The 72,089-nt window shown below is 36.1% G+C and overlaps 1 long non-coding RNA gene across 1 annotated transcript; it reads right to left on the reverse strand.

The window, feature by feature from the left end:
• Positions 1–21,119: 21,119 nt before the first annotated feature.
• Positions 21,120–45,960, reverse strand: LOC134653327 (uncharacterized). Its single transcript, XR_010097247.1, has 3 exons — positions 45,897–45,960; positions 27,889–28,061; positions 21,120–21,193 (listed from the first exon to the last, which is right to left on the reverse strand). It is a non-coding gene; the product is annotated as an uncharacterized LOC134653327 (long non-coding RNA).
• Positions 45,961–72,089: the final 26,129 nt, after the last annotated feature.

Raw genomic sequence — 72,089 nt, forward strand, 5'->3', positions numbered from 1 at the left:
CGTGCGATAGAGATAGGAACTGGTGGGTCAATGCACGCAATTCCTTATGCTAAGCGTCTTTTCTATAGTAAACTTCCTGTTCCATTCCCATAACTTAGTAAACTACGGTACCTACCTACCTACCCTAAATTTTTTGTAAGTACATATGTACTACTTTGCAAAATTATAAGATATTTTTTTTAAAGAACCGACCATACACGCCTTAACATTTCAATTAAAACTACTGTGATAGGGGTCTGACTAATTATAACAACTGGATTAATGTACATTTCAAGTATTTAGCAATAAGCGAATGATCGATGATATTGCAATTATAAGTGCATGACAAACAGACCTGCATTGTAATTGCCATTAATACAAGCTCACTTATAATTCTTGTTACAGAATAATTAGCAACATTCGAATATGTGCCATATTCATACGAGCGTGTAACTGAAATTGTCTACCGCGAATATTATCTTCAGCAAATAAGGCAAATTTTATTGAACATCTACTAGGTAATAGCATTTTCCATCCTCTTTTTCCGCATGTATTACTATGCATAGATTTCCATAGCATTGGAATTATATCTTGCTAATGGCATATTTCAAATGTTTTGTATAATGAGAGTAATGATTAAGAAGGTAGGTACTTGCAAATTGTGACAGTGTAGGTTATTCATTTACCTCGTATAGTTAGTTGGCTATAGGTATTGTACAGTCACATGTTTTAATTTATGACCCATTTTCGTACCTTGTCACAGTGATAATCAACATGAAAGTCGCTAGAGACCTCATGCTATTGTCACTGTGACAAGGTACAAAAATGGGTCATAAATTAAAACATGTGACTGTACTTATCACAAACATCTCTGTTAACATACATAAATAAGTGTTGCAATTCAGTTTCATAAATTAAAGGTCATTTAAGCGAATAAATAATTTAGTGTTGTAATTGTCAATAAACATAGTAGGCCTATTATTTGTTAGGTAACTTCAGTTTCTAATTTGACTGTCAATTGTTGAGTGTACTTATAATTTCTTGCATGTATTGGCCTCGATAATATCCAAATCACATCCTAGTTCGGTCTGCACGACAATTCACGTTTGAATCATATAATCATCTGTAGTTTTAAAACTGATCAAGTGCCCAGCAATCTGTTGTACTGGCGCATTGTCTCCACTCTATCATTTGCTGCAGAACCCTTACATTAGTATTGCGCAACTAACATTAAGACTGCATTTATTTATTATTTCATCCCAGTCGATGTGAAAGCATTGATTAATATTGTAATGAGCACAGTATATCGTTGTTGCTTACCAGAATTCGTCGATAGTCATTAGTTTAATGTCCATTACCAGCTTTCTATGGCGCGATATACCTGACCATACGACATGAAAAGCAATGGATTGCAGTGTCTGCTATAAGTTGGTGTAACATTGAATTTTTGTTGGTGCTGAGATGCGGGGCACAGCCGGTGATTGTGTATAGTTTGAGGTAATGGCGCGGTCGCAGGGGCAATTATTTTTATCCGCGGGGCGGCGCCGGCGCATGATTTGCGTACCACTACAAGAATAAACATCCGTAGAAGCTAACGTTTTGCGCTTATAAACCTTGCACAAGAACGTGAATTTTGTTCATCTAAATCTAATTCAAAGTAAATTAGAATTTAATTTGATTATTGATACGTGTTATATTATGGATGCAAGTAAGTAACATTAAAAATATCTGTTTTAGGCAGATTTTAGGTTTGTACCAACCTGTATGTAGGTAGGATTAGTTAATTGTATACTCTAGCATTGGACTGAAAAGTAGCGCGATATCTTTATGTATGGCAAATTTACGTTCCTAAGCGTAAAGTAGTATCTGTATATTTTTCCATTGTAATTTGTAATGCAACAGGCCAGCAATGGCAACATTATTTTGATTGTTCAACATGAAGGGTTCACAACTTCCACGCATGTGCTCTCGCTGGTCTCGTGGAGGCCGCGCGCATTATGCCTCTAATAACACGGTGTCCTCCGAAATAATTTAAATCCAGACGAGTTATTATGCAGATGACGCCGGGATCAGCGCAGCGCCGCCAAATCGAATCCGGCTGTAATTACCACGCAGGCTTCTTGGCGGGCTCAGCAGTAGATAATTTTTGTAGTAGTATAAAAAAGTTTGGCAGGTAGGTAGGTACATTTTTTGAATCATTTTACATTTGTTGTCTATAATGATTACCTATAATGAAGTTTACTTGGTCGTTATTACGATACCTCTCTATAGACTCGTAAATGGATTAATTTTAACTATTTTTTTTTTGACGAATATAGCGTAGAGTATATAGCAATTTACATTTATGATGAAGATATGTGGAATTTACACAGCAAGTCATTGTGTGTAAGTACTTAAAATGCGGGATTAATAGGTATAATTATTCATTCATTATATCGATACTTAAATAATTATAAGTATGACAATATTCAAGATGAAAAAAAGATAACATATCTATACTTCCCATCATGATTGTCGAGACAATATCCGTAATCGCCATACGACCAATCTTTAGGAAGTAAAAGTACTCCACAATAACGTAACGACTTCCTCTAAAATCACAATCGGTCCAGATATTATTATAATGGCGGTGCAGTGCGGTGGTTAGTGGCGTGCTTAGGATGCGCGCGCGTCATTACGCAATCATGCTGCGACGCGAGCTACAGGGGTGCCACTTGTATATTTCAAGATTAGGTTATACCTAAACATTCTTATCAGCCTATGACATACAGATGTCGCGAGAATTTGGTTCATAGTAAACTAAACCATTGTTACTTCTAAAAAAAATGTGTCGTTAAACTACCCCGGAAATTTGTTCAAGGGAACAAAACACAATAATAGTCCACTATTAAATTATAACTTAGTAAAATCGTAATTTTCTATTTGTATTGTACCAAGAAACCTACGAACCAGACAAAAGCACAAGATAATACCATCCAAGTATCTATACAGCTTTCACGGACTATTTTTGATAGTTTGCCCATCTCTGTCATGCAAAAGGATTCATGGTTCCATAAAGAAAGCATACACTCGCGTAGAGACAGCCCTATCTACGGCGCGGGCGGCGCGGCTGATTGGATTTGGTTTAATAACCATAAAGCACCTGCGCCCGCGCCGCCGCTCAGGGTCAACCGATCGACCGCCATTACCGCTGCGCTGTAATCATGCGCAAGACCTATTATGTCAACCATTGAGTCCGGCCATATTCTTATTATAAATTTCTAGATTAAATGCTGTCTTATTAAGCCAAGACTTATCCCTTAGTCAGCAAACAACAACTGATTTATCATCAACTAAGAGCGCCTGAAATAAACGTTTAAAAATATATTCGTCAATTCCTATGCCAAAGTTATTATTTACACTGCCTAGTAGCTAGGCTAATATGACAATCACACTTTCACTGTATTCACAAATTCTTATAATCTCAATTTTGTTAGATATTTTTTGATTTGTTTTTTAAGTACCTAGTCACACTACTAATACTATTTACTATGAATTTAAACATTATAAATTGAAATACATGTAATATACTAATGAAACTACCTAGAACTAGACCACGTCACACGCTCTAGGTGGTGGTGCAGTGGTCAGGATCAGGACGTTAGCTGCATAAGCTGGAGACGCCGGTTCGATTCTGGCCTCGGCCACAGGTGGTCAATCATGTACCTAATCTCAGTTAAACATGGATATTTTGAAAACACGCCCATTTGTAGTTCTAAAGCAGCTTACTGTAATTAAAAGCATAAGTACTACATGGTACTACAAAAAAAAACACGTACAAACAATAAATAGATACTTACGAATTCGGTCTTATCTTTTTCGTTTTCCTTTATTTTGCGAAAATTTAAAGCATGCGGCAAATTTTTAAGTGTTTTGCGATAATTACCGATGGTCAATTAATTAAAAAAACAGAGAAATTTTACAAACACTGTGAGCCTGATGGTATGAACTTAATATTTTTTATGCCATTAAATTCTTACTTTTCTTTATTGGAAATTTAATGTTTACATCCACAAAAATATTTTAATCGTAATTTACCTTGGAACTTTATCATGCTCATGCACCTTTGGTTAAATTGTTACTGACGTCTTGAGTTTAGACCATTTCGACATTATGACATGGTGGTATAGTGAGCTTACAGAATAAAGTGTACATGAGTGTGCATATACACAGAACCACTCCGGGTGGCCTGGAGCCGCGGAGAATGCGTGCAATTCCGTCGTTTCCCGGGATTTCGACAAAATGCGGGAATGTTGCCTTTACCTAAATGTATGGATGAAACGATTCAGTCGATCAAATGGTTACATTAGTCTGTCTGTTAATTACCAATTGTCTACGACTGCTAATGTCCCAAAATTGCTATCTTTTTGCTGTTTATAGGTGCAGTCGGCATCAAAAGTAGCGGATCAGACTATGCGTCAAAAGTATCTACCATCCTGCAATAACTTAAAAACAAAGATCTTTAAATGAGTCTTTAGATGTAGAACAATTCTATTGTGATATATACTTTTGACCGCGAACTGTAGAGATATGTATAATATGTATCTATTTCGAAAAGGATTCCAGGGTAGCAGATGCTTCATCTAACCGACCTACGGCCATGATTTTTTTCCTTAGGACTTCCTTGCAATTGGAGACTGTACTTACATACTTATGTCAAGATAAATAACCCCTACCGAAAAACATTTAGAATGAAATATTTACGAAATAACACATTTTTTAACAAACTGCAGTAATTTTAAAATGATTTGTTTCAGAAATCAGCGGGATTGCCTCTTACTTTTTAATTTTTACTTTTCTCAAATCTTTTTCCAGCGAAGTCGACAACGACGCATAATCTTAATATTGAATTTGGCTCTCATTTCACATTTATGTTTTTGATGGGATATTAGGTAATTTAGGTACATATTAACTAAATTAAACTTCATTGTGTTAGACTCGCTAATTCCAATAGTTGACGTAAGATGAAGATGGCAAGTTTTGAGGCAGTGTCGAGGACTGGTACATAGACGTCACCTGTTATTATATTTATATTCATGTGTATTAATATTTTACCCATATTGACCCTTTGATCACCCGCAGTGCGGTCGGGCTCCTATTTGTTTGGGTACCTGATCAGCCTAAATGGACAGTTATGGCTTTTTAATGCGTAATTAATGAATGGATGTCCCATTCTTGTTAGCAAGTGGTATGCGGGACAATTTATTATTGGACATTGTAAAGGGACACGGGAATTGTACAAATCATTTATTATACTCCTTAAAAGAAGCTGGAATGTATTTATAGACGTTAAAATATAAATTCAACACAGTCAAAACTCATTCAAATATACCTAAGTAGGTAAGTACATACGAGTATATAATTGCGAATCTCCCGTTAGCCATTAAATGTTGTAATAATTTGTACTAGATTTCAAGTAAATAAAGGCAATTTATCATATGAACTTGCTTCCTAAGAGACACGCTTGAAGATATAAGTACCTACAACTCCTTTTCTGGGAAGCAGTAGTTGGGCAAATGGCATGTAAATGACCACATTATCGAGACAAAGAGGTAAGAAGGGAAAAACTTTCGTTCTTGGGCGGGCCCCAGTTGTTTCTAACTAAACGTTGGTGCTTTTTCCTGTTCCTCGTATCGGACCACACGCTCATTCAAATCTGACGGGAATGCTGTTTTTGCACAGTGAGTTCGATTTTTGGCCACCGCCTGCCGCCACCCGTGTGACAGTCTTTACTCCATTGATGTCATGCTGTTCCTATTCGTATGCAAGGTCATAGACAATTGTCATTTTTACGTAAATTTTCAGAGTTCAAACTACAACAAGATATCTTTGTTAAATTTAAACATGTACACACGACATAAAATTTTCTTAGCGAGTTTAGACGAGTAGATCTATATTAGGCACGTTTAACTACCTAAAAGAAAAGCATAGTAAATATAGTGCTACTGCAATAAATATCAAAACGTACAACGAGAGTACAAAATGGTAGTCGCAGAGCATAAAAATATACTTCGCGAAAATTAAACAAAAATTAATTATTATTTTTGTTGAATTAAGGATATGTAATTGTGGATAATGACTATTAATTATATTTTAGTGTACCTACTCGAGCATAAGAAGTTGCAAAGAGTAGGTACACTATGTACCCGATACAGAGAAAAAAAGGTCTTGAACCAAGGAATATTATTTTTTTCAGGACCTTTTCAAATTTTAATCAAGTCTTCTTTCAAGAAATAAAATAGGTTGTACTTGTTATAGACATTGGACCAAGAACAATTTTCTTGTACCTATGAAATATCAAATTCACAAATAAAAATAATCAGTTTTAATTCAATACCTATTATGTGCAAGTGCATATATCTTGACCCAAGTAATATACATATTCTTATCACGAGACCTTCAATCTTGAATTTTGGTAATTTAACATTCTTGAACCGTGAGATTAGTCCAAGGTATATAATTTATTTATTACCTTATATAGGGTAATTCCGGGGTAGATGGCCATAAGGGGGAGATTGCCCATCCAAATATTTCATGGTTCTGATGACTAGATGTCGCTAGTTATTGTTTAGTACGCTTCACGTCATGCTTGGGAGCAAAGATATTATGGCCAAAATTTTGGGGGGAAAACTTGTAAAAGTACGTAAAATCCTTGTTGATTGTTTTGACTAGTGCAAATATTTCTTAGAGGGATCATATTTTACATGGTGGTGATACTAATGTCTTATTATAATGGTTATTTGCTTTTGGTGCAAAGTATACGGTTGTAGTATTGTTCTAACCTAAATAAGAATGAACCTCGAGTCTCAACTTGTTTTGATTTTAGGCGTGGTCTTCTCTCCCGGACGAAAAGGAGAGATGGCCAGTTCAAGTTAGGGTATTATGGCCATATGACCGTGAAGGCACACAGTGATGAAGATGTATCTACCACGAATTAGGTATTCTAAAGGTTATTAGATATCAGTGACAACGTCCCCCTATGTATGATAACGATTAAAAAAGGAAACTGGAGTTCATTTAGAAAGATAACTATTGCAATGTGTGGGAAAAAATATCACGTGCCTCTTCTCCTCCATTATTGCGTTGAGTGCGCTGTTTGCTGGTATTAGGTGGCCTAAGCGGGGTCTTGAAAAGAAAAGGGACTTGGGGAATAAAAATGAAAAATAAATTATACTCAAATGAAGAGTTATATTATGGCCATCTCTCCTGTAATGGTATGATGATCACTCCCGGATACCTCGGGAGAGATGGCCAATTGTAAATTTTTTTTAAACATTTTTTCAAGCTGTTTGCAATAGAAATATTTTTTTGTTTCTTTCATTTTTGAAAGTCAATTAATCAAAGTTTATGAAGAAGTAAATATTCATTTAATTACATGTAAACTTATTTTTTTATCGAGTCCAAAAAAACTATGGCCAACTACCCCGGAATTACCCTATGATACCGTAAGATTGTGAACCCGTTAGTTTATATTCTAACGTAGGTTAGGTTAGGTTAGTTTATAATCTCCCTACCGTCAATTTATAATTTAACTAGCGAGATTATAAACAGACGAGTGTTTAATACAATTTTACATATATATATATATATATATATATATATATATATACCTACAATTAAGAAGTATCAGTATCAGTATTTTTTCTAAGTAAGATATTCCAGAAGAGATAGCTTATATTTAATAGCAATAAGATCGCCTATTGCTACGATTATTTACATTATAAATCTGTTTCTGAATTTGTTTTAAATTTGTGCTGCAATAAAGAATGTAACTTATTTACTAACTAACCAATGTCTCTATTAAGCCGGTCCATCAACTAAAAGCACACATCGATATAAATCAGCAGCGTTACGCCAGCTGCGTTCAAGCAGGCGACACATGCCATCTGACCCGCAGCATCGACTCATTTGATTAAACTTCGGTAATCGATAATATCAACATCGATTTATTCAATTAAATAGCCTTAATCGTTACTCGATGATCGGTATGTTAACGAGACAGTTTATTTACTGTATATTACAGTCTCTTTTTTATTATTTAGGTACAATTAATTTTCATCGTCATCAAAAAGATCAACAATAAATACTTTTTCACAAGCATTTTCCAAATAATGATATAACGTTAAAAAAAACGATTAAGAATATCAGAATCGATTACTAAGTAATAAGTCGCTTGCCAATCATGACCGTCAATCGTCCCATTGTCAGCGACATCATTATCAACCACGTCCATCAAGCCGCTTGCCTCAGCACAGATTGCCCAACCGATGGACAAATACCTATAAATATTGATAAACTTTCATAGTAATTATTTCAGGTGAATGTCTATTAACAAACCTTGGATTTACATTGGATAATTCGTGGAAGCCGGCTAGGCGCGCCGCAGCAGCCAATGGCGTTAGAAGCCGTGCGCGCGCGCCGCCTCCGGCACGCCTCCCCTCCGCCCGGCGCACTGCTAGACGTTCTACGATACGAGATAGGACACATCTTGAGATCAATGAAGCTGGAAGAACGACTTTCTTGATCAGCAAGTTAAATACTAAAGATCCTACTTCAGTATTTTGAATACCTACCTGAAGTATGCGTGGACCAATCTTGTCACAATTAAGCAGCCAATATGTTAACATAATAATATATATTTCATTTATTTTACACAATTAGCTGCAACATATTATTACATACAACCTCAAATTGTGCGCATTCCTTCAAAGTTAGTTGCATAAGATAAGTCTAGCAAGGAACCTGCATTTGTCCTATAGATCCTTATAGACGTATAAAATATTACACATGTGACACACGCGGATTTTCAAGCCATATTATAAGACTACTACTTTACATAGGTAGGTTAATAAAATTGGTACACTATGTATCATGGATTAAGTATCAAAGTGGTTAGACAGAACCTGAAATAGGTACTTACCATGTAGTTTGAGCTGTATAACTACAACCCACCCTACTGAATTAATATTAATGATCAGATAACGACAAGAGGACGAACGTAATTGTTTAAACGATATTTAAATTTGTGAGCAGTAATCAACCCCATCAACAGCAGACCCCTTGTTAGTAATTTAGTAAGGACTATCTAATGTGTCGAATCAAATTATTGAATTGTGACTAATTGCCCGATGGACGATACGCGTCGCGTGCACGAAGGGCAGTTAATGCGAGCCCTTACTCAGTAACTAAAGAAAGGTTCAAATGGTTTGTTAAAAAAATAGTACTTACCAGATTTTAAATACCTACTTACACTAATGTGTTCGATCGCGAGTCGCTGCTTTTTCAAATTGCGTAAAAATAAGATAAGTGTGCGGTAACAAGTCAGGCTTCAATAGAGTTAGGTACGTAATGAAAAGAAATAAAACATTGTGATTATTATAAAATACTTAATAAAAATGGTTAGTTGCGATGATTTGGTTAATGATAATTACTATATGTAGGTACCTAAAACAAACAAGCTTTTATGATAAGCCGCGATTGAATAGAAGCGACAGGGCGATCGTACGATCTTATCGCGGTAATCCGTCTGCCTCATGTATTTAAATGTATTCAAAATCGAGAGACAGGTGACTTTGATACTCATATCAATTAGGGTACGTTTGATACAACTTGTAACTCGAAACATATATTATAATATCGGTAGGTAATCCTTCCCAGCTCGTAAAGGCTCTTTTTATTCTCAAAAACTGATGAGAATGTTGCATTTTATCCACAAGAGTGGCAGTAGTTATTTACGATACAAGTCGAAAAACAGGAAATTCGCAACGAGTGGCGAATTCCGAAGGAAGTATTTTCTATCGACACGAGTTGCGAATTACCTATTCGCATGTGTATTGTACAACGTTTTACAGTACATATGGTCCTTTACATTTTCGACGTAGTTACGTACTGTGCTTATTTTAGCACCTGGTTTCGTAATGTAGCACCAGATTTACCTACTGTAAAGTATTTAGTATGAAAATTTTGAGTTGTTTCCTCATGTTGGCTGATAGAATTGAACTTTAAGCGATGAGATTGAATGATAAATATTTAAGAGCGTTTATTTCGATTTGTTTATTAATGTCCGTGAGTATTTTTCTCCCGTTGGTTGGTGATTTTTTTTGTGTTTCTCTCGGTAGCAAAGTTTGTTTAAACCTTGTGTCTTGAAACACTTGCTACACTCACGATTCCACTAAGAATCCATCGCTTGCTCGGGTAACAATACAAGGTATTGAACAACAACTGTTCCCCTTGGTACAACAAATAACTATTGTAGGTAACTTCGTGCCAATTCGTAAAATGTTACGTTTTAGAAACAGACATTTCGTGCATCTACTTTTTAACAACTTACTTTCCTAAAACAACACGATATATAATATGTATAATTAGTATAATTACCTAATCATAAATATCCCATCTAAATATTGTTTGTCAAATGGAAGGTTCCAACGTTCCAAGTGTACGACGTTATTAACGTAGTCATACGCCAAGTATGTTCTGGTAACAAAATTACCTACTCTTTTTAATGTAAGTAACTATAAATAGTCCGCCATGCTGTCGTGTTGTCCATACCAGTTTACTGAGGCTAATACTCATAACTTCACGTGTGTTAGTGTGTCAATAACATAATATTTCTTTCGTGATAGTAATAATCTAACATGATATTTTAACATAGGTAATACGAGTATGTTGGTCATTGACTAAGAACTACTACAAGAAATAAGCTTTTAAATCATTAATAAGTAATCTAAATATAAATTATAGGTAACCTGACCTAACCTAACCATTCGTACATATTCTCACATGGAATACGTACGCGAATGCATTTATTCTACAATATTCTGGTGATAAAATGGTAACTAGTGTACCTACAATTAAAATTATTGAGACATAAATAGGTGGGCCATTATTATTTTTTTGTCAGATTTTGATAAAAATTGGTAAGTTTGAAAAGCTCCTTATTCTGGTCCGAATAAACACAAAATCTAAATTATGTAATTTTTTTTTTATAAAAATGCCCATTGAGTTACGGAAAATTCCATACGTTACTCAGCGGAAGGTTTTGTAGGACATACGGTAAAATTGGGCTTATGTTGTACTGAATAAGGAACTCTATCTGTCCACCAAATTTTATCAAAATCTGAGAAAAATGAAAAAACGTCAACAAAATAAAAAATGACCCACACGAGCCACAACTAACAATTTCAAGAATCTTTCGCGAAAGGAAAATCGTTAACATAATTATTGAAGGCGTTCGACGCCGTATTAGTGTAGCGCGAAGGAACCCGCCACCTTATCATCCGCTATCAGTCGCTGTTCGCCACACCCTCAACCAGTCCACTAATTATAATTGCTGCCTAATCTAATATCTGGCGCCGTTTCTGTACCTATACTCAGTTGCATATATTGAGTTCGTAATGTCTTAATTTGTGCCTACGATCAAGACTTCTCATTGTGACGTCATACATCATGTTGTCCTTCCGTAACTCAGGACATGGCACGTCCTCATTATCACTTACGCGATTAAGTACTTGCTCGTAGCAGTCTCAAACCGATTGAATGACATCCGACTCATAACTATTGTGTTTCATTTTATGAAAAATTTCAACAATACCAACCATTTATTGCGTTTATTTATTTTTTTATTCTTTAATATTGGTTATCTTAGTATATTTTTGATCGTTGGTCACAGAGCATTACTAGCAAATTTTGGGCATATATGATCATTAGAGCAAGTAACGCCTTAAAATAAAAATAAATGTAGGTACTCCTGGTTTTTTTGATTGTGTCAAGGTATTGTATACTTATAAGGTACAGTCATCTGCAATTATATGTTGCACAACGCAGTCCGCAAACATATCTGACACGATCTTATTTGAAGAGCCATAAGAACGTGTCACATATCTTTGCGATATTATTGCAGGTGACTGTTGACTATACGTATTTTAAAAATTATTATTTACAAATATAATATGAAAATAATGACGTTAAATATCCGTATTCGTCTCACGAGTATATCATACATATGAATCTGTTCAACCTGCTTCTTATAAAAGGCAGGGCACCTGCGCATGGCCCACATTTTTCCACAAACACCTGACGTTATCGATCATGTTTATTCAGCCGATAAATTAAACTCGCATGCTCTATGCGCCGGCGCAATATTCGCAACGTTTCTCGGAACAAGCATGTTTGCACTCTGATATTGGAAAGATATTCAATTGATCGAATATGGGTCATCTTGATTATCGCGCATGCACGGTTAGGGTGCGTCTTGGAATGCTAAATTGACTGACTCATTGGGCATTTGAAATCGAGTTAAGTTAGGTAGCGAATTTCTGTCAACTGTTGTGACATCGATATGGGTTACTAGTAGGTTATATGTAGATGAACTTAAACTTTTCCAAAATGTAGATTTAGTATTAACTTGACATTTTAATATATTCAAACAACAATATTTTGTCTGTAAGTGTAAGGGACATTACTTGTACTAACGAAACACATTAGCCACCACACACAACACCAGACACACAAGACCAGACGATTCAACGGAGCCACGCCGTGTTGTCGCCTAAATAGTGTTTAGTTTTTAAGTTTATAAAATGTATATATGTTAGTCTGTAAGGTATTTGTAATATGGGTCTTGATCGCTGATATAAATTTCAAAAAAAAAAAAATTGCTAACTCGTTCTTCCTAGCTTCGCTCGTCGTCGCTACTATCTTGACTTCGTCAAATGACTAGACGTTATAATCAATATTTAGCCAATTTAATTATTTGGCAAAAGAAATGTATTCTAAATGTTGTTAATCGACTTAACAATAGGTAACTCTACCAAGTAAAACGTTATCGTAATGAAAATTTGCCGAATGTTGGTTGCCAAAGTAAATAATCTGCGAAAAGTCGGTTGGCTAGTGAAGTTCGGTCAATAAAACTTCGGCGAAAATACAAGTGCGAAAAGTAGGAATTCGCGAAGGGAGTGTTTGAAATCGACACGAGTTGCGAATTACCTTTTCGCACGTGTACCTATGTACAACGTTTTACATTACATTATAGCCCTTTAAATTTTTGACATAGGCACATATTGTTCTTAATCCCGCCCTAGGGCGATAAAGTAGCACCATAAGTACTGTAAAAATTATTGGCCATTTACTCGTACTAGTAGTCGCTAAAAAAATTAGACGGCCTCTCCTGAAAAAACGTATTTTAGCGCTTACCTTGAACCTTCTGTCCACGATATAATTTGGCGTGAGTGAGTCATTAAAGTTTAAGACGTCGGTTCAATTCTAGTCGGTTCGCCTCGGTCAATGAATACCTCAGTGAAATTTTCTTTAAAGTATGAGACACGAATTTCAGATTGTTAATTAGTTCATTAAAAATATATTATTAACTAACTCCCCTTTATATCCATTATTCGCCTCATATCCACTACTGCCAGCACGAGGTTACGGGAACTGTGGGTTTACTAACAGTCGATTGAGACATGTGAAATATTGAATTTCATTTTGACGACTGGTCTGGCCTAGTGGGTAGTGACCCTGCCTGTGAAGCCGCGGTCCTGGGTTCAAATATCTGTAAAGGCATTTTTTTGTGTGATGAGCACAGATATTCGTTCCGGAATCTTGGGTGTTTTCTATGTATTTGTATCGTTGTCTGAGTACCCACAACACAAGCCTTCTTGAGCTTACTGTGGAACTAAGTCAATCTGTGTAAAGAATGTCCTAAAAATATATATTAGCATTGTTGATCAGTAACTCAAGAAACCTACACAACGCCAAGAGTTTATACTAAGTAGGTACCTAAGTATAATAAATAATTATGTTAGTTATCGATATTAAACTTTCGTGAGACATATTTTAAACTTTTTAGACCCGCCCGAAACATGTCGTCAATAGCGACTAAGAATTCAAGTGAGTGAAACCGTTGTCGTCTAAACAGTTTAAATTATATGTTAGTTGTTAAGATGATGCCCAGTTGTGTTAGATAAGGAAACAGCTCTTTCCCAGATACTGACTCAATTGGAGTTCTCGAAATTTTCAATTCCATTCCATTTTACTTATTATAACCCAAGCGCGGCAACCTCACTTGATATCATAACTTATTTATTGTGAAACACTACGAGTAGGTATCAATGAGTAACGCTATCACGCTTATCGGTGAATTGGCATTTGCATAAACATCGCTAGACGAAGGGAGTGCCAGTGTGACATCATATCATATTTCTACTGTCTTACATTTTCCTTGTACCGAATAATAGACCAGAGTGATTAAAAAATAATCGAGTTAATTCACAAATGTTAAAGTTTAGGTACTTTTTGCGAGTAAATAACTAGGTACAAGTATACGAAGTAGATTGGATGCATAAAGCGAAACAAAAAAATATATGAAGACACAGGATGCATTTATTTGAAGAGAGCAGCGAATGGCTTAAATATGATCAGTGTTGACAATATTTTATCCACCAATGTATAGACAGTCAACCTAAACATAAGTAAAGCAAAATTATTAAATTCATCAAATCAGGTGTCCAGTTTAACTAAGTAATGTAGTCAAATCAGAATTACAGAATTTTGGACTTTTATTGTTTTTTTTAATACTTGTGAAGCCTGAGCTTCGACTAGGCAAACCAGTGCATGTGTTATTGTAAAAACAAGGCAAACATAAAATGCTACCTATTAATTTAAGCACACCTAATGTATTATATGAATATTTATCCTAATATTGTTTGCTAACGTTGTTTCGTGTCATAATATATTAGTCGCTAACAGCAACGTTACTTATTTTTTTGTGGCCAGCTATTTTAGGTCAAAGGTTTTTTTCTGAAAACGGATGTTATGGAGTTTTTGGAATTTAAAATCATTACATTATAGAAAATTAACCCCTCATTTCCCAGGACCTCTTAAATCCATACAATTCCGACTCATATTGGAGCCACTGGGAACTGAGAGGTTAATGTTATGACTACCTATAGCATTATTACGTATTACGCATATGATTTTCTCTACATTGCGTTATGTTGTCGATCGACTGAATTAATTGTATGTACTATGTATCGAATATTGCATGCAAATCCTTGAACCGTCTAAATGGGGCTTTATTAGGAATTGCGAGGGATACCCAAAGCAATATTAAAAATTGGAAAAGCGTGCCGGCCAAGAATCATAAATCATGAATCAAGAATCATGATTCAAGAAATATTAGTTTTACAAATGACTTTCTAAATACGATACCTAGGTATGCATGACTCATATTTTGTAACTAAATGTATCATTGTTTAGGCATACCTATACGAGTAGGTATGGAGATAATGGAATCCCCCATGAATCTATCATGGATTCGTAATGTGAATTCGACTTTGTTTGATTCTAAAGAATGCATGGGTGTTGATTTAGTATTATGGTAAAATAAAACACAAAAATATGCAGAGTGGGTTGGTTAAAGTAAATGTATATGAGTGTAGGTACTATGATTGCTCTATTGATGTTTTAAGAAGGGGTTAACACAAAATTGTAGTTTTTATATTTAATTTTACACGCTTTAATCAAGACCAATGCAATGGTAAGCTCATCCGGAAAGTAGACTTTATTTGCAATGGCAGACTCGAACCAAAACCTTAAAAGGCTAAGTTAGCTTGACACAGAAAAATCACGAAATGACTTTACGCTCTTAACCCTTAAACTTAAACCATTTGACATTCGTTTCAGTCATTCGATTACGAAACGTAGGTAATTATTTTTCGGCAAACGAGCAGACGAATTGCCTTATAGTAAGCGATTACCGTCGCCCATGGACACCCGCAACACCAGAGGGGTTGTAAGTGCGTTGCCGGACTTTAAGATGGGAGTCCGCTCTTTTCTTGAAGGTCGTATCGAGCCGGAAATACCGCAGGTTAATTCTAGAGTGTAGGTACTTAGCTGTGCGAAGTGTGCAAGGCAGGAAGTTCCAGAAAAGGAAGAAGTTCAGGAAGATTGACATTAAAATACTGAACAAATTTTGGGTTTGAAAATAAATTTAGAATTTTGAAACCAGCGTTATTTAGAGTAGAAATGACACTTTTTTTTACAAACAAAAAAAACGGAAATCTCCCATTTCAGTTAATTTACCTATTTGTTTAGTGTTGTTTTTTTCATGTCGTATTGATAATCATCAATTTAGTGCAAAAATGTTTTACTTGTATTTTTATCGTGAATCAACTTGACTGTATTCTAATAAAGCATTAACCGAATTAACCACCCTATACGATGGTTACATACGAAAAAAAACTGACTCTGCATAAATAAGTCCAAGCCTATTTACTCAAAAACTTGACATTACCTGACTAAGATCCATGACCACTGTCTTCTTCCGCTTCCACAAATGTCACCGCAATTTTTATACGAACTTAAACAATTAAGGTCCAATCCTGATGCAATTTTTTTATTTATTTCGATTGTATTGTATGACCGATACGCGTGCGCGGCACCGAGCGACCCAAACGGCGTAAGTACCAACCTCCCCGCGCCTGTAGGTGCACTGGCGCGCTGAAATAGCACGCTCCTACGCACCTCGCTCGATAGGTTATCTATCAAACAAATACTTGACAGCACAGCCAACTAAGTACAGCTAGAAAAATCCCAACGGTGACCTGTTTTTTCTCCGTAATAAGGACTCTGGTCTGAGAGTCTGGTCATGAAATCGTGACATTGAATAAATTTCGAAAATTAAATAAATGATGACGATAAATAAAGTCAGCAAAGCTATTCGCTTGGCACTCCTGCATACCTACACATTACAGTATATGAGTAGTATAAGTATGAAATTACATTTTTTTATAATCAACTAAAGCAAAGCTCTCGTTGAGCAATGAAAATTTATCAGTTTGTAAATTTAGTAGAAAATATAATTATGTTATTTGGATAATAAACATCATAATTGTAATTACCTATTCATTGACAACTAAGTACCTACTAGCCATAATATTTAATGTAAGAGTTTTCCTAACCGACGAAGTTTAAAGTTACCTACTTTGAATTGTTCATGGGAGCTATGCGTTCACTAACACACATTATAGGTTTATTATCTAAGAGGTTTATTATATTTTGTAAACAAAACTTACTTAAAACTAAATGATACTGATTTTTTTATGAAAACAAAAGCTGATCTGGGGGCACGGCCGTGCCCTACCTTATTGGCCGAGTGATTGTGAAGGTCTCCTATTCAGCTTGGGCATAAATGCTTTCATGTGTCTGTCTGGCTGTTCTCCTCTACAGGTCGCATTTTTAACCGATTTTCTCATAATTTGGTGAGCTGTGTTTTTTTTTTGCGATACAGTTATGGTTTTTTATTTCAAAATGGCGAAGCCATTCGCCACGTCTTCGCTACAGCTCACCAGCTCACAAAGCCACTAGTAAACCACTCTTTAAATATGTGGTAATATCAAATATACCTACACGCTGTATGTATATTATAAGCTTAATAGACAAAGAAGGGGTTATAAGCTTAATAGACTTACTTCAAATTAACATACTTACGTCTAACAATTTCCACAGAGGCTTTTTCTATTCAAATGAATCTCAAATTTAAAACATTATATCGATCAAGGTGTGCGCTGGTTGCGATATGGTATCGAGAAAGTTATCGTATCTTAAGCAAACAACGACAAGGTACGCTTAGGTAACTACTCGGTCACTATCACTTATAACGCGATCAAATAATTATATAATAATTCATTATTATTATAAAATTATGAGCCCTAAATTCTGTTTCCAATCTTTTGATTATAAGCACAGAAGCAGCGAACTGTAAACTGGACAAATAGATCGCTGAAATAGATATACCTATGCGACAGTTTGTACTTTGTAGTGACTGAATTTCAAACGTCAAATTTTGTCCACCAAAGTTACCGTATAATACGGAGCCCTAAAACGCCATCTACGTCAGCTTTCAAATTCAAATTACGAATTTGTCTTAGACCTAAGTAAGATACGATTAATTACCTATTACATATTTGATAATTTTATTTTAAGGAGGTGGGAAAACTTTCAGAGGAGGTTAATTTTCGAATGGGAAGTATCGGATTAAGTAAAGTTTTTTGGTGTGAACTTTCTTCGAAAGTAAAATTACTTTTTGCCAAAAAAAAAAGCGAATATAAAGTATTATAGTGCAATGACTTACATCTGCTACATGGGTATAGTGCCCACCTGCATTATTTTAATATCCTTTTTTGGGGGAAAAACTTATTACTTGTGTAAACTATTTGTGCGCGATAAATCACAATTAAATAGTGTCCTCAAAATTAACCAACAATTTTTTTTCTATATTCACCCCAATTTTTAAACCAATTGTTAATGATGACTTTCTCTCAATAGCGTGTAAAGCGAAAATTTTCAGAGTTTTGTTTATAGTGACGACTACGGATCCGTACACATGCTTTTGATCAATCCCACATGCTTTTGACCGATCTTAGGTACTACATAAATTTCATAATTTACCTATTTTTACATATATACCTACAGCGATGTGTGAATCGAATATCAGGTAATTAACTAGAAAGTCTAGAAATTAAATTTGAATATTCATTGTTGCCCGCACTGTACTCATACATACTCGTACAGGTAAAACCAGGGCCCCGTCACCTGACAAGGCGAGCAGCGCGCGCGCAGAGCGTCGCCCGATAGCAAGAGTAAATATTGACAAGTGTATTGACAATACTCGCTAATGCCGTATCAAACACTCATGGCAATTATTATTCAAATACGAATATCAATTGATAATAATTATTACTATGTTATGACTGTGCCGTTTTCGTCATCGGAATTTTGGTACCTAGCCAGTAGGTATACTAAATCGGAATAAACAAGGGAAAATTGTCAAAAAATCAACTTTAGAAAATTCATATTAGAACCTTTATTTTTTAATATTTTAGTACCTACTTAGATATTATTATAACGAGAAACTGTTCCATCCTAGAGACTTATCGTTATTAGGTAAAAAATGATTGTCATTAGGTAAAAAAATGGCCAAGCGCTGACAAACGTCAAGTGGCTGAGGCCGAATAATGTGTTCTGTTTATTTATAATAATTATATAAGTGTGACCGCTTAGAACTATAGTTTTTAATACGACGTTGATTTAATTTTATTCTGATATAAATAGTACATCTGCATTTTTAAAGTGAAAAATTCTTTAGCGGCGCTGTGCACTTTTTGAGGTGGGGAAAAAATGATAAACTCGAGACAGCGTAAGGCGTAAGGCGTAACCCTCTCTTTCTACCGCTCGGCGAAAATTTATGCCTGAGCCTGCTGTTTCGTTTTTATTCATCAAAGAACTTTAGTCATAGCATATCATAATCAGATCAATTATTTAAAACTGGACTTTTATATTAAGCAATAAAGCTCAATGATCTAATCTTGTACGGGCTGAAATACGAGGATCTCACAGTTACATTCTAACTTTATATCACTCAAATATAATTCAATAAAGCTACATCTTGATGAAATCGCTAATAAAAGTGAACTCTAGTACTGGTGAATAAAACTCAAAATATCATGACCAAATATATTTAGATGCGAGGTCTGCAAGGTAACTTTACAATTTCTATTCGAATTTTAAACAATTAACGCTACAAATTTGAATTTCGAATTTTAAACAAGCTCACTGACCAGCAATTTCGGAACTAAAGTTTTTCAATAGAAAGGAGAGGATGGGTCAATTATACAGTGCTGCAGACATTTTGGACTAGTCATTGAGTTTTCACTTCTGTCGGCACTCCGGGAGTGCAACCCGTTGCTTTTTATTAAATTAATCCTCTAGCGACACTTGCACCATCCAGGCTAACCCGGGGTTAATCGTTAACTCAGTATCAAATTATACTGGTGACAATGCTAACTCCAGGTTTAATCGGTTAACCCCGGGTTTGTGGGCTAACTCTGGACAGTGCAAGTGGCACTTCGATATTTTTAGGGTTCCGTAGCCAAATGGCAAAAAACGGAACCCTTATAGATTCGTCATGTCTGTCTGTCTGTCTGTCTGTCCGTCTGTCCGTCTGTCCGTCTGTCCGTCTGTCTGTCCGTCCGTATGTCACAGCCACTTTTCTCCGAAACTATAAGAACTATACTGTTGAAACTTGATAAGTAGATGTATTCTGTGAACCGCATTAAGATTTTCACACAAAAATAAAAAAAAAAACAATAAATTTTTGGGGTTCCCCATACTTCGAACTGAAACTCAAATTTTTTTTTTCATCAAACCCATACGTGTGGGGTATCTATGGATAGGTCTTCAAAAATGATATTGAGGTTTCTAATATAATTTTTTTCTAAACTGAATAGTTTGCGCGAGAGACACTTCCAAAGTGGTAAAATGTGTGTCCCCCCCCCTGTAACTTCTAATATAAGAGAATGATAAAACTAAAAAAAATATATGATGTACATTACCATGTAAACTTCCACTGAAAATTGGTTTGAACGAGATCTAGTAAGTAGTTTTTTTTTATACGTCATAAATCGCCTAAATACGGAACCCTTCATGGGCGAGTCCGACTCGCACTTGGCCGCTTTTTTTATTAGTTTAGTGCCTCATGTCACCTGTCAGTCAACAGGAGCTTTGTGTTTTTGTAAACGAATACTGTTTGATTTGTCTTAATTTACATATGTTATAAATAACATATATTAAGACTCTCGTATGTACCTAACTGTAGGTACACGAAGGAGAGTCAACCGTCAATAAAAACCGGAATTTTATAGAACGGTTTATTGTCTATTATTTTTGAACGTGTCTGTGAAAATACGATGGAAAATAATTATGCACTACCTACATCTGTACTATTGCTAAACAAATATTGATTACTTATCGAATCACTAGTAAGAAATACCAGATACCTACGTTTAAGTGTATCGTTTTTAAGTATATTTTATCCATTACAAGATCTTGCCTTTTCATAATTTATCACAGAGTAACTACCTATTTGAAACATTGTTAATATGTATAACTATTAGTAGATAATTGAAACTGCAAAAACCCAAACTACCATTAACTATGCGTCGTACCTAATTCATAATTCTACCCAGCAACCCACAACCGTTGATGTTCAATTATAGTTTGTTGACAGCAGTAGTTTCAGTTAGCCGGTAGAACTGCTGGAAATGGAAACAGTGGGCACCGTTAGTAGGCGTGAGTAGAGTCGGCAGTCGGTAGGCGGCGGGAGGCGGTCACGAGCAACCTGGAACACGAGGAGAGGTGTGTGAAGCGCTGCGTCATCGTGTCGTCGCGACTCTGTTAAACGCCGAGGTGGCCAGGGGTTACCAACATTTTCTTTTTGAAGATAATGTAAAGCAATTAGTACCTATATTAAAAAATAGATAGGATACCTATACATGTATATAATGAATCGGTCGATAATGTTAAAGTGTGGGTACTGATTGTCATATGAATATTAAGAAAATAGTAGAAAATGGAGACTACATGTGTATACGAGATTGTATAGAAAGTAAATTACGTTCTCGATAGCGCATATGTCAGTTTTGACACTGTCAGTGACTCATGATACGGGCTTAGATGTCATGTTACGAACACACTGTAATCAGATTAATATTTACTAAATTGTAAGCAGGATCATCCATATGCTATGATTAAAAAGTTAATCATTATGTTACCAAAATTGTCACATATTAGTAAGGCATCTAATTATTGACCATTTAGGTATGATTCTGTCAAAATCTCTATTGCCGCCTACAGGTAGGTACATAAAAAGGTAAACTTTCTGGTTGACTATCTCTGTATGAAGCTGCGCTAGCGCCGCTGTGGGAACGTTTCGGTAAGTGGCCCATAATCACGCGCCCCAAACTACGGCCAAACTACAAATAACATGAAATGCCCTAATTGGGGGAATACCGGTATAGAACTGGTTAGCCATTAGATTGCGTTATACCAATGTATTAATAACACCTTATACGTCTGTATTGAAAGAAAAGAGTTTGTAGGTATTTAACGCGTCAAAGTATTAGGCACTGGAATTTATCTAATTATATTACGAGTATATATACTTGATAATTCATATGTGAAAGTTAGGGGGGTTAGGAGCAAAGGAAAGGCAAAGAAAGTAGCTAAAGAGAGTAAGCTACCTAGTACTAAATAATATATTGTTTTGATACTTAAATAATATTATAATCTGTGCGCTAATAGCAATCTTCGTGAAGTGAATGCAGCGATGACAAATTTATAGTGCGCACAATAAAATCGCTCGTAAAAATATTACTATCCCCTCCCGCCTCCCGGCGCTGCCGGCCCCGCGGTCCCCCGAGAAATAACACACTTTGTCTTAGGACATGCATGTCAGAAAGTTGCCGATCGCTAAAATATTGGATGAGTTGTACATAATGGGAATAACAAGGTTTACCTCGCCCGAGATGTGATTTGCGTTGGGCGGAAAATAGGAAAGTTACAGGGAAAGATATAGGTGGATTAATTTAGATTAAATACGCCATAAATAAAGGAAACAAAGAATATTACAATTCAAACAGAATTATTGCAAACTAGCTGTTGCCCGCGACTTCGTACGCGTGGATTTGTATATTGGTGGTTATATATTCTACATTAGCTTAGAACATTATGCAGCAAGAGATTGCGGAAGGACGGTTAATCATTTCTTAATTATTAATATTATACGACGCATGAGAATTGTCTTTCACAACCTACGAAGTTTCAAGCCCCTAACTGAATAAAATTGTCCTCGATGTAATCCCTCTAAACCCCCTTAGAAGATTTTCATGTCCTCTATTTAATAAAACCTACTACCTAACTACATATTTACGAAGTTTCAAGTTCCTAGCTTTAAATAAAATTTGCACCCTAAGACGAACTTTCATCCCCTTTTTAACCCCCTTAGGGGTTGAATTTCCAAAAACGTTGCAATTACTTTTTTTGTAATCGGCTATTATGCCTTTCTAAGAAGTTTCAAAGCATTCGTAATGGATTCAAACATTCAACCCCTGTTTAACCCTGTTAGGGGATGAATTATACAAAACGCTGAAATTACTTTCCCTGTATTTTAATAATATCCCGAAATACAAAGATTCAAGTCCCGCGTTCGAAAAAATGTTTGATATCCATACAAAATTTCAACCCGTTTTTCACCACTTTAGGGGATGAATATTCAATAACGCTGAAATTAGTTTTCTTGTATTTTAATAACATATATATTTACGAAGTTTCAAGTTCCTAGCTTAAAATAAAATTTGAACTCCATACAAAATTTCAACCCCTTTTTAACCCTGTTAGGGGATTTACAAAACGCTGAAATAACTTTTCCTGTCTTCTAATAATATCCCCAAATACAAAGATTCAAGTCCCGCACTCTCAAAAATATTTGATATCCGTACAAATTTTCAACCCCATGTTTTACCACCTTGGGGGATGAATTTTTAAAAACGCTGAAATTTGTTTTCTTGTATCTTAATTCAATACCTTTTTGCAAAGTTTCAAGTTCCTAGGTTAAAATAAAATTTGCACCCTAAGACGAACTTTGATCCCCTTTTTAACCCCCTTAGGGGTTGAATTTCCAAAAACGTTGCAATTACTTTTTTTTGTAATCGGCTATTATGCCTTTCTTAGAAGTTTCAAAGCATTTGTAATGGATTCAAACTTTCAACCCCTGTTTAACCCTGTTAAGGGATGAATTATACAAAACGCTGAAATTACTTTTCCTGTATTTTAATAATATCCCGAAATATAAAGATTCAAGTCCCGCGTTCGAAAAAATGTTTGATATCCATACAAACTTTCAACCCCTTTTTCACCACTTTAGGGGATGAATATTCAAAAACGCTGAAATTAGTTTTCTTGTATTTTAATAACATATATTTTTACGAAGTATCAAGTTCCTAGCTTAAAATAAAATTTGAACTCCATACAAACTTTCAACCCCTTTTTAACCCTGTTAGGGGATGAATTTTACAAAACGCTGAAATAACTTAACCTGTCTTCTAATAATATCCCCAAATACAAAGATTCAAGTCCCGCACTCTCAAAAATATTTGATATCCGTACAAATTTTCAACCCCATGTTTTACCACCTTGGGGGATGAATTTTTAAAAACGCTGAAATTTGTTTTCTTGTATCTTAATTCAATACCTTTTTGCAAAGTTTCAAGTTCCTAGGTTAAAATAAAATTTGCACCCTAAGACGAACTTTCATCCCCTTTTTAACCCCCTTAGGGGTTGAATTTCCAAAAACGTTGCAATTACTTTTTTTTGTAATCGGCTATTATGCCTTTCTAAGAAGTTTCAAAGCATTTGTAATGGATTCAAACTTTCAACCCCTGTTTAACCCTGTTAGGGGATGAATTTTACAAAACGCTGAAATTACTTTTCCTGTATTTTAATAATATTCCGAAATACAAAGATTCAAGTCCCGCGTTCGAAAAAATGTTTGATATCCATACAAACTTTCAACCCCTTTTTCACCACTTTAGGGGATGAATATTCAAAAACGCTGAAATTAGTTTTCTTGTATTTTAATAACATATATTTTTACGAAGATTCAAGTTCCTAGCTTAAAATAAAATTTGAACGCCATACAAACTTTCAACACCTTTTTAACCCTGTTAGGGAATGAATTTCACCAAACGCTGAAATAACTTTTCCTGTCTTCTAATAATATCCCCAAATACAAAGATTCAAGTCCCGCACTCTCAAAAATATTTGATATCCGTACAAATTTTTAACCCCATGTTTTACCACCTTGGGGGATGAATTTTTAAAAACGCTGAAATTTGTTTTCTTGTATCTTAATTTAATATCTATTTGCAAAGTTTCAAGTTCGTAGCTTAAAATAAAATTTGCACCCTAAGACGAACTTTCATCCCCTTTTTAACCCCCATAGGGGTTGAATTTCCAAAAACGTTGCAATTACTTTTTTTTGTTATCGGCTATTATGCCTTTCTAAGAAGTTTCAAAGGATTTGTAATGGATTCAAACTTTCAACCCCTGTTTAACCCTGTTAGGGGATGAATTTTACAAAACGCTGAAATCACTTTTCCTGTATTTTAATAATATCCCCAAATACAAAGATTCAAGTCCCGCGTTTGAAAAAATGTTTGATATCCATACAAACCTTCAACCCCTTTTTCACCACTTTAGGGGATGAATTTTCAAAAACGCTGAAATTAGTTTTCTTGTATTTTAATAACATATATTTTTACGACGTTTCAAGTTCCTAGCTTAAAATAAAATTTAAACGCCATACAAACTTTCAACCCCTTTTTAACCCTGTTAGGGGATGAATTTTACCAAACGCTGAAATAACTTTTCCTGTCTTCTAATAATATCCCCAAATACAAAGATTCAAGTCCCGCACTCTCAAAAATATTTGATATCCGTACAAATTTTTAACCCCATGTTTTACCACCTTGGGGGATGAATTTTTAAAAACGCTGAAATTTGTTTTCTTGTATCTTAATTTAATACCTATTTGCAAAGTTTCAAGTTCGTAGCTTAAAATAAAATTTGCACCCTAAGACGAACTTTCATCCCCTTTTTAACCCCCTTAGGGGTTGAATTTCCAAAAACGTTGCAATTACTTTTTTTTGTTATCGGCTATTATGCCTTTCTAAGAAGTTTCAAAGCATTTGTAATGGATTCAAACTTTCAACCCCTGTTTAACCCTGTTAGGGGATGAATTTTACAAAACGCTGAAATTACTTTTCCCGTATTTTAATAATATCCCCAAATACAAAGATTCAAGTCCCGCACTCTCAAAAATATTTGATCTCCGTACAAATTTTCAACCCCCTTTTTACCACCTTGGGGGATGAATTTTTAAAAACGCTGAAATTAGTTTTCTTGTTTTTTAATTTAATACCTTTTTACGAAGTTTCAAGGTCCTAGCTTAAAATAAAATTTGCACCCCAGGACAAAGTTTCATCCCCTTTTTTACCCCCTTAGAGGTTGAGTTACATAAAACGTCGCAATTACTTTTTTTTGTCATCGGCTATTATGCCTTTCTAAGAAGTTTCAAAGCATTTGTAATGGATTCAATCTTTCAACCCCTGTTTAACCCTGATAGGGGATGAATTTTACAAAACGCTGAAATTACTTTTCCTGTATTTTAATAATATCCCCAAATACAAAGATTCAAGTCCCGCACTCTCAAAAATATTTGATCTCCGTACAAATTTTCAACCCCTTTTTTACCACCTTGGGGGATGAATTTTTAAAAACGCAGAAATTAATTTTCTTATTTTTTAATTTAATACCTTTTTACGAAGTTTCAAGGTCCTAGCTTAAAATAAAATTTGCACCACAGGACAAAGTTTCATCCCCTTTTTTACCCCCTTAGAGGTTTAATTAACTAAAACGTCGCAATTACTTTTTTTTGTCATCGGCTATTATGCCTTTCTAAGAAGTTTCAAAGCATTTGTAATGGATTCAAACTTTCAACCCCTTTTTAACCCTGTTAGGGGATGAATTTTCAAAAACGCTGAAATTACTTTTCCTGTCTTATAATAATATCCCCATATACAAAGTTTCAAGTCCAACACTCACAAAAATATTTCATCTCCATACAAACTTTCAACCCCTTTTTCACCACCTTGGGGGATGAATTTTCGAAAACGCAGAAATTAATTTTCTTGTTTTTTAATTTAATACCTTTTTACGAAGTTTCAAGGTCCTAGCTTAAAATAAAATTTACACCCCAGGACAAAGTTTCATCCCCTTTTTTACCCCCTTAGAGGTTGAATTACCTAAAATGTCGCAATTACTTTTTTTTGTCATCGGCTATTATGCCTTTCTAAGAAGTTTCAAAGCATTTGTAATGGATTCAATCTTTCAACCCCTGTTTAAACCCTGTTAGGGGATGAATTTTGCAAAACGCTGAAATTACTTTTCCTGTATTTTAATAATATCCCCAAATACAAAGATTCAAGTCCCGCACTCTCAAAAATATTTGATCTCCGTACAAATTTTCAACCCCTTTTTTACCACCTTGGGGGACGAATTTTTAAAAACGCTGAAATTAGTTTTCTTGTTTTTTAATTTAATACCTTTTTACGAAGTTTCAAGGTCCTAGCTTAAAATAAAATTTGCACCCCAGGACAAAGTTTCATCCCCTTTTTTACCCCCTTAGAGGTTGAATTACCTAAAACGTCGCAATTACTTTTTTTTGTCATCGGCTATTATGCCTTTCTAAGAAGTTTCAAAGCATTTGTAATGGATTCAAACTTTCAACCCCTTTTTAACCCTGTTAGGGGATGAATTTTCAAAAACGCTGAAATTACTTTTACCGTCTTATAATAATATCCCCATATACAAAGTTTCAAGTCCAACACTCACAAAAATATTTGATCTCCATATAAACTTTCAACCCCTTTTTCACCACCTTGGGGGATGAATTTTCGAAAACGCAGAAATTAATTTTCTTGTTTTAAAGTTTCAATTTCCTAGCTCAAAATAAAACTTGAACCCCATACAAACTTTCATCCCCTTTTTAACCCCCTTAGGGGATGAATTTCTCAAAATCGCTCCTTAGCTCTTATACATTTTATAAATGCAACCTAGTGTCCAAATTTCAACTTTCTAGCATTTGTAGTTTCGGCTCTACGTTGATGAGTCAGTCAGTCAGTCAGTCAGTCAATCAGTCAGGATACGTGCATTTATATATATAGATTAACAGTGACATTGAAATATGGCAAACTGGCAATTCAAAAATTAGATATACTTGGTCAACCAGATCTTGACAGTAGAAAAAGGCGGCAAATTTGAAAAATGTAGGCGCGAAGGGATATCGTCCCATAGTAAATTTGAATTTCGCGCCTTTTTTTACTGACAAGATTTGGTTGACCAGCTATATCAATTATTTCATAAGGATAATTCTTCGTAGACCTCTAAAACCACAAAATAGCTCAAAAATCTTCGTACCTCCTTAGCCTATTTCGTTCCGATATCGTGGGCTTAATCGGGCCGCGTTTACTGCTGATGCGATCGTCGCAAGGAACGGAACACGGTGTTACTGGGATTGCGCGTTATGACGGATAGGCCGTTACCGGCGCAGGCCTGGCTGGTTAGCCGACTTTGATCTCAGTTGAGCTGCCCTGGAAATAGACAACAATAATATGTTATTTTTTATAAGAATAAAGGATTACTTCCACACGCTTTATACGATGGATCAGTGCCTAGGTATTGCTACTGCAGCCTCAGAATGTAATCTTTGTATGTACTTACAAACTAATATAATTATATATTTAAAAGAATATAAGTTTGTATCTATTAGTTCAATGTGTTGGGAATCTGTAAGTAAGTAGTGATGTGATCAAAAGGTGACAGTCCATTTTTGACTGCAGCTGCATTACTGTTGCTACGTTACGGTGCAGCACTATTGCAGCAGCGTGCTGTACCGGCGACTGTATTGCGGCGTGCCGGCTGGATTTAGAGTCTGCTATAGGTCCCCTCAAAACCATAGGCCAGGTAGACTATTTTATCAGGTCTTTCGTTGATTTCTGCAAAGTGATTCATAGGTTCTGGAGATGGCAATGCGACACAAATCTGTACTTATTGGAGGATTTATTCTCACACTATCTTTCTGAGTATCTATATTAAACCAATTTTACTTTCTTAAGGTACCTAACAGTGAAGTATAATGAATAAATTTATTTATAAGAGCTGTAATTGCGGAATTAGTCCAGTTTCTTATTTCCAATAATACTTTTTGAATATTTCATGACATAAAAAACGAAGAAATAAATATTTGATTTAGTGCCTACCTATAACTATTTCAACAACTCAACCCAGAATGAAACAAGAGAAACCAACATTTGTATTCCTTTACAATTCTCAACACAACCCTCAAAGACAACAACCCCCGCACGCCATAAATACTAATTGAGGCTGATCATGCAAAATGCCGCGCACCCCGCGCCGCGCTCCCCTCGGCCCGCCCTGCACTCAGCTAGGGCGCCTCTCAGTAGGGAGCCCCATAAAGACAGAAGTTCGCTGGTACTTCACGACATATGCTTAAAATTGTACTAGTAGGTACTCGTCTTTTACACAGTTCACTAGCCTGGAAAAGCATTAAGCGTATCAAAAGAATTTTGAACGTGGCACTACACAAAGGTTGCGTAGAAAGTGGAAGAGATCGCTTTGAAGCGATACAACCTAAAACCTTATTATCTCAATCTAAAAATAGGTAGGTAGGTAATGGTGGTAGGTAGCGTAAATACCCCCGTAGCGTAAGTAAGTAGGTAAGTAAGTATGTGCGTCCCTAATAATATAATTCAGTCGAGTCGCTCGATGTCGAACAACACGTCTCAAAACAAGGGTAGATACAACTTGCTTAGTCGGAGTCAGATAAAGTCATAATTTGTGTGATTTCGAACGAGATGAATCGTAAGCGACCCATGCCCTCAAAACCGCGATCCAACCAAAATCAAAACACCTCCTCGTCAGAACTTCTAATCTGCTACGAGAGGCTTCTGAAATGGGCCGCATCGCACCAGCTCCCTTTACTGGCCATATTTATGGACGGTCGTCGGACACTTCGTTTTTTACGATATACATAAAAGCTGCCGTGAAAGATTTACGCGAAATATATTCCGACTAATGCTGATTGTCCCCTCGCGGATAATTTTATTACTGCGTTCTGCGTAATCTGCCGAATGCTATGGAAAATAAATCGGTCACTATTTAAGCCAGCAAAACTCTAATATTTGTGATTAGGGAACAGATATGGACTGAATTAGCCTCCATCAACGAGCGCGCGATCAATTTTTTGATACGTCAGTCACCGACGGCGAGTCATTTCTTGCGACAACATTTGATTTGAGCCCACAAATTGAATTTGTGGCACAATGCGACCAAAATGGAAAGCAAACGGGAACCCAAATAAATATTCGCTCTGGCAACTATCGCGTCACACAATTACGATGGAAAACCTTGGATAAACAAAATCGGAAGTGCCGGAGTTTTTTTCGCTGGAATAGAAAAAGCGGACGCAAACACGATGTAGCGAATTTGGAAAGTCCATTCGGTTTATTGACACAGGGGGGGTCAGCCCCGCCTGCCGCGATTTACAATAAATTTCAAGCCGAGAATATGTTAGCAATATGTAGGGCCGAGGTAGGGCTGCCACCATTCGTAGGCCCCTAAACGTCTTTACTTTAAAGTCCTTTCCGACACAGTTGCGCTAGTCGCCAATTCATATCTATAGTTTTTTTTCATCTCAAATTGACATCATTACCTATAGATAAAAAACTAAATAACTTGTCACTGCCAGCCCTGCAGCTTAATCACTCAACCCCCTAAGTTCACTTTTAGAACTGCCAGAAGGTCACACTTTATATCCCGGGGTGCATGTACGCATGCATGAGTAACTCACTCGTCCCAGTCGTCCCCAAATGCCGGTCAGTCTTGTAAAATTATCAAATTTGTGCCTTTACATTTCTTTACATTTATGGCTTAGGGGGGACTCACGACGATAATGTTTAGATTGAAAAATAGACTATCAATGTTGGAAAGCGAGCAAGAGGCTATTTATGTACAGGCATTTTTTGAGTTTACATAGAACAGTCGGCAGCAAAATTCGCTAATTGGATGAGGTGTTCCAAACAATTGAATCATCTGCTTTCACCTTGAAATTTAATAAGAGTGTGTTTAAATCGTGTTTAATTTAACACCGTTGCCTTTATTTACATAAATATCTGGGAGACCGAGCTTTGCTCGAAAAACATATAAAAACCCATAAATGCGCGTTTTCCCAGAGATAAAACCTAGCTAGATCGATTTCTTGCCCCCAAGAACCCCTATTTGCCCGGCCCGTTGGAGCCGTTTCCGAGATCCCCGAAATATATGTATAAATAAATATATATATAAATAAATATACAAGAATTGCTCGTTTAAATGTATTAGATTAGATTAGATAGATAGATTAAATAGTATCAATCGGTTTAAGTTATTTAGCAATAAAGAGGTAACAAGACAACACGTCATTAATTTCGTTATTTTTGGGTCAAACACAAAAATGTGTCCACAGGAGAGAAAATTGTACAGTTTTGATGAACACACAAGTTTTCTCTCCTGTGGACAATAGTTAACAGCTCTTGAGGGCATGAAGGTAATGATTTTATCATACTTATCCAAATAAAAGGAGTACCTTTTCAAGTGGATAAGGGTTAAATAAGAAAATTAACCTTTATAGCCCTGAACTTTTGGGTATGTCTACAGGAAAGACATGAACACAGTTTTGTGTTTGACTCTTTAATTAAACACAGCGCTTTGGATTTACGTACCTACCACATGCCAGGCATGCATGCAAATGCCTATATTTATAATTTACAGAAATTGCAAATTTAAAAACATAAGAAATTATTCGGAAAACACTGTAGCCTGAGTGGACGCTCGAAGCGGAGCGTTCGGCGGGGCGTGCAGCGTGGCGTCGGGCTCACAAGTAATTTGAGCAGCGTGTACTAAGGCCGCTACTAAACGTTTGCATTTGTTTAACATGCACGCCGCACACCCCGCTACACGCCCAACTCGAGCGTCCACTCAGGCCTTACACTAAAACCTTAATTTTGTCTCATTTTTTATTATTCTAAATACCTAGTCGTAAACGTTTAAGGATGACTCACGCTAGACCGGACCGTGCCCGGGCCTAGGCGTCTGACATATCATTTTCTATGACGGCTTTCTATAGAAAACGAAGAGCCGGGTACAAAACACGTTTGTGATTCAAGAAAATATATCAATCCTTGCCTACACAAGCAGAACAGCGGAATATGAAGTGTAACAACATTATTACAGGGGTAGCATGCAGCTTTTATAAAAAAAGAGCTTAAGTGTGTTCGAAAGTTCTGCGAATTAGGACGTTCTGGATTGAAACCGCGACATTTATGGCGGCTGCAGCGAGCTAGATTCGCCCCGCGAGACCGCCTGCGGGGCCATCGCTTATGCGTGGCTCTGGTTATTTTGTTTATTGGCATCTGGGTGGTTGGTCAGAAATACTTAAGTGTATTCGACTACTTGTATTTTATTCAGCGCATGTGCTGTCCTCCCTTGACAGTACCTAATTATTGGCCGAAGCGTCAGCGAAGGTCTCCGTTTTAACTCGGGCATTTTGCTTTCGTATGTCCGGATCTTCTCCTCTGCAGGTCACAATTTTTTATCGATTCTCGTGAAATTTTGTGACTAGATTCTATGGTTAAGAAACTAGATTTTTTGTTGATCCAGTTATTGGAAATTTTTCAAAATGTCGAAATTGGCATAAAGTGACTTAAGTGCCAATAGCGTACCTATATTGTGAGTTCACTGTTAATACGATTCAACGAACTAATAAGTATTTTTCACTTTTACATTTTCTAACCTTAACTTCTTTACTATTTCCCCCTTTCAGCTACACCTATTGCTAATAAATAGGCAGGTAAAACTATAAATAACAAAGGCAAATTCCACGTTGTATTTTATATTTAAGTTAAAAACTATTTCTTTAACGAGTTGTTTGTAAAGAAAAAGCACGAATAAGAACAAGAAATACAGAACAAAAGTTGCGGAGCTTACGTAGCCCGCTCATTACGCGAGCAGCAAAATTCCACTCTTTATTTATGAAATAAAAATGAAAACATTTCTACGGAGAGACGAATGGCCGCCGGCCCCGGGCCTCCCCGGGCCGCCGCCCAGCCCGCCGGGGGGACCCAGGGCGGGCGCAAAGTGACAGTGTTATATCATTTGAAAGTGCTAGATTGTGTGGGTTTAAATAATGGAATGGTTTGAGATAACTTACGGATGCAAAGCGTTTTGATCGACTTTTATTACAATTAAATAGTTTATGCTACTGTGTTTCGTAGCATTACGTGGTGATTTCTTATAAACTTTACATATTAAATTAAGGCCTAAGTAATTGCACTTTGGGCGTAATCAGGGTGAGTAGCATGCCAATCGTTTACGCTACGTTGCGAACACGTTTTGTTGTCCCTGTCACACTAATATGGAAGAGTGATAGAGAAACAAGCGATTGCCACCATGGCTAGGCACCAAGATATGTAACATAAATATGATACCTATTAATTCGAACGAACTCGCGCAATATTACAGTCAAATGTGCTATTCTTATTCTTAAATGGATGCATTGTCCACACTACACGCTTGCTTCACGCTCTCATAACAAATTATTAAATATACCTGGAGCCTTATTCAACCAGTAACGTAATTTTTGACTTTGACAGCTTATATCCATAACGAATACCTTTGCTAATATAGACATAAGTATAGTGGGATTTTTATATCGTTGTTAAAAAAAGTCCCAAAAAGTCTACCCACTTTGTAAACGCTCTCTAGATTGGACACCTACGTACTTTTCTGTATGTGAGGCCAATACAATCGGCACTCGTGTAGAGTCGTAATTATAGTGTAGTTTAATTTCGCTACAGCCAAGGGTGGGGGGACCGGAAAGATTTTTCAATTACCAACTTTGTGCCGCTCGCTCCAATCTCGAGCTACAGAGTACAAAGAAGATATAGATGTTTTTTTAGGGAAAAATTGTTGTTATTTTATTTTGTTCTTGTTATGATACTATCTTGCACGACTTGCAACATCGAAGGAGATGCCTAATGATAGGTACGACTTCTGGTGCATTTCACTTTCGATCGGTCTTCAAGGTCGTATCATAACAATTAGATAAAATCTTAACAAATCGTTAAGTCAGGATCAGCCTACAACTCCAATGCAAGGAAAAATATCCATTTAGGTAATTTAAAATGTATCTACTATTAAATTAGTTGTAGTAAATCTTGCGCATTACCTACCTTACCTACCTTAATTGGCACACGCGAGCTGGTGCGGCATTATTACCTACTTTATTAATCTTCGACTTATTTTTTATAAATACATAATTATGTTACTATTTGCTTTTACTTAAACTAGCTTTTACACAATTGTAATCACAATTGTAATTGTTTTACAATTACGGAGAGTATCAAATCAATATGAATATACCGACAGATATTCTGAGTATCACATAATTCTAGCTAGCTTTGCTAAGTATGCTAGTAGCTATGCTCCATTTATTGTATATTCTGAGTATACGTACCTACTGGTTGGCTTTTACCCATCATCGGTCCGATCTAAACGAGGCAATGCCGCATTCCGTAGCTACTCTGTGCGTCGTGGAATTCTTAATATCTGTGCGCTAACTACGGACGGTATAATATCGCTACCCCCACTCCCACCCCCGCAACACCCTTAGCTTAAGCTAAAACTGAGATTACGGGGACGCGGTTAAAGTTAGATTGAATTTTAAAGCTAAGAATTATAACTTAACGCGGCTCATATATGACGATAGGTGCGTGTGATTTCGTTTCGTTAATATTTTTAATCCGTATTTATTAAGTACTTTGTTTATTTGGAACTAGCTTTTGCCCGTGACTTCGTCCGCGTGGAGTTAGTAATTTGGGTAGCTTATTTTTGATCGAATCTGCTTTTTATCGATTCCCCGTGCAAAATTCTACCCCCCATTTCACCCCCTTAAAGGATGACTTCTGGGATAAAAACTACCCTATGTCCATCCCCGGAACTCAAACTATCTCTATACCAAATTTCAACTAAATCGGTTCAGTGGTTTAAGCGTGAAGAGGTAACAGACAGACATACAGACAGACACACTTTCGCATTTATAATAATCTATTATAAATGCGATTTATAATAATCTATTTATTTTAATTTATAATAATAATATTAGTATAGGTGACAGTCCATTTCCAACGACAGCTGCACTACTGTTCATTTTACTATGGAAATTGACAGTAACAGCGACGCGTTCAGTACCAGTAGTGCAGCTGCGGTCAGAAATGGAATGTTACCCTATAGATTATGATGATGTCTACCAAAATTTTACTAAGATTTGTATGTCGTTTCGTTTTAAGGGGACGGTATATGACGTTTTCGATTTAGACCTCACTTTGTGCAATCAATTTGTTCAATGAATGATTAATAACTGCATTAAATTATACGCCAATCTGTTCACGAAGAAGCCGTGTACCGGCTCTTCACGCCATATTTTTTTTTATTTCCTGTAATTCTCTACAAATCGACACTAAAAGTGTCCAAAAATCAAAATATGGAGTTCCGTTTGAGCAAGACGCATTACAGTTTTGTCTTTGACAGTAATTGAGTTGTTGTGGGATTTTGAAGGCTAGATAACTAAACTACCAGATTATTATCTACTTATATTTTTACTCACAAATACAACACAGAAATTCAATCCCAAATGTAAACTTTCGTATAATTTCCATACATTGACGACATCACTCAAAACTCTTCTTCGAGTCAGATGGCCGTTGGCCTTGCATCGAAGCAGACGTGTACATCGTCATAGCTCGTTTTTGACATTAATAAAGACATTTCATCATATACGCATACGAAAATGTATACCAGTAGATAAATTGTATTTCATAAAATAGGGTAAATAAATATAATCACGTCGAGCTCCAGTCAAATTTTAAATGTGAGTTGTTGTTATTTACGGGTCGTAACGGTCGAAAACAGCAGTAAATTATCCTAAAACAATACGATTACAATCGAATTTAAGTAACTTGTTCCTTCAAAACCCGCTTAAAATGAAAAAAGTTTTTAGACTCGTTTTACTGATTGGGATTGATTTTCATTATGCTGGTATCAATTTTGCGTCATTATAAAAATGTATATGACTTCTGTACGTCAATGACTTTGGATGTCAATTAATTGTAATCTTGTATTTATGTTAGAGAATATTATATGTTCATTTAAATATTACTCATCTATTAATACGAAGCGTAATTCGTTTAATACCTAAAGACTTGCAGTGTCTACACCTACTTTGTTGACGTTCGTTCCGTCTATGTATGCGATTACGTAACGTGCTGTTCTGATAATCTTCAAGAATCAAGATAATTAATAACGGCAAGACCAGCATTTAGTACCAGCGAGTTTTGCGGATTTGGAGACCGAGATGAAGCTTACAGGCCAATATCGCTGCGGCCTGGCCTGCTTATTGTTATGTGTATAAATCGAATGTTATATTAATTTACTATAAAAAACAATGTTTTATTTCAATGACATTCTGTGCGTAGAGGTATGTATGTTTCGGTGATTATAAGAATTATGTCCACACAATAATCGTGCAAAGCAGAGACTGCATTATTTCTTTACGGTATAAGCGGTAAGGAAAAACTCATTGGTATCCTGGCTCGTACCAATGAGTTTTTCGGAACTTATGTACGAAATATCATTTGATATTTACCACTAGCTTTTCGGTGAAGGAGGAAACATCGTGAGGAAACCTGCATACTCGTAGTGCATACATTTGCGAAGAAATTCAAAGCTGTGTGTGAAGTCCCCAATCCGCATTGGGCTAGCGTTGAGATTATTGTCTATACAGGGTGGTCCAAACCGTGACGTCCAAAAATCGTGGGCTATCATAATGTACCCCATATGTATGTTAGCCGATTTTTCGTAGTTTTCAAGTTATGATTTTTTAAGCTTTTAACTTTTCCTATGTAGGTAATATTCTCCGACCGTCCTTAGTCTGGGACCGGTCTGAAAACCAGCGCCGGGCACCTAGGCCCGGCACACGCTGAGACTGGAACCCTGTGCCTAATACAAAGATCTTCTCACTTTTGTTTTGTATATGATAACAACTGTTTTATTTTATTATGTAAGTAATTCTAACTCTATTTTATGTTCATGTATGTGGCAATAAACAATTCTTATTCTTATTCTATTCTTATTCTTATTCCTATGAAATTCCGGGGTTCCCATACAGAGTGGCTGAAAAATAACTGCATTCCGTTGCCAGGGAGGTGTTGGGATTATACTGAGCAACTTTTATTATGGGACCAACCCCGAAATCGCGAAAAAAAAATTGGCTTTTTATACATTTTGGCTAGTCCATTTTCTATGGAAGGGTAATTTTTTTTCGCGGTTTCGGGGTTGGCCCCATTGTAAAAGTTGCTCAGTATAATCCCAAAACCTCCCTGGCAACGGAAATGCAGTTATTTTTTAGCCACTCTGTATGGGAACCCCGGAATTTCATATGAAAAGTTAAAAGTAAAAAAAAATCATAACTCGATAACTACGAAAAATCGGCTAACATACATGGGGTATATTCTGATAGCCCACGACGTGAGGAATCTAAAAAAAAATTTTTGGACGTCAAGGTTTGGACCACCCTGTATATAGGCTGAATTATTATTATTATTTATAGGCGGTACGGTACCGTTATTATTTATCAATACCGCTTCGTTTTGAAGGTACTATACCTGTTGAAATATAAAGTACGGTACCGGTATAAAATTGCAGCAGGTACAACAATTTTTTATAGGTGTACAGTCAGCTGCAGAGAAAAGGTACCGCCCCTGCATACAATCTTCTATGCAGGGGTGACCTGCAGCTGACTGTACCTAAACCATCACTGACCGAGCGTAGGCGAAGGTCTCCGTTTCAGCTTGGGCAAAAATACTTTCGTTTGTTCGAATGTTCTCCTTTGCATATCACATTTCTCAAATATCTCGAGAAAATTTGTAAGCAGGTTCGGTAGTTGGATATAATTACTCGGTTTCTTTTTTTTTTATAAGTTCTAATAGGCAGAGATTGGCATAAAGGACTTAAGCGACAGTAGGGTCTGTGGTACTTAAGACCATTGTGATTATTCGTAGTGTCCGACCGAAGATTCGGTTTCGGTTTCGGCCATAAAATCATGTTTCGGCCGTAGTTTCGGTTTCGGCCAAAAAACGGCCGAATCTTTCGGCCTGGCCGAAACATACGAAATAGTACTTCGTATTATGAAACTAAACTATGTGACAAAGACCAAAAGTTGGCGAGCAAGTAGACAACAATATTTATATATACAGAAATTTGTGTTTCGGTCGGACACTAATTATTAGGTACTTACTGATTACGCTGCGCCGCGTGGAACGTGAGGTGCGTTGGGGTAAGTACATACAAATCATTCAAGAAAAAAATCCCTTTTAAGATCACTCGTGTGTCTGCCCCTAATAGACTAATTCAATTGAAATTTGGTACACATTTTTCACATATGACAAAGAGTCGGTGATCCAAAGATGGACTAGTAACGTAAATAAATAAACTTTTAACTTTGCGGCCATTTTTTTGTATCGTGTGATATATCAGATATTAAATTGTAAGATATTTACTAATAATAAGCATTGGTCACGTAAATTATTTTTAGTCTTTTTTTGCAAGTATGAATGATATAGAACATTATTTCAATTATTTTTAAAATTAAGCCTATCCAAAGGCGACTTGGAAGATGTGTCATGGGGATCTATATTCGTTGGGTGAAAAACAAGTTTTTTTGTCTAATTATCGTTTAAAACACAATCGATCGGCAATAACGCGGGCACATAAAACAAAAAACTTCTTTTTTCACTCATAAAACTCCTTAAACCTAATAAGAGCTAAACAAAAACAAGTGCGAGTCGGACTCGCATTCTAAGGGTTCCGTATATTAAGTCCGTCTCACGCTTGACTGCACATTTCTTATAGATTTTCCTGACATATATAGGTAAAGAACTACTTTGTGTATTTTTTTCAAAATTTTAGATCCAGTTGTTTCGGAGAAAGTGGGCGGAGAATGATCATTTTTTGCCTATTTTCATGAATAACTGCTGAACTATTAATCCTAAAATTATAAAAAAGTTATGTTTGAGATTCTTACAATGAGCTCTTTTATTTGATATGTAACACTATATAGTTTAAAAAACATATTTTTTAATTTTTTCATTTACCCCCCCCCAAAAATGGCTACCGTATTTCAAATTCTCTAAAATACATTTTATTTACGTTACACGTCCATCTTTGGGTCACAAATTTACATTTGTGTGCCAAATTTACATATGTGTGCCAAATTTCAACTGAATTGGTCCAGTAGTTTCGGAGAAAATAGACTGTGACAGACGGACGGACAGACAGACAGACGCACGAAGAATTATATGTATATGCACTTATCCCAACGCACCTCTCGTTCTACGCTGCGCGGGGTTCATTGCCGCTCCTACCGCCGTAAGTGTAAGTACAACTACATCATCAAGGCTACGATCGAAGATAATCAGTTCAGCACTGAAATAATAGCGGTGGAATGCCAGTATAATATTTAATTATTTATTTTAATTTTATAAATTTAATAGCAAAATAAATAGCGAATATAGGATACTCGTACAAGTAAATCTGTAAAGATCTTAGGGGTACATCAGCCGACATATATTATTAAATTTTATTTTGTCGGCCTTAATTAAATTTCCACCCTGCCGAAACTTTATTTATTTAAATTTTTAATTGAATTGATTTTTCGCCTTATGAATAACCGTATAGAGTAGTAAATAACATTTTACATCTGACTTAATGACATCTGGGTTTATTCGGTTTAACTTTACAAAACGCGTATCTCGACAAAGCCATAATATGCAGAAAATAGTTAACAATCAAATGAATTAAATTAGAATTTAAATACGTCACGTGTGACATGAACAGACAAGGAGAGCAAGATTTAATGTATTGTTTCTCTTTCTTCTTTCAATGGAACGTTTTTACAGTTTCTGTTCCTCAAAAGAGGTCAGTGGTTAACACTAAACTCAAAACGCAATCTTAAAAAAACTTGATGGGTCAATGACCTGTCCCAGTAAAGTGAGGTAGTGTGCGTGAAGTGCGCTTGTGTGTGAAATGGGGTAAATTGACAGAATCTGAAAATTTACCCACCTCTACCGTCACCTTAAGAGTCTAAATTGACAAAATCATCCTCTTGCTTTTTTTTTCACAATTCGATATGAAAAAAAATCAGTTATATTTAACTGCCTTGCGGAAGAGCGAGATATTTTACTACAACAACTTCATATCTTTCGAAGTAGGTATAGGTAGGTACCTATTATAAAAATAAACAATAAAAAAAATATGTTGCCAGTTTGCAACGGTTCCCGTTCTTTTGCCTTTTATCATGTACTCTGTAAGCAAGGGTAGGTACAAACCATATGTTAAGGTACGCAGTTAAAACCTAAAGGAATGTCCGATTTAGTTTTTAAATTGGATTGCGCGGAGCCCTCGAGCGTACGTTGAAAGGCGTTTGAAGAGCTTTACTGCTTTTACAAAGCGAGCTTTGTTGCCGCACGCAGCGACACGTAACGAGCGAGCTTTGATCAAAGTCGAAGCAGAAGTCGAAATATACGATTTAGACAATTGGCTTGTGTAAAAATTAGGTCAAAATGTGTTTATATAATCTTAAAAATTTTCTTGGCTTTCACATATTAGGATCGACATTGTTTTCTTGGGGAAAATAGTTTTTAGTGAGATTCTGGAAAGGTTCAATTTCCATTTTAAAAGAATGTGCATAATACGTATTTTGCGCACGTTGCAAGAGCAGTTTGTTGTGCTATGACGCTAATATTCAATATTTTTATAGGTTATATAACAACAAATAAACAGTCAACAAAATTGCACACAAAACATAACTGACAATAGAAAATAATATTAGTAGGTACCTAATACGACATAGGTATATTAGGTATGTTGTTGCAAATGCGTACGTTTGTTGACAATCGTATATACGTATAAAAGCAAAAAAATACGACAAAAAGCTGTAAAGACTTTTTTTTTTACCCGAGAGGCTACTTGATTGATTTGATACAGATCTTATTAGCAACCTTTTAATTCGCCCCTTGAATTATTTATTGTTTAAGAAAGCTTCGTAATTTTTATACCACGCCGAAGTTTCTTCACAGGTTTGGGCGGAGTAGGGGCTATTCATAAATTACGTCATTTCAAATTAGGGGGGGGACATCGGATGATGGTAGCAAGACGTAGGAGGAAACGGGGTCATTCGAAGCATGATTTTGGATGATTTAGTGGGGGGGGTCAAAAATCGTCAAAAATAGATCACGTAATTTATGGACAGCCTCGTAAACCTAAACCTAACTAAACCTCTTTACACGCCTATCACAATCGTTCTTATACGAACGTAATTCCATTAGAGTATACTTAAGCGAACTGTTTTTTAGCGGAAACAGCAAAACCATTCACAGGTTGAAGTGTAAATAGGTTTTATGATTTCGTATCTTTTTATAGCAAGTGATAGGTAATAGTGTCACGTCTAATAAAGTGTAGGTGGTCCGAAGGTGGAGGAAGGACGGGCGGGCCGAGTGCATGCTGTAAAATGCACTTAATTGAGTTAGTTTTATGAAGCGCCGTTACTTGGCCTTTATGGCTCCGGTTGATATTGCTCATCCATAATAACTTTGTAAAGGACACAACAATTTTAATTATAAATGGTATTAAAAATTAGTTGAAGTAACGATAATGTTTCATAAGAGTTCGTTCCATATAAAATTTACCATATTTCATTAACTAACATTAATAAACATACACAGTCGAACATACATAGTCATACGAAGTGACATACATAGTCGTACAGCACTTATTGTATATTATACTCTCGAATTTTTAAAATTCAAATCTGTTTCTTTGAATTCGTTTTATTTACTGTGCGTCGTAAATAAATTAATACATGAATAGGTACTACTTATTTAGTTAATACTATGGCGTACAACATCAATGTTTTAATAAAATAAAAACATAATATTAAATGCACATTCTGAGTCCACTGTGCAGCCTCGAGATTCTGTCAGGTTTTCATTTGTACCTACAGATAGGTATGTATTTTGTGGAGCTTGAGAAATATCTGTCCCAATTTTATAAATGAATGCAAGATATTCAAGCTTTCGATATATCTTGCTTTTAGTTTGTTTAATTTAAAGTTACAATAAACCTATTGGTTACAATATCTAGTTATCTATATGTACCTATAATTAATGCAGCATCCACATGCATCCCCTATGCAAATAGCGCGTTAGCGCCCGAGGGGTGCATTATCGACCTGCGGTACATTAACGCGTTTATTTGCAGAAATTTAACTACATGACAAACAAAACAGGTCCTTATATACACGTGGATACGGATAGTAGTGGTGTGGTTTGAGAGTAAACAGGTTTGTGAACATGCCTCGCCGTTGCATGCATAATGAATGTTCTCCCTAGTGGGCAGTAAGATTGCAATTGCAAGTGCAGTTTTGTTTTGGCCTGGTCCGGTAGAATGCATATAATATTACGTACATTTAGTTAGATTAGGATGCATAAGTGCAAAAGTGCCAAAAACTAGGTATTAGGGGGGTTTGGTACACATTATTTAACTACCTAGTGTATACTAAATCGCAAGCTTTCAACTTTGAGTAAATTACCATGCACATCAGCTGAGACCTTACCATACTTATTCTACATATAGTACATACTTCATGCGGTAGATTAATCGTCCACTAGCACTAGTTAGTAAATATGTACCTAATTTATAAGCTAAGATCTCTACTTAAATTTTCGTTTTAAACCTCTTGATTGCAAATCACATTCAACCCAAGTTTGTAAGAGAAAAACAATGGGCACTAAAGTCGGTTGCCTGCAACACTTTCAAAGAATTATACCCAATTGGCAATACCTGTCTCGTTCATTACCTAAACTGCCTGCGCCCGCGCCGTAATCAGTGCGATTGTCTCAAAAACGGAAGCCCTCTAGTTTCAACTTAATTTGCGCTAGCTAATCCTCACCCTAATTATATCCCCCCACACCTAACCAAATCTTAATGACCTGTTCTTACAAGACTGTCTCGTAAGGGCAGAGCTCTTGGCGGTTGGCTCTTGGAGCTCAGTTGGTAAATTGATTCCGCCAGCCTCCCCGCTTAATAAATGTGATTTTTAAAAGTTAAAGTTTCTATTTGGGTTATTTCATTAGCTTACTATACTATAAGGAGCGCCTCAATATTAATAGTTAATTATGTGAATCTAAAAGACTTGCAACTGTTTAAGTATTCATAATATATGTACCTATTATTTAATTGGTAGGAATCAACTTTAGTACCATTTTTATGCTGCGTTCTGAATTAACCCATAGTAAAGTAGTTATAAGAATAAATTCTACGACGAAACATAGTTTCAACCGATTTATTTTCATGATTCAGTTGGTTTGTTTGATAATTGGATGAATTACAAAAAAAAATTAAGCCTAGTTAAGAAGCTGTGATTAGTCTTAAATTATTTGATTAATTTGTGTTACCAAAATTAACTATGTAAATTCTGTTGTATTGTATATATTGTACTTAATGCATACGCATGTAAGTTTATAGCATACGCTAACACACTTTCATACATATAAGTTATATAATATAGAAATAGTTTAATTGTCCTAACGCAATGGAATCAATTACCTTTATACTTATTACAAGTTCTTAACTACTGTACATTTTCTTGCAATTCACCCTGCATAAAACCAGCATATTGGAGTCTGTGCGGAAAGAGAGGAGTCGTGGAATATATGGGGCCCAATACATTTCACGACTCTTATCTTTCCGCACAGACTCTACGAGTATTAACCACTTACTATTGGTATGTATAATATAAATATTGCGTGCGTAATCAAAAGCATATCAACCTAAAGCTTCGATGACCTAACTTTTTGCCCAGTCGCATACATAGTAAATTAACTCTAACAGTAACATGCCACCATTCCCTATGCATATAAATATATGTAGAAAGCACCCCAAGACTGGACCTACCGTAACGAGGAGCGAAGTGTCGCCAACCTTAATTACGATAAGGGGGTGTATGAGGGAGGTATGGGAGTGTGGAGGCTGGACAAACGAAGACAGACACGTGCTGGATACATATAGGTTTATGATTTATTAGTATGGTAAAGAATACATACATTACAAATGACCTGTCGGGCAAAGAATCTACATAAATATACCTTTAATTATAATTATTTATAACTGGTATTGAATCGATAGATTTATTGACCGAAGCAAAGGTTCTGTTTCAGCTTGGCCAAAATTATTTCGTGTGTCCGGATGTTCTCCTCTACAAGTCGCATTTTTTTACTGATTGTGAAATTTGGTGAGCACGTTCTAGAATTATAGATTTTTATTTTCTTTTTTAATGCCAGAATGGGTGGTCGCAAGGTTTACTCTACAACTCACAGAGCCAATAGATCTAAAATATCATTTATAATGACAGCTAATTGTTCCAACCTCAAGCCTAATTGTTCTGTAAAATTCAAGTGAGTGAATTTAATCAAATGGCCAGCCTTCACTAACAGTTGTGGGGGGCACTTAATCGAATGAATATAACCGTAAATATTGTATCGACACGTCTCCCTCACCGGCGGCGGAGACGGGCCGGGGCTTCGGGGGCAAAACGATGCATATCCGAACTACAACTTTTCTAATGTCGATTAGTAGGTAATATTTATTCTGTCATACATTATAGTAGTACTGATTATGTACCGAATCATAGGTGGGCGTTTTTTTTTTTGTTGTCCCCTACACTTTTTTTTCAAATTTGGGATTTTTTATGTTATTTCTACTCAGAATCACGAGCTCTTTCTATCTTAATAGGAGAAAAAAAGTGTCCTAAGGTTTTTATTTCCATTCCGTCACCATTTTTCATAGACTTTGTATGGCGGTAGCGCAATGGAAAGATCGAAAAATGTATGGAAATTTTGGGACACCTTTTTTCTCCTATTAGGATAGAAACAGCTCGTGATTCTGAGTAGAAATAACATAAAAAATCCCAAATTTGAAAAAAAAGTGTAGGGGACAACAAAAAAAAACGCCCAGGCACATCCATAAAACAAGATCTGACACTTTAATTCCGCTAAGAGAGTAAATTTAAGGAAGCATTAATCAGTAGTAATCTAGGTATACTCATCTACTAGGTATGTCGTATGGACATCCAAGATTTCACAAGAAAATGAGGTCCATAAACAACAACGCATCTTAACTCACTCGAACGTCGAAACGTGTCCATGTGTACACACACTCATGACTTATGAGGGGGTGAGGCCGCCGACGCGGGCGCAGGGGGAGGGCCGGTGCAGTCGCCATAGCAACCGCCCCCGTCTAATCAATTGCAGAAATATGTATGGAACCAAACCACCCTAACTTGGGCTGTATGCCCCCGCCATAATGCGAGATTTAAGGACAGGAATGGGGGATTAGAATGTAGGTTGAGAGGGCAAGATAGGACGGTTTACCGTTACACACACTTGGATGCGACAAGAAGACGTATAGAGTTAGAGTTATTATTATAATCGGTTATAATGGAAAGACTATTGAAAATGTGTGCAGACTGTTTAAATGGTATACTTGTGTACTTAGGGATGACTTAGGTACCTATTTAAACATTTTAGTAAAGTTTAATACCCGGTAATTGTAATTATTTTAAGGACACATAGGTACAATTGGTGGTGGTTGAACTATTTTTACATGCGTATATCTACTATATTCATAACATAATAGTTCAAAGTCCATACGAAAAAAAAATACTTTCTACCTCATCTAAATAATATATTAAATGTTCTACTTTGAATAACTATAATTCAGGTATTAACCTTCTACAATACCTATACAGTACAGTGTGGTAATCCAATACGATCTAATATTCAAATAGTGGCTAGCGTATAACCTGAAGAATTAATTAAGATTGCTGTAGAAATTTCATCAAAATAAGCATGTTTTTTTTTTTTCAAAATACTCAGAATTACACTTATTCTTGTCAGCAATTATTTTAATCAGCTTGCTATGCCAAAGCTTCCTTGATTGTTAGCATTATACTTAACACTGGTAAAATGTCTAAATACATATTACTACGCGGTCTCAATCTTATTAAACTCTTAAACCACTGAAACCTATATTTAGCTTATAATATTTGATCGTATTAAAATCACTCTATAAGTAGAATTGGTCAAGAAGTAAGTGTTGGTAAAATAAAAGCACACTAAATAAAAATAAATTATATATTATACACAGTAAAGCCACACAATAAAATCAAACGCAAGCTTCTGAAATGGAGCCAATCCCACCTGCCTCGTAGCCGCGTAGCGCGTAGCAACGCTACGATGTAGCTGCTACGAACGAGCTGAAAAAGGATTACAAGATTGTGAGGGTTTTACTATATTGTATTAGAAATTCATGTATTTATTACAACAATATGGTATACAAGCAAAATTCGTCTTAGACTTCACTGCATTATTTATGCTTTGATCACACACTTGGAGGCGATTCTGGCGTATTCTGATTATAACGAGAGGTTACTATATGGATTTGTTAAGGATCTGATCAGTCAGTGTCAAAAGTAAAACATTTCATAAACCAGAAACATCACTGTTGACACAGGCAAATCATATCCACAACAAATCCAGATCCAATTCATAACGTTATTAATTACAATCTCGATGCGGTTGCCTTGATTAATTACAGAGTTCCTAGTCAACCTCAGTCTCCATCCTCAGGCTAGCTTGAAATTACCATTTCGCTGTAGACACGAAGATACGCTTGATTTGAATTTAATCAAAAACCAGGAAATGGTTCAATTTCTTAACTTACCAGATTGCATTGCAAACAACAAATAGAACTAAAAATAAAATAAGAATGTATTTACAACATGATACCCTAATTTTAATCATAACTCACTTACTAAAAAAATTACTATTGATTCAAAAGGACAATTAAAAAGATTTGCGCGTTGAATATTATATCTACTTACATTGAAAACCGCAATTTTGTTTTATTCATCTCGCCGTGTCTCGCATCTCGCGTGTCCGCGTTCCTTTACAGCTCGCGTACAGATCTGTATTCAAGCAATATAGTTAAGCATTAATAGGTTATATACGGCCCCGACACTATCATGAATAATGACATTACTTTGAAGAAATGACATTTTTAGTGATAGTGTAGGGATTGGCATGAAGGAATGACGGACAGAAATGAAGTTATTTATTTAATTTAATGAAGCTTCAGTATTTGAGTTATGTCAAAGTAATGATACTAGAAATGACATTACTATTGACAGTGAATTGATTGAAATGATGGAATCAGAAATGACAGAAAGAATGACGGAAGATAATGAAATTATTAAAAAAGTTTAATATTTTTGAACTAATGTCAAAATAATGACATTATACTGATAGTGAGTGTAGCGCAATACATTATTATTTGGTAATACATTTTATATTTATGAGTAATTACATAACCAGGTACCTATTTATAAAGACCTACCTCGATGAAAATCCATTAGGTTTAGAATGAATGATGATCATCATCAGACCAAATATCTGTGAACAAAAAAATGTAAAGATTACAATTGTCCAAAAGTTATTTTATTTACATTTACTTATACACAGAACCCCTCACACATTAGAATATGTGGCTACTCTTAGAATCATTAAGGCTCGTATCGGTACGCCTCGCTAGAGCATTAATATCACACATCTACATAACGGGAGTGCACATGACAACCAGGGGAGGGGCAATTATTCCCCCCCTTTCCCCCCCCCCCCCCTTCTCCCCAAGTCCTGCTGCAGTCTAATGATATTTGGGGCTTATTAATTGATAGCACCTGCGGCCGAAGGCTCGCATTATCGATGTTTATCGTGCCAGTAATAGGTTTGCTGAAGCAATGGCTTGTGAAATGCCGTAATTATGTTTCAGCAACATTCATAAGTTGAGAGAGACGGAAAGTTGGATGTAGAACTGCTTCAATGTAGTTGCGCAAGCGTTAACTACGTTAGCTAAAATCACAATATGTTATATTGTCTTATGTCGATTCGACGTATTGACTTTTTACGACAACACTCGTTCTATTGATAATTGATATCACGCATACTGAGCACTTATAATGTAAAGTCACTCCATTCTAATTGATAAGAATACTTTTCTGTAGGTATATTTTATATATATATTTTTCTAATTATTTGGAAGAGATAGCGTTTTAGCGTTTAGATCGATTGCTTTATTTTCTGTATTGTTTTATTTTACTGGCGTGTACATAGTCTATTTGTATTGCTATATTTTTATATTAAATATACAATAAAAAACAATAATACAACTATAATTATATTTGTTTTTTATATTTATAATTAACAAATGAATTGGACAGCCTACAAAACCGCATTTTATACCGAAATGTGTTTTATCCGGCGTAATTTTTCGTAGTTTAACTACGAAGGTACATAACCTTAACATACTTAACCTGCAATTTTATGTCGTCAAACACATATTTACAGAAATATGCCTAGTGACCAACAGACACTGTCATCTAAAAACACTTGTAGTTGTAGATCAAAATTATTCAAATCCAGCTTGAAGAAAATATACCGTAATTTAGTCGAGCCAAAATCTTTTCGAAATTTAAACATCGTAAAAAAATGTTCATACTCGTAAACTGCTTCATAATAATAAAAATATATTCACAAGGTTATGCGTAAATCATTTTATTGCTAGGGTCCTCTTCACTCCAATCACTCCATTACTCCTATTATGCGATTTAAAACCGATATTCAAACTCCCTCCCCAAGTTTCTGTAAAGTAATAACAATAAAAAAACTCTCTAGTTGGTCGCGTGCGAGAGACGTGCGGTCACGGTCTCGACACCCTCTCCCTTCTAGAATATAGTATGCATTATGCGAAATCCGTAACTCTTATAGCGCCTTCGGAATACCTTAAACTTTACCCCTACACAAACAACCATACACTTTATTCTCAACCTCTTAAGGTTTATTTTGATATGCGTTAGTTAGGATCGTAAGACGCTGGGAGGAAGGGAAAAGGGGGGTAGTTCCGAGCCTGCACGGTGCAGATAACGCTGGGTATTAATCATAGTATTATCGGCCGGTGGCGCGCCTTTGTTACATGTTATTGCAGTTTTTTCTACTACCCTCTCAAGAGTGAATTTTCCGGGACAGATGTTTTAGTAATCCTCGAGATATCGGTAATAAAACATTCTATTATTATAGTCGTTTAGATGATGAGAGGAAACCTGCATCCAGAATAGTGTTAGGTGGAAAACCCGACTGCAGATAAAACATTGGGAAATAACTGGTGACATGAGTTTTATAATGTTTGGTAGAATGAGGAATACTTAATGGCTACAATTATAATGACCCCCAAAAAAATAATTTGATACCCTAAATAAATAAACATTCTCTTACCAAAAATATATTAAACACCAAAAAAATTAAGGCTTAAATTACACAAGTTCTACCTGTTTTAATTATGACTGCACTTCCAAATGGCACCGTTTATGAATAGCGGATTCTTACAATTGGCCTGCGACATATATATTTTCTGTAAAGTATAAGTAGTAAGAGTGACAAAACATTTTATTCCCAAGTGAAATGTCCAGCGGTAAGCCATCGCTAGTGGCAACGTTAGACAAGTCACAGTTAAAGTTAAACCTCCCTCCAGGATCATCAATCATCTTACACAAATTGATGCAGTTGAAGTCGCGGCCTTTGGGCTTCCGTGTAGCTGGTATGAAAACCATGATGGATGGATTGATTAAAAGACATTCGCTGTCAGAAAGTGGCTTCACTACATTAACTTTCTTAAAAAATAATCTCATCGAAATAAAAAACCACACCAAAAACGGAGCGTAGCCACGGCCGTTTATTTACGTTGTTCGCGAAAACGAAACAGCAACAACAATAAGAACCAATTCCAATTATCAAACCATTCAGGATGGTGTAATTACATTTTTTTAAATACCTATGAACATATTACACATAGATAGAACACAAAATTCTATCGTCTGATTTTGTTCCATTAGTACCTAATGTATTGCCTTTCATATGGAAGCAAAAACCTACCTATTCACGTCGACAATGCATAAGTTTTCGATGATTAAAATCATAACGCAATGAAAATTACCTACGCCTTCTATTCAATTTTTGTAAATTAAATTGACCTAACTACGGATTTATAGGTAATTTGATTAAAAAAAAAGATGTACACGCGACTTTATTATTCTTTTAAATGAAACTAAAATAAAATTCTATTAAGGTACCGTTAGTTAGTGGACAAGACGATAGTGGACGACCGCCTCTCCATACAAACTTAGACCGCATTTTCCTCCCTGGGACAATATAAAAAATATATATCCAGCGTTATATATATAACTATAAAAGACTGTTTGATAAGATAAGATAAGATAAAAGATAGTTTATTCAAGTAGGCATAATTCCAATGCGCTTATGAACGTCAAATAAAGCTAGGTAGACCGGCTCCAACCCTACACCTCTGCCCCGAGAAGATTTAAGTCCCCCCTCAATTGGAGGAGGGTATCCCAATATGGGATTTGTTTTTTAAATAAAAAATTAAAATTTACACGAGTTACTGTATTTTGACTTTAGCTTGATTTTTACAAATAAAGTACAAGTACAAAACAATATACAAAAAAATATATATACAAAACAGCGATGTTAAACATCGTCAGAGCGCCCTTTTCACTGATAAAGTATGCTATGGTTATGATACCTATAGCTAGCAGCATGCTAGTGTGAGTGCCCGCTCTGGGATCATTTTTCACGTTTCATGAACTGGGTGGATTAAAATACATTTGCGCGGTGATGGATGGTCCGGAGAGGAAAGGGTTCCCCCTGTCCGGCAAAATGTACGCTATTTTTATTGTACATTATTATGTGAGTAGTTCTGTACGTACTGTAGATTACAAAACATGTTTGTATGGATATTTTAGGTAATTAGACACTCGGCGCGATTCGGGAAATGAATTAGTGATTCACTAGATATGAAATAGTAAAGATATGTGACGTTCCACGACAAAAGGTACCTTATGGCGGCTGGGGCTTATGCTATTATTAACGCCGCTCCAATATTCAGCCGGAGCAATGATACCTTATGCCGTGGAACGTCACATATCTTTACTATTTCATATCTAGTGAATCTCTTATTCATTTTCCGAATCGCGCCGACTATCTGGATCTGGACAGAATTTTTTTTTAACCCTTATAAATAGTATAGTATACACCTCCTTCAAGTCCTTAAATAAGTTTTTCAATTAGGGTTAATTGAAAGTAGTACCTAATTTACTAAATGTTCATGTACTTAGGCTGCGCGACACTACATTTACTAACCCAAATATTGACAAAGCTGTATTAAAGAAGGTCTTACTTTTTTAGTTTAATTTTTTCCTTGAGACATCATTACTTACGTGAACCGGGTCTTTTTATAAATTCTGGAAGAGTATACATTGGTCCCAAAACGAGTAATGACGTTATGGATTATTATTTTGTGGAGCTAATATTGGTCAAAAGTGTCGAAACATAGGTCCATAAATTATCACCGTCATGGTGTGCCTGGTTTACGAACAAGCGTAGGGTAGAGAGCTAGGTCGCTGAATCAGAAAGCAGAAAAATAGTATTTTATACAATCGTGATATAATGGAGAGCTTTTCAGTCGAGTTGCTGAGTTGCCTAAGTAAGGTACGAGATTGAAAAGCTTGATTATATCACTATTGTATACAATACTTTTTCTACGAGTCAACAAAAAATACTTAAAACTAGTAGAAGAATCATATATGTAGGTAAAAAAAACAAAAGTATACAGCTAAGATGCGCGAGCAGCCGCGATACCTTCATACTCGTACGCGACCCGGCCTCCGCGACCCGCGCCCCCCGGCCGGTTGGTCAACGACACCTTCTCGTAACTCATGAGGCCCTGGTACTTGCTCCGCACTAAATTCAATTTTTAGACAGCTTTTGATTGGTCAATTTCATTATAGTTGACTAAACTGTATCGAAATGTATATTATAGTTGACTAAACTGTATCGAAATGAATATTATAGTTGAGTTGGGGTCCCATAGTGAAAAAAGTATGCGATTTCACTTTGGTATACGACGTCTTAATTCAAGCATTGCAGTCGACGAGTAGAAAAATATACGAGTACATATTATTTAAAACGTCTACCGAACGTTTCCATTACCCTCTTTAAAATATATTAGCAAAAACGAAACGCTATAACTAAGTACCTACCTACATTTGCTAGAAATAGGAGCTTACAGGAACTATATAAAACTAGACAAAATGTACGTTTGTCTCCAAACATCCGAAACCCGAACTGAAAAAACAGACCAGAGTGAAAGCAAATATGGCAAAAAACGTTTACTCGTCATGTTTGGCGAGCGATCATGTTTGGACATGTAGGGACTGTTTACGTTAATGCTACATGGTAACACAGGAATATGCCAGCTTTTGCTACAGCTATATTTGTTTGAAAACGTTGTTTCTAACCCAAACAGTCGCGCTCGCGTTGGGGCTTAGTTTGCTGACTATGTTTCAGGACAAATACGAACAATAAGACATAATTCAAACGGGTAGGTTTTTTACGTAGGTACCTATACATTTATAATTAGGTATAAACAATTACAATTAAGCTCAAGACCTAAAACACTTGTCGTGGACGAGTTCCATTCTGGACTTTGTTCTTCATGAGCAGTTCCATTTCACCAAATACAATCGTTTCAATGTTTTTAGATGAAAATAAACGCCATATAAGAATGATCCCTTAAATACTTCATGGGATCAATCATCATAACTCGACCTTGATAAAAATGGTGCTTAAAAACATAATTTGCTGAACTAACTATCCAAGAAGACAGGTCTATTACTCGTAGGAGTTCCACTTCATTAAATGTCAGAAAAAAGCGGCAAATTAAAAAACTGTAGGAGCGAAGGTTACTCACAAAGTTGTTTGGCGGAGTTTATTTACTGGTACGACCTGATTAAGATTGGTGAAGAATTTCTACCTACATCACCATAATTAAAATCAAATATAGGCAGTAGACATTACAAAACAAACGCACCTTCCCCATTTTTCCCAGGTAGGTACGCGACATTAGCTGATTGCCTGTGACAAGCGACGACGCGGCTATGAGCAAACCTGTCGCGTGCCTGTTTACTTACCTGCCGCGCCCTGGGGTATGGCAGCCGTATTATACCACACTGAGACCGATTCAGATTTAGCAACTTGTTAAGGTTTTGAACTGAACCTTAAATATCGCTTACGCTGGTGGTGGAGGGTGGATATGATCTGTCAGTGCCAAAAGTGACATTTTCTCCACTAGAAACGTCAATTGTGATTCTGACAGATCACATCTATAACACCAAGATCAAACTCATAAGCTGAGGTCCTCCCGCGAAAAACGAAATTCTAATTTTCGTTATCTGCTTCTCTATTGCTACGCAAGAACGATAGAGAGATTGATGTTTTTCGATTTTGGCGGTAGGTCATTATTACAATAAAATAAGCCTCAGGAACACAGTCGCTCTAAAGAACTTTGGTTAGAAAATTTCCATAACTAAGTAATCATAAATACAGACTTGACAGAAATTATGTCTCGCGTAACACACGTATAAGAAGTATAATATAAATAATATAATCGTACCTAGTTAGCACCTGTGCACTTTAAATTGTCAGCACAGTATTAGCATCCCAGACGTTGCATTGCCATTTTGCAGCCTAAGGTAACTAATTGAACACAAGCACCTTTCACATTCACTTATAAAACAACTATGCCTATTCAACCATATTTAACATGACAGCATTCAACGTTGTTTAAAGCAGATGTTCGCTTTAAATAATATATTGTTACTTCTATTACAATCAAAGGGTACAAAACACACGTTCTAACGCAACGCGTGCTTAAAGTGTGACTAAAAAACTGCAAAAGGGTTGAGCAAGGGTTGCAACCCTTGCAGTTCCCCGGTAGGGGACACGTGCTCAGTAAAAAACCCTTTATGCAAAGCACCAATAAAAAAGCCTGGCGCGTGCATGCGCGCTCTGATTTTAAACTGATTTGAATATATCACATTTACATAGAGCGTTGAGCCTCGTGATTGGTCATCATTTGCGTACGAGCGTGCGCAATGGGACCCGAATACGTTTTTTAAAATGTCATTTTTATACGGCTTTTGATTCGCTGCCAGGAGTGCCAGGTTGCTGGCTGTTGGTCGGTATGATATGGAAATGTATGCATATAGTTTGCGTTGTACGTTTAGTCTCCCCAGTTTAATTTAAACCGACCCTTCAGTGTAAAACGTAGTGTTAGCAAGATTGTAAATTTAAGGGACGTTCCTTGGAGGGTTACTGTAAGTGGGGGATGTTTGACTGTGATTATAAAGCGTTTTTTATAATCACAGTCAAAAAGCTGCGCCGATAGTACGTTGTATTCTATTTATGAAAGGAATAATAATATGGTACAGTCATATTGTTCTACTATTATTAATGTACTATTAAATAAAATACGATTACCTGTAAGTAGTTACATTATATCATCACACCATTGTAGTGAGTTATCTAAATACAGCTGTCAACGTACCCAAGCTATGTGCAAAATAACAAGATGTGGTATTATAACATTTGCAATAAGTATCCTAGCTATTTTCACATCCATTCAACATTATTACATCAACATGAATCAATTAATTAAGGAACATAGAGACTTCGTTATTTTCTACGAACTCCAAGCAGCGATATCCTGTCAAGTTCAACCGTTATGTTACGTCTCTTTTTCCTTGTATCCCTTGGGTTGATACCAGGGGCCCGTTTCTCAAAAGCTTGTAACTTGTAATACAAGCGGATGTCACTTTTTGACTGCTTTTGTTAGAAAGGGACTGCTACTTGTTGGTATTGAACCACTTGAGTTACAAGCTTTTGAGAAACGGGCCCCAGAACCTCATAACGTCACTGAAAGGAACTCCTGAATGAAACTTAGTCGTGCATACTTCTCTTTTCGCAAGCTTGAGTTGGCATGTCAAATAAGGGCCCTAATTGGCGAAGGCGAGTGGTCAGCCAGTTCCCGCCGCTGTTTGTTCTTCAAGTTTGTTCTCCCCGCCTTCTGGCTGCTAGGGGGGTCAATTTAATTACCAAATGGATAGTTTTTTGCCCCCGCAAATAACGGAAGGTACCTACTGTCAGCATCGTGTAAAATATTAGATAGGTACCTCTAAACTACCTAGTTAATGTTGTTGCAGCTCAAAACATCTATAAATTAAAATGCAGATAGATTGTTTGTAAGTATAGTATGTAGGTAGCATAAATGAATCTGTATTTTATTTTATGAGTACATAGCACATCCTTGTATACAACGTATTTATTTTTGTCAGTGCCACTGTAGACCCTTCAAATGTCGATATATGTTTTTTTAAAGGAATGGCTTAAATTATATCCTAGTATCCTACATAATAATATATACATGTTGCCATGACGTTTATCAGTAAAGTCAATGTAGGTACCTATTACAATTTTAGGAGAAAACCAACATTCAGACTGAGTTTAATTATGAAATTACAGGTCCAAATTTGTGACTTATTATACACGTTCAAAGGAGCAATAAGTAAAGGACTCTTTGCCATTTTACTTACTTACATCTAACTATAACAGGGGTCAAGGATTTTATCCCCATTTGTTTCAAATCGTGTACAAAATCTGAAACAAACCTAACGAGCTGCTGCATGCGCCCTCGTTATTTTAAACAATTCGATAATGACCCCCGCCTATCCCGGCGACCCACCCTAATGAGGTACAGTTGGAGGCATGTTTGCTTGAGGCGACTTTGCTGAGCACATACCTACTCTCTAATTACGTATGTACAAGACTTTTAATGGAATCCTGAAAGTTCTCCTCGTTAGTCATCAAAATAGTCCTTACTAAACACAAACATTTGAACTTTGCATTCCATACCATGTTGATTTTACATCAATCGCATGGCAACTAAATAGCACCAATATATGTAAAAATAAAACAATGACATTTCCGAGACGATAAATTGTGATTTTTAATGAGACGTACATACAAAGATACGTAAGAAAGTACGATTGTATAAACTTCGGTCGAAGTGTCAGTTGTTAACTTTTTTGTTTATGGTATTTCATTATCTATATAAAAAATTAAATATAAGAAGCAAATAAGATTATGTCGAATAAAACAGCAGTTTAATAAAAGTTTTATTCAAAGACGGCCCTGGTCACAGACGACGCTTAAGGAAGGGAAGTAAGTTTTGCGTCGCATGCATAGCCCCAGCATCCGACGTGCAACAATCGATCGAGGGTCCCCCTCGGCGTCCGGCTTTGACAAGATTGTACGATGCAAAATGTACCTAGCGGTTCATATAGCATACTACCATGAAAAGCCAAAAAGTTTTATCTCCACAGGGGTCTCGTAGCAACATGTAACTTTTCAATTTGGAAGGACGGCAGCAACATCGCAGTTGTAGCGATAAAATCCAGTAGTTAAAACTGGTATAAATTAGCTTATGGCTTTTTTATAATAACATGGCGTGAAACGGAATCGGTGTTAACAGCGAGTAAACGAAACATAGGCAATTTGCGAGCTCAGCAACATATGAACACCTAGTGCTGCTAGCAAAATGGACTTGAGTGAAGAGTTCAATTCATATCTAATCAAGATCAGATTTTTAATTATCTAATGCCCCTGATGAAACCTACTGCGAGTTCTCACACATGGTCACATCAGGGCCATAACTAGAAGGTAAGAACTAAGAAGTCGCAGGTTTTGTTTTCAACACGATTCCGAAAGTACCTACCATAACATATATTTTCGCCCTTGAACTTCTAAATAGAGTCCCGTTGGACACGCACAACGCTAATTGCGCCTGCGCACCGTTACCCTTTGTTCCAAAGTAAAGGTCACAGATCCATAATTAATCGCTATTTTTATCAAGTCTTCCTGCCTGGTGTTAAAGTACAATATCCTTTATAAGTCTTTGGAGAAAGTAGAGCGCGCCGCAAAAAAATAGCTCGTCTACCTACAGGAATAAATAATAATATCCCACGGGCACTGCACGGAAAGGGCAAGCCCTGCGAATTGTAACACTCTTTCACCGTGAATTATTCATAAGAATTAAGTTAGGTGACTTTGTGCAATTTGATAAAGAAGAATAATGTATGGTGTAAAAAAAAGCTAACTTTAGGCATTCGTTCAATTAATTTGGCTCTTGCTGCATAGTTGAAGCCGTACTTTCTCCCCTCTGCATATTATTAGGATAACCTTAAGGAAAGGTGAAAATGTAACAACTTACAAAGGTCGCCTGAACGCCGAAATAATTAGTGTAATGACGGCCATTGAAGCGAGTCAAGCAAGAATGTATTACTTATACGTTAAAATGTGGCAAGTACCTAAGCAGGTGTTGATGGATTACCTATGCAAAGAATAAGACACTGGAGTTCAATGGCCTTAATTTTTTTATTTATTCTTTGTAAACAAAGTAGAGTTATAGTTAAGCTTTCGATTGAGCCCTTTAGGCATACCTACAGGAAAAATACTTCATAATTTAAGACAAGTTTTAGCAATTAAATATTTTAATTCCAATGTTGTTAATTTGTTTTAATAAATGATGAAACGAAAACCCGTTAAAAAATAAAATATAACCTGTAAAATTATGTCCCTTTACCGGCAAACTAGCCAACTTTGCCCTCTTATTTTAATAAGAACAATTGTCTGAAAAAAATACATATTTTTTTCAGCAAATTGATTTTTTTTTTCATAGTTACATGAAAGGTTCACATTTACCGCGGTATTCGGAAAACAAGATCCGTCCTAGAGAAGAGAACGATACGATATGTACCAGATACCTGATAGTTTCGATTTCAACTAGATATCTTTTGCAGCTTAATTCGGGCAACCAATGTCACATTTACGTTAAATTATCGTATTAAGATCATTTCAAAATCATTTTGAGATCTTAAAATATATAAGGAGACGTTTTAGACTTTTTGGAAATCGTTCGAGTATCTCCAGAATCGCGGCAATGTCAAATTTGACAGGCTAGATTTTAAAAATATCGTTGTCGTATCTTGGTGATGTCTAATAGATATCTAATAGATGTGTAGTTCAAAATCCGAATCGGGCCCTTATTCTGGATCACCGCATCCATTACCTATTGTGATCATACGCACCATGTTATTTGCAAAAGGAAATTTTAAATCATCATTAAACCTACTTTTTTGGGTAAATTTATACTCTATCAATCCTAACTAGAGCACTTGTTCTCATGGAATGACTAATCCGTAGAACGTTCTGTTGCGCGAAGGCTGTTATTTTTCATAATTATTTTTACTTCTCATAATCTACTTGAAGGGAAGTCCTATTTAATGGGCGTATTTCTAAGTAAACGATACCTACCCAAGAGTGTGGAAATTCTATAAATACCTGTTATTACTTGCGCAAGAATTCGCAATTAACCAGCATAAAAACACAATTACACAAAACTAGAACGTTGGGTGATCAATTAATGGAGTTAATGCAAAGCAGCATGCAAAATCACGCTTTAACATGCAAAAGATCATTAAGTAAATTATCAGGAAATCTGTGCCACGGCCATTCGCCTCGTGATCGCTGTAGAATCTCTAATGCCGAGTTTTTCCAGACTTAATCACAGGTGTCTTCATTAAACAACGGATGTTTTCCTGAACGAGAATTGTTTAAAATCCATCCGTTCATCGTAATGACGGCTGACACGTGTATAAATTATTAACTTGTTTATATAGATTGACGCTCACTAGTTGCACTAATTGTATATTTTTTTAAAGACACCGATGGAACTAGATCAATCATAACTTTTTTCAATTGACATCATTAAGCCATGTTGTTAACGAGACTCACAATATCATCATCTAATGCTGATTCCTAGAAATCTTCAACACAGCACTGTCTCACGGTCAGTATAATATGCTTGAAAAATTTGCCTTCGCGATCAATTTGCGTCCATTACAACGGGTCAGAGTTCGGCGGCTAACAGTCATAAAATCTACACTTTTGTAAGCCAACTACGTTACATTTACCGCCCTAAATACAGCAGAATAGAGTCCTAATTTCTTTGGCAATGTTTAACGCCATCTTTATAATGCGAAATGGCAATAATGAGCTTTAAAGTCAGTTATTTAGGTTACGTTTGGGTTGCGGGCGGTGTTTCGTTTGATGTAGCGGTACAAGCGAATTCGGCGGCGCCTGCACTAAGTATGCTAATTCGGCAATTGGGCTGCGGTGCGGCGGCGCATACTGATGTCGCGGGTAGAACAGAGAACACGCTAAATGTAAATTACTTTTTGCATACATGACGTCCCAAATTTCCTTTCAGCATTTCCCACATTAATCATATATTTATTGGTACCTAGTTTAAAGTAAATATTTATTCTAACATGGGTACTAAGCACTTTACCATACCAAGGCAATACGATCATCTAATTGTCCGCATTGGTAAACATACAAGAGCTAAATTCGACACAGGAAAATTCGAGTTTTAGTTATTCGATAGGTTGTTGTTCAATTAATTTCTTCAACCAAAAACGTCACACAGTATCATATCGATAACAGATCGGATAACTAAAACTCGAATTTACCTATCAATGATCACTTGTTTCATGGAAGTTACTGTGACTTGTACGAAGTAGCGATATCCACGGTGAAATTTTACATAAATACTTAGATTGAAAAACTATCTAATAATGTGCCATATGTTGATTTAATTTGAAAGAATTTATTTAAATTTAAGTTACCTACATGTATAGAGTGCCCCCCTTGAAAATAGGTATATTTTTAATTTTTTACTTCTAAACTAAGTAACTCACAAAATACAGCTAGGTACCTACTTTTAAAAATTTACGTGGTATGGCTGTGACATACGGACGGACATGAAGAAACATGGGTGGGTTCATGGATTCCATTTTTGCCATTTTGGCCACGGAAGTCTAAAAACAGAATCACGTTCGTTAAAAATGTTCCGTTATTTGATTAATGATTAAAATGTGACTGGCCGGTTCTAGACGCATTTAAACTAAATCCGAACGGAACGTTTACGACCATGCAAAATAGACTGCCTTTCTTCTCCACCGAGGAATTTTAGATATTAATTCCGTGGCCGCTATCTCGTATAAGTGGACCATTATCAATAGCATGTTATTGTATGTCCGGCCCTTTTTTGCCGCGGTCGTCAATGGTCTGGAACAACCCGACCCGCGGAATGTCAGCCACGTCTTGTTGCATTCCGGTAACATTGTACCGTTAAATTTGAATTTGCTTATAGAGCATGTGTGCGTGCCCTTGTGTGTGGTGAGCAAGCGCGTCGCCCGCGACTGATGGATGACAGCTGACGTCGGCGCCGCAAAGAGCCAGGGCCGCGCCCGCGCACCGAATAAATATCAACTAGAAACTGAAGAATGTTGCATTGCGGTTAATTATCCGCTTCAAAGACCTGCGCCTGATACGCGGATTGTGGACTAGAAGAGTTATTGAAGTGCGTGACCGATTAGAAGGTTTAACGTATTGCTCGACGAGCGACAGCAGGAAGGCTACTTAGGAAAGAAATCGAATCAGTCCTATTTAAGTAATACTTAATTGTCGTACTTATTGATTGATTGTGTACGTACCTAGTCAGAGACAAGATTACACTGTTAATTATTGATCTTTTAGTATGTAATACCTACTAGAGGCTATTGTTAAGTACTTACAACGAAGACGTTCCCATGCACGTTTCAAAACATTTACTCAGCTGCTAGTTAACATAATAATTGAAACACTAATATAATGAAGGTAATTTGTTCCTAATGTAATCCATCTTAATACAGACAAATTTTTAGTTTAAAATCAGTAAACCTTAAACTCGTGTTTCGTTTCTCAGCCTCGGTCTATTTTACTATATATTTTTATAACCTATGAAAATCTTTAGATATTACTATGCATACTTAAATGAGATAATGATGTCATATTTTTTTTTTTCAAAATAAACCATAAAAAAAAGAAATATTATGATAGTTACTGCTCTGCCCTGACATTATACAATTGCAAATTGAGCATATCAAACAATACCTACGTGCCGTAATATTATATAATGTATTAAATGCAATTATTGCCGAAATGGTCAAGTTGTACAAGCCCTAGCTCTCATTAGGTATTCGCATCTCCGTCTCCGCCACGGAAGGGCGCGGGGAGGGGGGTAGTACAGATCTTGCGGTACAGTCAAAGCCGCCGCAACCACTGCCTAATGGGCAGCATTAGGTAGGACCACACCGTACCCAGTTCTTACTGGTCACTAACATTTACATTTATTTCAGATACTTCAATGAAGATGCATACCAGTATTACACTTTAAAGTTTATTCCAAGATGCAATCTATTGCGAAATTTGTTATGATTTATTATATGATTTGTATGATAAAGAGAAATTATAAAGACGTTATATTTTTTTACCACCGAAGCGGTGGTGGCCGAGTGGATATGACGCCCGACTTTCAATCCGGAGGTCGCGGGTTCAAATCCTGGCTCGTACCAATGAGTTTTTCGGAACTTATGTACGAAATATCATTTGATATTTACCACTATCTTTTCGGTGAAGGAAAACATCGTGAGGAAACCTGCATACATCTGCGAAGAAATTCAAAGGTGTATGTGAAGTGAAGTCCAGCCCAATCCGCATTGGGCTGGCGTGGGGACTATAGCCCAAGCCCTCTCGCGCATGAGAGGAGGCTTGTGCCCAGCAGTGGGACGTATAAAGGCTGAATTATTATTATTATTTTATTCTCTTTATTTATTTATCATCTTAAGTTAGGTTATTTTATAATATGGATATAAAAATAAAATACAAAAACACTTACAAAAACAATACAAAATACGTATAAACATATTATAAAAAACCTAACCTAGGGTGCCGCCAGCAGCGGGGCAAGGCCCAAGCTGCCGGTGGTCAGGGCTGCAGAGAGAGGAACCGGCGGACTATCCGCGCCGTGTCCAAGATCACCGCCTTCTGCATCTGACCCTTGATCCAACCACCTAGCGAGAGTCTCTCAAGATGTTGGTCGAGACTCTTCGCTATTAGACCGTTCGCTGAAACAACTATCGGGACAATGATCGTCGAATCAACATCCCACATGGCGGTTATCTCGTGAGCCAAGTCTAGGTACTTACTAGACTTGTCCTTCTCGGCTTTCACGAGAATTATTATTTTATTATTATTATTATATATTTTTTAAGTTGTTAATCAAAAGTTATATCGTATGAGTGGGATGATTTCATTATTTGCTCGTGTTACAGGCGACAACCGGTATATATATATTATTCATGTATTCTTTTCGAAAATGTGTGCATAATATGTCATTATAATGACCTTTAGGTAGATTTATTACCGTTATCAAGCCTTTGACATAATGGCAATCTTATAATTCTATCTATAATCATTTGATAATCAAATAAAATTAGCCCAAGGAATTTTCGCATAATAGATTCCCTTATTCAGACTTGATTGACGATTCTATAATTGCAGGATGTCAGCTAATTAATATTGTGCGCGAATCAATTAAAATGCAAAAGCAATAAATTCTACTGCTACTGCAAAAAAGTGTTAAGTATGTACGTAAATAAACGAACCTATTAACTAATTTAATTATAATTAATTAAATACTAAACTACATTTGTTCTAAGGTTCTTATCTGATTTTTATGTAATTGAATTTTAAGTTATGTTTTAAGCGTTATATGATGATTGACGCTTAAATAATTTATTATTTTCACTTTTCGAACCAATCGCTACGATATTGGTTAAATTTTGGAGTCTTTCGCTTGCTCGGGTGCCAATAACGCGAACGCGGTGCGACGGGTTAAACAACAACTTTGCGCCCTTTTAAAACAAATAACTAGGTATTTTACATTATTTCTTGCTGAGTACTATTTCGGGCCCATCAAAAAATTTCACAAAGTTACGTTAAATTGGAAAAGTCTACGAATACCTAAATTACATCCTTTTCATAAATTTCCCAGCTCTCTCTAAATGGCAATCGATTATTCGTGTAGCTCTTTCTAAATACGTCCATTTGAATGTTCAATAACGCATTCCACTTGCCGTGTTACCCACGACAAGCGTTTCACAACCACCCTTATTGCAACGCAATAAGAGAGCTTTCTGAGTTATGACTGGAACATGAGCCTGAAGGGTCTCTTGTAAATAACATGAGTGAAAAACAGTAACTCAATAAGTCGGGTGCGCTTTCGAATTACCCACTCCTGCGTATATTGGATCATGTTTGGTCCGATGCCTAATGGATGGAGCGAGGCTCATTCAAAATGAAAGCAGATAATTACTCATAAACTTAGTAAAAATGTTTAATGTCTGTTTTAACAATTTAAACTTATACAGGGTGGCCAAATAAGAGGTATACAACTTTTTTTTGCCGTCATTTTATTTTGACGGTAAATATGACAGTTATTGCATGAAAATTAGTTTGTGTAGATACGGCAAATTTATTATGGAGCGTTTTACGACGGAACAACGTGTTTTAATCATTAAAAACAATAGAAACATTAAAAATAACGTTTCCCGGTCGATTAATTTCGAGAAACGGTGACATTGACTGGCCCCCAAGATCGCCTGATTTAACAGCTCCTGACTTTTTTTCTGTGGGGCTATCTAAAGGGACGTGTCTATGCTAATAGGCCAACGAACCTTCAGCAATTAAAACAAAATATTCGAAACACTGTCGCTGAGATAACGCCAGAAATGTATGAAAAACGCGATGAAAAGGGTTCGCATCTACCATGCTGCTAGAGGTGGACATTTGTCTGACATTATTTTCCATGTGTAATTGCTGACCCTACATATTATATTTAACAAGGAAACTTAATATTTTTAATGTTTTATAGAATAAAATTTCAAAAATAAAGTGTATACCTCTTATTTGGCCAACCTGTAAGATAACATTTCATCACATTAAAAAATCCGATGATATATATAGGTACCTACTTCGTTTTATTTCATAATATCAAACAGGAAGAAGAAACACATTCATTTAAATAAAAATAATATCAATGGGTCGCAAAAATGTGAATTTTATGTGCAAAATCAATATAATTTAAAATTAAATCACAGTGCTTACCTATTAAGAAATGTTTTAATTGATTCGGGAAATGTATTAAAACCAAATATTGGGAGGAGTAGGAGGTTGTCATTTCGTCAAGATTTCAAGTATGCACCTATGTTTCCCGATTTCTCGGACACGGCCTAACGGATTTGAGATTTTTTTTAGAATGGCTTCACAGCTGTTGTGGTTGTCATCAAGTCAGGACCTAGTAATGGGAAATATACATTATACAGGATATATACATATGATGTAACACGAGCCTGTATGAATTTAGACAGTTTTCGTGTTTATACAGGATGTTGCCTGTAACACGAGAGAATAATTAAAACATATATTATACCCGTCAAACTACAAAACTTTTGTTAAACAACCTTTAAAAATTATGAATCCTTTAGACTTCCTTTTTTTCATACAAAATAAATATGTATTGCCTTCAATGTACGCTGACATCAGTGTATTTGACGTTGCTTATCAGTCTTATCACCCTTTAATCATAACAAAATTTGCAATACATTGCGTTAAGACGGCGTTATTCTAAGGAATAAACTTTAAAGTGTAATAAAAATCAAAATAAGTATAAGTTATTTTTAAAAGTTGCTGAACAAATGTTGGCCTACTGTTTAATTTATTGCTCCTGTTACAGGAAACACCCTGTATATTATAAAAATAAATACTCGGTGAAATAATGCGTCAAATAAGTTTAATACTTTGAACATTATCTTTCGCAGATCTCACTAAAGTACACGGGAGGTTATAGTTTCCCATCAAACTAACTAGCGTAACTGCGTTAACTCGCAACCGTGATATCGAGCGGGGTAAGGGGAGAGGTTTCTAAGAAACGCGTGCGCACCTCGGGATAATAAATCGCAGCCAGGAATCTGAGGACACGGCGTCGCAGAATCCTGCAGATGTAATGAACGAATGGTGGTATAATTATCCTATTAGAGCGGTAAAAAGTCGCTTAATACGAGACTGATTAAAAGAGAGCAAAGTCGCACGGGAATGGCTGATGGTAATGATCTAATTCCTCGAGGATGGAACATTGCACGTAATTATAAGAACATCCTGTTTAATATCATACAAGAAGTTTTTTTGCAAATTATATACATAATTAATGCAAAAGAAGGCTCACATGTTTCTCACGAGATTAATCTCATCGTAAAGTAAGTCATCGTGAGCGTCAGGATGGCTGGTGGACCTCCACGAATTATTTATAATTAGGTATAAACATAATGTTACACATTCTACATAACCTGTAATGTACCTTTAATAGGAATCAGTGTACCTCTCCCTGTAACGAGCTATTTAAAATAAAATGGTCCAACATCGTGTTCACATTTACCTTAATTTGGTCATTGGTATTTGGAGACCGTTTTGATTAATATGATGACAAGTAGGTATAGTTGGTCAAAGGTCTGTCTCATTTCAAACATAGAGAGAATCATACTATCTTTGTCTTACACCGAGTACTAGTACCCAAAAGAAAAGGATAGTATAGTTTTCCTGGTTCTTACTGACTGACAAATTGGTTTGACCAACGAAATATTTGATTTTGTTGGAGCTAAATATTATAATTAGGGGATATAAATTAATGACAAATCCAAATTTTGGTTACATATAATATGATAGTAATTGCTTTTTTAAATTTTCTAATTTACTCCCAAAAGAGGCCCTCTTTACATTTCATGTCAGATATATACAATACATATTTACAACTTTCGCATTTTGAACACATATTAACTCACATTTATAGACGGGTCTATCGCGAAATTTATTTTTCACCTCAGCAGCTCGAACAAGGGTACTTTGCTTCTTCAAAACAGTGAGCAAAATGCGATTTTGCTCACTGAGTGAGACAAAATGACATTCAACTGACCTTTATAGTCAAATGTCATTTCAACATGCGGGGTCTAATACAAGTTCGAAATACTTGGGTTCTATTATCTCTGTCCCTTTCACACTGTTAGTAAAACGAAACAAACAAAAAAAAGTTAAAACGACATTCAACGGTATATTCACGGTTTATAATAGACCCCCGAAAAACTTCAGACCGCATCGTTCCAAACCACGTACGAGTATGAATTCTTAATCATTAATTAATAAAAATAAAGTTAAAGATTTGATAAAAACTGATAAAATACTATATTTTAGGTATTTTATTGTTCAATTAAAATAATGAACTCAAAAAATAAATAGATCATCACGCAAAATTAATTATTTTACTTTTAAGAATTTCTACCATAGTTGACAAATAGTACGTATCCACAATTCGGACCGTATCTTACGAAGCTTTTTTTTACAAAAAAAGTTGTCGATTGAAGTGTCAGTTGATGTTCGTTATTTCCATATTATTTTACTGAAATTTATTATTACGTTTTGTTTTTGTGTTCGATTGCGGTAATTAAACTTAATTGTTTGTATATTTAAGAAAACATGAGTGCAGGTATTAAGTGATGAAGAAGGATTACATTTTTCAAGTTGTCTAATAGGTATGTTCTCACTGCGCTGAGGTGAAAAGTTTTGTGAACAACACGAGATCAAAGTTATTTACATCTCGTGCGCTTTTGAGTCCCTTACTACGCTCAAGATTCTAAATTAGATTCACTCGCTACGCTCGTGAATCTATTATAGAATCTTTCGCTTGCACGGGACTCAAAATAAGCACTCGAAGAAATATCAAACTTTGATCTCTTGTTGTACAAATAACTATTATTACCTTTATTTACCGACGTTTCGACACAGGTTTCACTGGTCGTGGTCGCGGCTAACTGATGTCCCAGCAAAATTTCAAAACAGAGATTTGTGCAGCTACCCGACAAAAAGTGCATGAAAAAGTTTGATACACTACACATAATGATATACAGCCGTGAGCTCTTAGAAAGACGTTCGGGTTGTAGAATGCTACTATGGGAACTTCTAATCACAATCGTTCACTTTATCAAAATAAGGAACTCTATAACGTCGCAAAAAGTTTCCGTGAATTGCCACCATTTAGACTTGCACACCGGTTAGCGGTCCAAGCCAGTGCGTGCGCGTGGATACCTACACAAAATACAATGTAACTGTACTTATAATGAGCTATGAACACTTATTGAGATTAATTGTACGAATTACCAATAACGGTGAAGACATTAACTGTAAAACGATCAAATCTTTAAAAGCAGAGTGCTACAGTAAACATTTTACACCGAAGCTGCATTACTGTTGCAGCATTACCGCGGCGGCGTTGACGAGGGCGTTGTCACTGTGAATTTCCTTAATAAATAGAGTGACGGCAAAAACGTACTAATCGGCCGGCCACTAACGTTATTTATTTTATCAAGAACTGATCAGCACCTGCATCAAGGCCGCAGCAGCAATGTCGCAACAGTAATGCAGCTGTCTTTGCCATCCGAACGTCTTAACTTTCTAGTTTATTTTTGGTGTATTTTGGTAGGTTAAAATAATTAGGGTCGGACCAAGCTAACTCGGCATGGCATTTGCAATGACAAAGTGTAACCATGTTATCATTAATTTATTTTCTGTGCAAATATGTATGATGTTTATAATGACATACCTCACTTTGTTTTATTCTAGTCGGTCCAAAATTAGCTTAGACGGATTCTGTATAAACATTCGCTGCTATACCACTATTAATCATAGTTAACGCTGTATCACTGCTGTATGAGAATTAGCCCAAAAAAAAATATCCCACTTAAGAAAAGAATAATAAAGAAGGTAGGTACCTATAATGCTGCCTATACCTATAACCTATACATACACTGAAAAATATTACTCAGTTAAATGATACCCACTTTATCCAAAGCACCCCCTAAAATAAACCCATAAAGACATACAATCATCGTGATACATAATCCGAACGGTTTTTTCTCAAACATGTTTATCTACCGATGGGGGGCCGCACGGCTCCCGCGGCTACTGGTCGCAATATGCTAATAATTGCCTCATAAAAAACAAGCTACGTTTTCAACTACCCCCGCGTTTTCAACACAGAATAGGCTTTTCGTTAGAAAAATGCAAGTGTTAACTAACAAATTATGGTAATTTGTTCACACATATATGTCTGGCTGCATTAATTAGACAGGCACTTAAATATTATCTATGTACTTGGTTCTGATCAAAGACAATTTTTGAAAATTCGAATTAATGTCTGTGCTGCCACATTTTTCACTTAATAATGTGCTTTTATAATATAGTATTCCTACATCTGCAAAAAGCGTTGACAATAAATATTTAATACCTACCACACCGTCAGATTGTTAAGCAGCGCAAAACAGGGCATAAAACCATATTTTCTATACAGTACCCGGCGATAAATAACTGCACATCGGTTTGTGGAAAGAGACAATTGGCTGTTTACGACAATTTCCGAACACTAGCGACCATCATATCGTCGTTTCATATCACTTATGGACTTTATTAGTTTACATATGCAACGTCGGCGTATATTTCCCATACAAGTTGTAGCGGCCCTTGGAAAGAAAAAGTTTTTGTAGCACCTCATCATATTGCAGCAACTCATGACCATATAACTAGTAATAAATAAACAGATAACAATGTTGCACCGGCAATATCTCACATAGTGCTATAAAGCGTGGCGCAGCGCGTTACAGCACATAAAGGCGCCATTCATTACGCCAAACGACCTGAACGCCGTAAAGCTTCCGATATCGCTCATTTCCATACATATTGCTCGGAATGCCGAACTAATCGATTTACGTGGTACTCATATTACTTACATATCTACAAATGTACCTATCCTACCAACATGTAGTGCCTAGAAATCGTGGCTAGAAATTAACATTCTGTTAATTTGTATATTTTTTATAAAGTTACGAGTTCACCTCGAAGATCGGCTACGTCAGCTATCTTCGGGCGCACGAGCGCCGAGCAAACTAGGAGTCGTAGTGGTCGCCATGGCCGAAATCGGCCGGAAGGATCATCATAAAGTTACGTACCTACTTACCTACTCATTTTATACTTGTGCAAACACTACAACCCAAATCGATATCATATTTTACGTCGACTTTATTAGAACTAAACATTTTTGGAATAGTAAAGAATATCCATATATCTCGATAATACCAAAGCTCAGTTTATTGAAAACAAAAGAAATGAACGTTCCTTCCCCTAAACATTCGTATTCAAACGTCGAAATTCACAACAATGTTAGGATATGCGTGAACGTCCATCTGTCCGCCCCGGAGTGAGCGGTGCAACCCCGATGGCTTAGGGTCAAGGGGGATGACGGGATGCATAATACATTCTCCAGCTTCAGTGTAACATGACGAAATATACTTGAATATTCGAAGTGTGACTAACATAACTGTTAATTTATGCTTAAACTCTAATAAGATAATAATATGGTTTATATAAATGTATTGACAAATTATTTAGAGCTGGCGGCTACCTCGCACAACGTATCAGCATTGCGATACAGCGAGGAAATGTCGCCAGCATCCTTGGTACAATGCCTCCAAGGGCCTATTTTAGATTTAAGCGAGTTTTTAATTTCTTTTAGTAATACCACTGTATATATCTTGTTTGTAAATAAATGATAATGTATTAACTAAGTATGATTATCAAAATATTAAAATTACAAAGTAAAATGAATACTTGGAGTAATCGATGACGGGAGCTTAATTTCGGGCTGCTTATATTATGCAACGCTATGCGTTAATTCAAGACGTTATTTTTACTCTTTTTGTGGGAAATCTACCGCGAATGTAGAGTCCCGGGGGCAGCGTACCATCCATAATACATGTCCAGCTTAGCGGCTAAAAACGCGAGATAAGTCACGTCAATTTTTCTGCCGCCGTCGACGACGTAAGATATTCGCGGGTTTATGCGTGGAATAACAAGGATCCTGGGAAACGAAAGGAACATAGAAATTCTTTTAAGCAAGTAAGTAAGCAGTCTTGGTTCTAGTAGAAATCTAAAATATAATACCCCGGTCTCAATAAGAAGTGGGAGAAAAAGTGTAAACTAATTAACATTTAACATACGATTTTAAAAATAAACAGAATTCACTTTAGTCTAAGTAATAGGGACAAAAAGGGAAGAAGAGTATACTTAATACTCAATTTTATCTCGGAATGCTTTATCGTATTTATTACTTTACATAATCAGAGGGCCGTGAAAGTCGATAAATCGAAAATCGCTCTATCGCGTATGCAAGTGAGGACTTATTTGCTGTTGTATTGAAATGATTCTATTGATGTAGGTATATTATATGCATCATGTGTCTGATTTACAAGCAGCCTTAATAATTGAGTTTTTATTAGGGCACTTTTATTGAGTTTTTAACGTTTTATCGATGAATTAATTAATCTAATATTAATTTTGTTTAGTTGAAGTTATAGGTATTTCAATACATTGTGTTGTCTATTTTGTTATGCTGTGTACTTTTTGCTCATATCGCCAACTGTCAACTATTATACGTACTTACTTATTTACTTATTTTTAATTCATCAAAGCTAAGCAACTTTTAAGTCAAAACGTATCACGTAATCACGTTAAATCGTCAGTATAAAGCCCAAGTATTATATTTCGCAAAAAAGTGGCCAAGCTACTCGCCGTTTATCTGTTAGTATAAAACAGCACAGCAAAAAGCGTCGCGCAGCAAAAAGAGCCGAGATGTATATTGCATGAGCCTGAATTTCAACCACTTTTTCAGACTTAATGGATTGTGTTGGGCTCCTAAGCCGTGTCGAAAAACGTACTTTCGTGAAGTTAAACTTGTTCTTATGAAGACACTGACTTTTGTTTTAGCGTAATATATTTTTGCATGTTTTGGTAAGAAAGGAATGTACTTACCTACCTACATGTTTCTAAAGGGTCGGCAACGCGTATGTGACATTTCTGGAGACCGCTTTCCATTAGGCGGACCATATGCTGCTTTTTTGTACAAACTTGATCATAAATATATGTAGATAAATCCGAATATTATATAATTTATATATATACGCAAAGTTAGTTATCACTACCAGATTATATTAAATATTGTCAGGCAACCAGACCCAAGGCCCGAGCCTAAGGGCCCACCCAACCTAGCAATGGTATTGAGATGGAGAAGGGGGGAGTCCTTAATTTCTAAGTGCCATACCAAGTGCCTAGGTCCGCTAGCCGCGCCCTAAGTCTCTAACGGGCCTGCAGGCAACTTAACTTTATTTTGTGTTGCGTTAATTAATATATTCGAGAGATATCGTGTAGGTAATGTTTAAGAAGTTTTTATTATTAACTGTATACATGAGTACTATACTAAGTTAAGCAATCAACAATGACGCTTAATTTAAAGTAACATAATCAATAGCGAGCTAAATAGGTATACAGAATTTGGTCTAGCCAATATTTCATATGTTTCACTGTGTCCTCTACCCGTACCATGAGTCACTGACAGTGTCAAAACTGACTTATACACTAACGTCTACGTAATTTACTTTCTATACATCTCGCTCGCACTAATATGCGAGTACGATCGATATGCATACTTAGAAAGTAAGTTACGATCTAGATAGCGTTTGGCAGTGCCAAACTGGTAGTAGCCACTCTAATACGGATGAAGTCATATTGACATTTAACTTACCCATTAGAAATCACGAGATACTTAACGTCTACATAACCTTACCAATACGGTCGTTAACGCGTAAAAAACTAGTAAAGAATCTATTAAACCAACAGCGACATATTTAGGCTTGTCAGTGGCACGGCTCGCTTTTTATCGACATAGTCCCTGGCACTTTCTCTATTTGAGCGAATGAATGGCGCCGTGGAAAGAACTAGGCTGATCGGTAATGGGAAGCCAAGCCTGCTTCGATAGAACCTTTTGTAAGCTAAATTCTTTGTTAAGAATTTAATTTAAAGGGTTCCGCTACAACTTGGTAAAGGAAAGTAAATAAATAATTAAAAAATGCCAACATATAAACTTCTGAGATTCTGGTAGGTCAAAATGCTATATTTCAATACTAGAGCCACATAATGAATATGTACTCATTATAGACATTATTGTACATACAACAAAACCGATTTGTCTAGACCAAGGCGCGGATGGCGCGATTCCTTTTTTTTTCTCACTAGACTGTACCTTAACGACTGCTTGTAGCAGTCATATGATATACCACTGTTAGAGCATAACTTTATAACTAACAGTTGAATAATAACTTATATGAAATCACACCAACCGTTGCTCAAGACTTCTATTCTGAAATAACTTAAGCACATATAACATAAATTTCGTGATAAAATCATCATCAGTCTGTTTTAATTGGATTTACACGTGCAATTAATACCAAACTATTTTAAGGATTACGAAAAACTTTATATATCCTCATAAATAAG

This window comes from Cydia amplana, chromosome 1, assembly GCF_948474715.1.
Source record: "Cydia amplana chromosome 1, ilCydAmpl1.1, whole genome shotgun sequence".
NCBI classification, from domain to species: Eukaryota; Metazoa; Arthropoda; class Insecta; order Lepidoptera; family Tortricidae; genus Cydia; species Cydia amplana.